This window comes from Tachyglossus aculeatus, chromosome 22, assembly GCF_015852505.1.
Source record: "Tachyglossus aculeatus isolate mTacAcu1 chromosome 22, mTacAcu1.pri, whole genome shotgun sequence".
NCBI lineage: Eukaryota > Metazoa > Chordata > Mammalia > Monotremata > Tachyglossidae > Tachyglossus > Tachyglossus aculeatus.
Window position 1 is genome coordinate 36,948,683 of NC_052087.1, and position 72,089 is coordinate 37,020,771.

Below are 72,089 nucleotides of genomic sequence, written 5' to 3' on the forward strand. Positions count from 1 at the left end.
AAAAGAGCTGGAAAAATGCCAAAAGGATGTTGAAACCTATAAATGATCCCTTGTCCGAAAGCCCTGATGGAAACCGTGTGACCGCTGTCTGACTGATCACACAGGCCCTGGCCGGGCTCACTGAACGCTTCACCCATCAGCAGGTCCAGAGCTTTCTCGTGCCGTTCAGCAAGGAACCCTCGGGCTATGTAGAATCCTCCTTTCTTCGAGGAATAATTTCAGTAAACTCTACAGCAACCAAATCTGCATCTGCCTCTTTCCTGTTGGGCCTAAAAGGGCAGGCTCTGGGCTGGGACGGGCATGGCTCAGTATCAAGAGCTTGGGCTTGGGTGTCAGAAGTCAGGGGTTTGAATCCTGGCTCCGCCACTTGTCAGCTGTGTGACTTTGGGCAAGTCACTTCCCTTCTCTGGGCCTCGGTTCCCTCACCTGAAAAATGGGGATTAAGACTGTGAGCCCCATGTGGGACAACCTTGTATCCCCCCCCAGTGCTTAGAACAGTGCTTGGCACATCGTAAGCGCTTAACAAATACCAACTTTATTATTATTATCTCTTTTTTTATGGTATTTGTTAAGCGTTTACTATGTGTCAGGCACTGTATTAGGTGCTGGGGAAGATAATAATAATAATCATGGCATTTGTGAAGCGCTATGTGCCAGGCACTGTACTAAGTGCTGGGGAAGATAATAATAATAATCATGGCGTTTGTTAAGTGCTATGTGCCAGGCACTGTACTAAGTGCTGGGGAAGATAATAATAATAATCATGGCATTTGTTAAGTGCTATGTGCCAGGCACTGTACTAAGTGCTGGGGAAGATAATAATAATAATTATGGTGTTTGTTAAGCACTATGCGCCAGGCACTGTACTAAGTGCTGGGGAAGATAATAATAATAATCATGGCATTTGTTAAGCGCTATGCGCCAGGCACTGTACTAGGTGCTGGGGAAGATAATAATAATAATCATGGCATTTATTAAGCGCTATGTGCCAGGCACTGTACTAAGTGCTGGGGTGGATAAAAGCAAATCTGGTTGGACACAGTCCCCTGTCCCACATGGGGCTTTTAGTCTCAATCCCCATTTTACAGATGAGGGAACTGAGGCCCAGAGAAGTGAAGTGACACATGGCAGACAAGCGGAGGAGCTTGTCCTTCTGTCTCCCAGGCCTGGGTTCTAACCATTAGGCCATGCTGACAGTGAGTGTCCTCATGAAGTGGCAGCAGGAGTGGGACAGGTGGCTTTGCCTGCTCAGGCCTGGGCCCTGAGGAGAGAGACTGGGGAATGGCTGGAGATGGCTGAAGGTCATCGGGTCATCTTTTAGACTGTGAGCCCACTGTTGGGTAGGGACTGTCTCTATATGTTGCCAACTTGTACTTCCCAAGCACTTAGTACAGTGCTCTGCACACAGTAAGCGCTCAATAAATACGATTGATGATGATGATGATGATCGGGGCCGCTCCACCCGGCCTGGCCCCAAGGCCCTCTCCACTGCAGAAGCGGAAGGCTGACCAGTCATCATCATCAATCGTATTTATTGAGCGCTTACTGTGTGCAGAGCACTGTGCTAAGCGCTTGGGAAGTACAAATTGGCAACATATAGAGACAGTCCCTACCCAACAGTGGGCTCACCGTCTAAAAGGGGGAGACAAAACCAAACATACTAACAAAATAAAACAAATGGAATAGATATGTACAAGTAAAATAAATAAATAAATAAATAAATAAATAAATAAATAAATAAATAAATAAATAAATAGAGTAATAAATATGTATCACCTTCCTCTCGCCCACCCCCGGCGTCACTGGTGACAGAAGAGAATCTATAGCGTGAGGCCAGGCGTTGCTCACACCACCCATCTAATCAATCACCAACAGCAGCTTGGAGCCTCCACTGTTTGTAGCACTGTCTCCTCAGTTATAAAGGAAGTTGTACCCAGGTTCCCTGATTGTGAATAGTAATATAATAACCTGAGGTTGGAGAGAGGATCAATAAACCCTCTCTAAATAATCTCAATAAGTACTACACACCAGCCGGAATCACATAACATAGAGTCAACTCACTGTTGATTCCTTTTCTTCCTCCTCTGCCTCCAATTCCTTAACTGTGGTAATCCCTCAAACTCGTTTCTGGATCCCCCTTTTTTTTAAAAAATGGCATTTATTAAGCGCTTAGTTCTAAGCGCTGGGGAGTTTACAAGGTGATCAGGTTGTCCCATGGGGGCGCTCGCAGTTTTAATCCCCATTTTACAGATGAGGGAACTGAGGCCCAGAGAAGTGAAGTGACTTGCCCAAAGTCACACAGCTGACAAGTGGCGGAGCCGGGATTTGAACCGATGACCTCTGACTCCAAAGCCCGGGCTCTTTCCACTGAGCCACGCTGCTTCCCCTTCTGTTCTCCATCTGCACCCACTCCCTTGACAAAGGAGTTCTCCACTCTTTTCATTCATTCATTCATTCAATCGTATTTATTGAGCGCTTACTGTGTGCAGAGCACTGGACTAAGCGCTTGGGAAGGACAAGTTGGCAACATATAGAGACGGTCCCGACCCAACAGCTGGTTCACAGTCTAGAAGACTCTTCGACTGGCATGGCTTCAACAATCACGTCTATGTGGATGATTTCAAAATCTACACCTTCAGCCCTGACCTCCTGTAGAGGTCTACACTGAAAGCCCGTTGTGGATATGGAACGTGTCTGTTAGATATTGTTCTATTGTACTCTCCTAGGTGCTTCGTACACAGTAAGTGCTCAATAAGCAGAGAAGCAGCGTGGTTTAGGGGCAAGAACCCAGGCTTGGGAATCAGAGGTCATGGGTTCTAATCCCGGCTCCACCACTTGTCTGCTGTGTGACCTAGGGCAAGCCACTTAACTTCTCTGGGCCTCAATTACCTCATCTGAAAAATGGGGATTAGGACTGTGAGCCCCATGTAGGATAACCTGATTACCTTGTATCTACCCCAGCGCTTAGAACAGTGCTTGGCACATAGTAAGCGCTTAACAAATATCCTTATTATTATTATTATTATTAATAAATTCAATTGGCTGACTGACTGACTGACCTCTTTCCTTCTCTGCAGTCTCGCATTTTCTTCCCATATTCAGGAAATCTCGGTGTGGCTCAGTGGAAAGAGCACGATCTTTGGAGTCAAAGGTCATTGGTTCAAATCCTGGCTCCGCCACTTGTCAGCTGTGTGACTTTGGGCAAGTCACTTAACTTCTCTGAGCCTCAGTCCCCTCATCTGTAAAATGGGGATTAAGACTGTGAGCCCCACATGGGACAACCTGATCACCTTGTAACCTCCCCAGTGCTTAGAACAGTGCTTTGCACATAGTAAGCGCTTAATAAATGCCATTATGATTATTATTATTATTATATTACTGGGATGTCCCGCCAGCACCTCAAACCTAACACGTCCAAAACCAAACTCCTCATCTTCCCACCCAAAACCCTGTTCTCTCCCAGACTTTACCATTACTGTAGACAAAGCCACTATCCTCCCTGCCTCACAAGTCCATAACCCTGGCATGATGCTCAACTCATCTCTTTCATTCAACCTGCATATTCGGTCTGTCATCTACTGCACACTGCACAGAGAAGCAGTGTGGCTCAGCGGGAAGAGCCCGGGCTTTGGAGTCAGAGCTCAGGGGTTCAAATCCCGGCTCCGCCACTTGTCAGCTGTGTGACTTTGGGCAAGTCACCTAACTTCTCTGGGCCTCAGTTACCTCATCTGTAAAATGGGGATTAAGACTGAGCCCCTAATGGGACAACCTGATCACCTTGTAACCTCCCCAGTGCTTAGAACAGTGCTTTGCACATAGTAAGCGCTTAATAAATGCCATTATTATTATTCCTGTTGGTTCTACCCTCACAAAACTCCATAATCAACCCCTTCTTCTCCACTGAAACTGCTCCTTCCCTGATCCGAGCACATATCACATCCCATCTTGAGTGATGCCTCAGCCTCCTCACCTGCCTTCTCTCCATCCTCTTTCCAGTCCTTATTTCACTCGGCTGCCTAGATCATTTCTCGATAAAAATGTTCCGCCCGTGTTTCCCCACTCCTCAAAAACTTCCAATGGCTGCCCCCCCATCTCCACATCCAACAGAAACTCCTTGCCCTTGACTTCATGGCACTCAAACATATCTCCACTTCCTAACTCACTTTGCTCATCTACTACAACCCAACCCACACATTTCATTCCTCTAACACCACCCTACTTACTGAACCTCTACCTCATCTTTCTTTTTTGGGGACTGTCTCTATGTGTTGCCATCCTGTACTTCCCAAGCGCTTAGTACAGTACTCTGCACACAGTAAGCGCTCAATAAATACGATTGATTGATTGTTAAGTGCTTACCATGTGCCAGGTACTGTACTACTGTACTGTGGTGGGGTAGATAATAATAATGATAATGATGGAATTTATTAAGTGCTTACTAAGCACTGGAGCGGTACAAGGTGATCAGGTTGTCCCACGGGGGGCTCACAGTCTTCATCCCCATTTTCCAGATGAGGTCACTGAGGTCCAGAGAAGTGAAGTGACTTGCCCAAAGTCACACAGCTAAGTGGCGGAGTCGGAATTTGAACCCATGACCTCTGACTCCGAAGCCCGGGCTCTTTCCACTGAGCCACGCTCAGTGGATGCAAATAGTCAGATGGTCAGATTGGACACAGTCTGTGTCCCAGATGGGACTCACAGTCCCCATTTTACTGATTAAGTAACTGAGGCCTTCTCACCTGTCCCGCCGTCGACCCCCGGCCCACGTCCTCCCCCTGGCCTGGAATTCCCTCCCTCCTCACGTCCGCCAAACTAGCTCTCTTCCCCCCTTCAAAGCCCTACTGAGAGCTCACCTCCTCCAGGAGGCCTTCCCACACTGAGCCCCCCTTTTCTTTGCTCCACCTCCCCTCCCCATCACCCCCACTCCCTCCTTCTGCTCTACCCCCTTCCCCGCCCCACAGCACTTGTGCATATTTGTACATATTTATTATTCTATATACTTTATTAATAATGTGTACATATCGCCTCCTTATCAGGTGTTTGCTGAGTTTCCTCATTCCTCGCCTGGGATGGAGACCCCCTTCCTTGGCCCCCCAATCAATCAATCAATCAATCGTATTTATTGAGCGCTTATTGTGTGCAGAGCACTGTGCTAAGCGCTTGGGAAGTTCAAGTTGGCAACATATACAGTCCCTGCCCATACGGGCTGACAGCCCCTTGACGCTCCCCTTTTTTTGGTGAGGGAGCAGCTTTGTTTCTGTGGTTGGCGTGAATACAGAGAAGCAGCATGGCTCAGTGGCAAGCGCCCGGGCTTTGGAGTCAGAGGTCATGGGTTCAAATCTCCGCTCTGCCCATTGTCAGCTGTGTGACTTCGGGCAAGTCACTTCACTTCTCTGGATCTCAGTGACCTCATCTGGAAAATGGGGATTAAGACTGTGAGCCCCCCCGTGGGACAACCTGATCACCTTGTAACCTCCCAGCGCTTAGAACAGTGCTTTGCACATAGTAAGCACTTAATAAATGCCATCATCATCTATAAGTCTATTTATCTATCTATTTTGATGCTATTGATGCCTGTCTACTTGTTCCCGTTGTTGGGTAGGGATTTGCTGTTGCTGAATTGTACTTTCAAGCGCTTAGTACAGAGCTCTGTACATAGTAAGCTCTCAATAAATATGATCGAATGAATGAATTAATAATAATAATAATTATTATTATGGTATTTGTTAAATGCTTATTATGAGCCAGGCATTGGGGTGGATACAAGCAGATCGGATTGGACACCCTGTCCCTGTCCCACCTGGGGCTCACAGATCAATCATCATTGGAGAAGCAGCGTGTCTCAGTGGAAAGAGCCCGGGCTTTGGAGTCAGAGGTCAGGGGTTCAAATCCCGGCTCCACCAGTTGTCAGCTGTGTGACTTTGGGCAAGTCACTTAACTTCTCTGTGCCCCAGTTACCTCATCTGTAAAATGGGGATTAAGACTGTGAGCCCCCCGTGGGACAACCTGATCACCCTGTAACCTCAGCGCTTAGGACAGTGCTTTGCACATAGTAAGCACTTAACAAATGCCATTATTATTATTATTATTTTCATTTTACAGATGAAGTAACTGAAGCCCAGAAAAGCAAAGCGATTTGCCCAAGGTCACACAGCAGACATGTGGTTGAGCCAGGATTAGAAACCAAGACCTTCTGAGTCCCAGGCCTGTGCTCTATCCACTACGCCATGCTGTCAGGAGTTTCTCCTTGAAGCAGAGAGGAATGAAAACATTGGAGGATTTTGAGCATTAGGGTTGGAATTGTGTAGAAGGACATTTTGGAAAACTGATTCAGGCAGCAGAGTAAAGTATGGATTGGAGAGTCCCTCTAGACAGTAAATTCCTTGTGGGCAGGGAAAGTGTCTACCACTCTGTATTTTCCCAGGCAGCGTGGCTCAGTGGAAAGAGCACGGGCTTTGGAATCAAAGCTCATGGATTCAAATCCCGGCTCCGCCAATTGTCGGCTGTGTGACTTTGGGCAAGTCATTTAACTTCTCTGGGCCTCAGTTACCTCATCTGTAAAATGGGGATTAAGACTGTGAGCCCCACGTGGGACAACCTGATCACCTTGTAACCTCCCCTGCTCTTAGAACAGTGCTTTGCACATAGTAAGCACTTAATAAATGCCATTAGTAGTAGTAGTAGTAGTAGTAGTAGTAGTAGTAGTAGAAGTACAGTGCTCTGAGCACAATAAATGCTTGATAAATACCACTGATCGATTGATTGGGAGAGAATGGAGGCAGGAAGGTTCAGTAAGAAGGCTGGTGGAATAGGCGAGCTGCAATACAATACCAGTCTGGTGAAAATTGTGAATTATTTTAGGGCAGAGACTGTGCCTAGTAACTCTATTGTACTCTCCCAAGTGCTTAGTTTCATACTCTGCACACGGTGAGAGCTCAGTAAAAACTAGTGATAGGAGGTAAGTTCCTTGTGGGCAGGGAATGTGTCCATTTATTGTTCTATTGTACTCTCCCAAGTGCTTAGTACGGTGCTCTGCGCACAGTAAGCGCTCAATAAATACGATTGAATTCATTCACTGACACTTTCCCTGCCCACCAGGAATTTACTGTCTGGAGGGACTCTCCAATCCATACTTTGCTGCTCGAATCAGTTTTCCAAAATGTCCTTCTATACAGCCCCAACCCTAATGCTCAAAATCCTCCAATGGTTTCATTCCTCTCTGCTTCAAGTAGAAACTCCTGAGAAGCAGCGTGGCTCAGTGGAAAGAGCACGGGCTTTGGACTCAGAGGTCACGGGTTCAAATCCCCGCTCCGCCAATTGTCAGCTGTGTGACTTTGGGCAAGTCACTTAACTTCTCTGGGCCTCAGTTACCTCATCTGTAAAATGGGGATGAAGACTGTGAGCCCACGGTGGGACAACCTGATCCCCTTGTAACCTTCCCAGTGCTTTGCACATAATAAGCGCTTAATAAATGCCATATTATTATTATTATTCATTCAATCGTATTTACTGAGTGCTTACTGTGTGCAGAGCACTGTACTAAGCGCATGGAAAGTACAGAAAGGGATAAGTACTATTGCTAGTGGGAGCAATATCCACCTCAGGAATAACACCTGCATTCTCCCTTGATAATGTGGCCTTTCCCTGAGACACGTAAATCCCAGGTATCTTCTCAGTCAAAGGGAAATGCAATGATCTATGGTGTTCCCAGCTTCCCCTTCCCACCCTCCACACCGAGAAGGGGATCTGCCTGGGATAACCCCATTCCGGAAGGCCAGGGTGGGGACTACCGAAGGGGGAATTGCCGAGACCCCAATGTTCCCAGAGGCACACGGTGTTTGTGCGTGTATGTTCACGGCTGAGAATTCAGGGAAGGTGGTTCATTCATTCATTCATTCAATCATATTTATTGAGCACTTACTGTGTGCAGAGCACTGTACTAAGCGCTTGGGAAGTACAAGTCCCTACTGAGAGCTCACCTCCTTCTTCCTCTCCCCCTTCTCCCCCTCCCCATCCCCCCTGCCTTACCTCCTTCCCTTCCCCACAGCACCTGTATATATGTTTGTACGTATTTATTACTCTATTTATTTATTCATTTAACTTGTACACATTTATTCTACTTATTTTATTCTGTTAATATGTTTCATTTTGTTCTCTGTCTCCCCCTTCTAGACTGTGAGCCCACTGTTGGGTAGGGACTGTCTCTATATGGTGCCAACTTGTACTTACCAAGCGCTCAGTCCAGTGCTCTGCACACAGTAAGCGCTCAATAAATACGATTGAATGAATGAATGAGAGTTGGCAACATATGGTAGTGCCTGGGAGAGCAGAACTATGGCGATTTGGCCCTCTCATTCCAATCCTTCAATCATGATGATTGAGCGCTTACTGTGCGCAGAGAACTGTACTGTTAGAACAATTAGCAGACACAATCCTAGCCTACTGTGGCACACTACCGGTACAAAGCCCGCACTTCCGCACACTTCTGTGTCAGCACAGAAATGTGGCCTTCCACCAGGTCTGCAAGTCAGTGCCGCCTTAATAATAGCATTTATTAAGCACTTACTATGTGCAAAGCACTGTTCTAAGCGCTGGGGATGTTACTAGGTGATATGATATCTATTGTTCATATCTATTCTATTTATTTTATTTTGTTAGTGTGCTTGGTTCTGTTCTCCGTCTCCCCCTTTTAGACTGTGAGCCCACTGTTGGGTAGGGACTGTCTCTAGATGTTGCCAGTTTGTACTTCCCAAGCGCTTAGTACAGAGCTCCGCACACAGTAAGCGCTCAATAAATACGATTGATGATGATGATGATGATGATGATCAGGTTGTCCCATGTGGGGCTCACAGTCTCAATCCCCATTTTCCAGATGAGGTAACTGAGGCACAGAGAAGCGAAGTGACTTGCCCAAAGTCGCACAGCCGACAAGTGGCGGAGCCGGGATTTGAACTCACGACCTCCGACTCCAAAGCCCAGGCTCTTTCCACTGAGCCACGCTGCTTCTCTAATAATAGTGATGGCATTTGTTAAGCACTTACTATGTGCAGAGCACTGTTCTAAGCGCGGGGGCGGGGGGATACAAGGTGATCAAGTTGTCCCACGTGGGGCTCACAGTCTTAATCCCCATTTTACAGATGAGATAACTGAGGCTCAGAGAAGCGAAGTGACTTGCCTAAGGTGACACAGCAGACATGTGGCGGAGCCGGGATTCGAACCCATGACCTCTGACTCCAAAGCCCGGGCTCCTTCCACTGAGCCACGCTGCTTCTCCGCCTTGACGTGCGGAGAGAGTCTCGGGGGGCAGCCAGGCTGAGCAGGCCTGAAGACGGGCCTTGACAGGATTGGGGGGTCTTCCATCCTCTGTCCAAGGGAGGAGGGGTGACCAATGTCCTCTCAAGCACTAGGAGCCAGGGCAGGAGAAAGGAGCCCATAATGTTCTTTCTCAGAGGCCAATCAAACCCTGCAGGTGTGGGCCAGGATGAAATGTTTATTCAGATTTTACTGACACTTGCCCTCAAGTACTCCAGCATTTGAAGGAGATCTTATCTGTCTGCACAAACCGCCTTCTCTGGTGTAACAGAACTGCTAAACAAAGAAAATTCGCTCAAAACCTCCTAGACCAACCTGTATTTTCCTTTTCTCCCAAAATGGTTGTCTTGCGCTTGGCTAGTTTTTGCTCCACATTCATTCATTCATTCAATTGTATTTATTGAGCGCTTACTGTGTGCAGAGCACTGGACTAAGCGCTTGGGAAGTACAAGTTGGCAACATCAATCAATCAATCAATCAATCAATCGTATTTATTGAGCTCTTACTGTGTGCAGAGCACTGGACTAAGCGCTTGGGAAGTACAAGTTGGCAACATCAATCAATCAATCAATCAATCAATCAATCATATTTATTGAGCACTTACTGTGTGCAGAGCACTGGACTAAGCGCTTGGGAAGTACAAGCTGGCAACATCTAGAGACGGTCCCTACCCAACAGTGGGCTCACAGTCTAGAAGATATTCTCCCTGTTCTCTAGGAGCTTCTCAGCCAGCAGAGATAAACTACTCAGTTTCTTAGCTCAGAAGACCCAGAGACTGTCAGAATATTGAAAAAGAATATAAAATCAATCAATGAATCAATCCCTACAGAATATAATATTAACGATAATTGTTATTATTATGGTATTTGTTAAGTGCTTACTCTGTGCCAGACACTGTATTAAGCGCTGGGGTGGAAACAAGCAAATTGGGTTGGACACAGTCCCTATCTGCTGTGTGACCTTGGGCAAGTCACTTCACTTCTCTGAGCCTCAGTTCCCTCATCTGTAAAAATGGGGATTAAGACTGTGAGCCCCACGTGGGACAACTTGACCACATTGTATCCCCACCAGCGCTTAGAACAGTGCTTTGCACATAGTAAGTGCTTAACAAATGCCATCGTTATTTTACAGATGAGGGAACTGAGGCCCAGGGAAGTGAAGTGACTTTCCTATGGTCACACAGCAGACAAGTGGCAGAGCTGGAATTAGAACCCATGACCTTCCGACTCTCAGCCCATGCTCTATCCACTAAGCCATGCCGCTTCTCATATATTAACTTGCCGCTGGCTTCCCCTCTCCTCTCCTAGTGTCTTAGTGATATAGTCCAGCCTCTCTCTCCTTACCTTGGGCACCTCAATTCATGGGAAGCAGTCATTGTATAATAATAATAATAATGATGGCATTTAATAAGTGCTTACTATGTGCAATGCACTGTTCTAAGCACTGGGGAGGTTACAAGGTGATCAGGTTGTCCCACGGGGGACTCACTGTCTTAATCCCCATTTTCCAGATGAGGTAACTGAGGCCCAGAGAAGTGAAGTGACTTGCCCAAAGTCACCCAGCTGACAATTGGCAGAGCCTGGATTTGAACCCATGACCTCTGACTCCAAAGCCCGGGCTCTTTTCCACTGAGTGAATGAAGGGAGAGAGATGGAGGTTCCATGGCTGGCCCAGCTGGGCCAGAGGGAATTGTCTCCCTCTCTGCTATCAGGGAAAGTTACCAGACTCTGACGGAGAAAACAAAAAATAATGGTATTTGTTAAGCTCTTACTGTGTTCCAAGCACTGTACTAAGCGTGGGGGTGGATACAAGCACACAGTCTCAGTCCCCACTTTACAGATGAGCTAACTGAGGCATAGAGGAGTCTACATGTTTTGTTTTGTTGTCTGTCTCCTCCTTCTAGACCGTGAGCCCGTTGTTGGGTAGGGACCGTCTCTAGATGTTGCCGACTTGTCCTTCCCAAGCGCTTAGTACGGTGCTCTGCACACGGTAAGCGCTCAATAAATACTACTGAATGAATGAATGAAAATGGAAAATCCTCACAGTAAGCCAGTATAATCATCGTCATCATCATCAGTCGTATTTATTGAGTGCTTACTATGTGCAGAGCACTGTACTAAGCGCTTGGGAAGTACAAATTGGCAACATATAGAGACAGGAGGGGAAGGATGGTGTAGAGAAAGCCAGTCCAGCTGATAGAGTTATCAGGATGCACCACAACACTTATGGCGTCCTGCCCCCCGGGGGGTTAGGCCTGGCAGGGATTTACCAGATGATCTAGAATTTGTTGACATCATTGATCATCATTATCGATGGGATTTATTGAGAGTTTACTGTGTGCAGATCACCACACTAAGCTCTTGGGAGAGTAAAATGCGACAGAGAAACAGTGTGGCTTAGTGGAAAGAGCATGGGTTTGGGAGTCAGAGGTCAATCAATCAATCAATCAATCGTATTTATTGAGCGCTTACTGTGCGCAGAGCACTGTACTAAGCGCTTGGGAAGTACAAGTACTTGGGAAGCTTGGGAAGTACGAGGTCGTGAGTTCTAATCCCGGTTCTGCCACTTGTCAGCTGTGTGACTTTGGGCAAGTGACTTAACTTCTCTGTGCCTCAGTTGCCTCATCTGTAAAATGGGAATTAAGACTGTGAGCCCAATGTGGGACCACCCGGTAGCTTTGTATCAATCCCAGTGCTTAGAGCAGTGCTTGGCACATAGTAAGCTCTTAACAAATGCCATCATCCTTATTATTCATTCAATCATATTTATTGAGCGCTTACTGTGTGCAGAGCACACAGTATTATTATTAGACATGATCCCTGCCCACAGTGAGCTTCCGGTCCAGAGAGATGACATGATGCTGACATGATGGCCATTTACCTAGTAATTCAAAATCCTACATTATTATTGTACCTATTGGATTTAGTCTATTATGCTAGATAACTGGGCCCAGATTGACTCAAATGGGCCTCAGTCACCTCATCTGTAAAATGGGGATTAAGAGTGTGAGCCCCATGTGGGACAGGGTCTGTGTCCAACCTGATTAATTTGTATCTACCCAGTGTTTAGAACAGTGCTTGGCACATAGTAAGCTCTTAACAATTGCCATCATTATTACTATTATTAGACATGATCCCCGCCCACAGTGAGTTTACGGTCCAGAAAGATGACATGATGACAGGATGGCCATCTTCCTAGTAATTCAAAATCCTACATTATTATTGGACCTATTGGATTTAGTCTATAATGCTAGATAACTGGGCCCAGAGTGACCCAATTGGGCCTCGGTCACCTCATCTGTAAAATGGGGATTAAGAGTGTGAGCCCCATATGGGACAGGGTCCATGTCCAACCTGATTAATTTGTATCTACCCAGTGTTTAGAACAGTGCTTGGCACATAGTAAGTTCTTAACAAATGCCATCATTATTATTATTATTAGACACAATCCCTGCCCACAGTGAGCTTACGGTACAGACTTGATGACATGATGATGACATGATGATGACATGATGGCCAACTTCCTAGTAATTCAAAATCCTACATTATTATTGGACCTATTGGATTTAGTCTATTCTGCTAGATAACTGGGCCCAGAGTGATCCAATTGGGCCTCGGTCACCTCATCTGTAAAATGGGAATTAAGAGTGTGAGCCCCATGTGGGACAGAGACTGTGTCCAACCTGATTCATTTGTATCTACCCAGTGTTTAGAACAGTGCTTGGCACATAGTAAGCTCTTAACAAATGCCATCATTATTATTATTATTATTAGACACGATCCCTGCCCACAGTGAGCTTACGGTACAGACTTGATGACATGATGATGACATGATGGCCAACTTCCTAGTAATTCAAAATCCTACATTATTATTGGACCTATTGGATTTAGTCTATTATGCTAGATAACTGGGCTCAGAGTGATCCAATTGAGCCTCGGTCACCTCATCTGTAAAATGGGAATTAAGAGTGTGAGCCCCATGTGGGACAGGGTCTGTGTCCAACCTGATTCATTTGTATCTACCCAGTGTTTAGAACAGTGCTTGGCACATAGTAAGCTCTTAACAAATGCCATCATTATTATTATTATTATTAGACACGATCCCTGCCCAGAGTGAGCTTATGGTCCAGACTGATGACATGATGATGACATGATGGTCATCTTCCTAGTAATTCAAAATCCTACATTATTATTGGACCTACTGGATTTAGTCTATAATGCTAGATAACTGGGCCCAGAGTGATCCAACTGGGTCTCGGTCACCTCATCTGTAAAATGGGGATTAAGAGTGTGAGCCCCATGTGGGACAGGGTCTGTGTCCAACCTGATTCATTTGTATCTACCCAGTGTTTAGAACAGTTCTTGGAACATACTAAATACCATTATTATTATTATTATTATCTGCTTTCTACCATGAGGGCCAACATTTCTAAACCTCTTACAGGGTTCAGGTCTCCCTCCCCGACACTGTCAGCCCACGGAGATGGACTGGGTCTTAAGAGGGACCTGACCCGCTCTGGGACCCTTGGCTCGAACCTGCAGAGCTCAGACCCGGCCGGGGACTCCCTTGGCTTTGGAGCAGGCAGGGACGACGTGTCCTGTTGTATTGGGAACAATCTCTGCCATCTCTCAGGGGCCTTCTGAGACCATGTGACTTATTAGACGATTTTCTGGGAGGAGCCTCAGGTCACCTTGGGGATATAAGGGAGACGAGGATGCATGCAGATACACAGAGAGATCGCTCTGACGAACAAACGCTCAACCAGTTCAACGATGAAGGTGGCAGTGACTTTCGTGCTCCTCTCCCTGGGACTTTTCTGCTCTGTTGGTGAGTAAATCTGCTCTTGACCCCTCTCTGGGCCCCACCTAATACTAAGCTAAAGCCTGAAAATTCTCCCATGTCACTTTCCTCTTCAACAGACGCCTCAGGTCACTGGAGAAGGCTTGTGGTCTGGTGGATAGAGTCAGAAGGATCTGGGTTCTAATCCTGACTCTGCCACATGTCTGTTGTGTGACTTTGGGCAAGTCACTTCACTTCTCTGGGCCTCAGTTACCTCATCTGTAAAAGCGGGATTAGGAGCGTGAGCCCCATGGGGGACAGGGACTGTGCCCAACCTGATTGTCTTATATCTACTCCACTTTTTGAACAGTGCTTGGCACATAGTGGGCACTTAACAGGTACTATTATTATCAATATTATTATTATTATGCCATCCTCCCCAGGGTGGGAAACTGGAGACAAGCTCACATTTCTGTGGCCGCTTTCCTTTCCGTGACTTGTAAGGAATTGAGCACCGTGGCGATGTCCAAGTAGGGCTACATCCAATAAAGGGGAATCTCATCCCTGGCAGCACAGAGTGGCCACGTGGAGGAAGAGTCCTTGGATCTCTTTTCTACTCCATGTCTGGCTCCCTGGGGGACCCTGGTTCCTGTGGTTAATCAGTCAGTGCCTGCCCTGTTCAACCCTAAGCAATCAATCATATTTATTGAGTGCTTACCATGTGCAGAGCACCATACTAAGCGCTTGGAAAGAGTACAATATAACAATATAGCAGAGTTGGTAGACACAATCCCTGCCCGCAATGAGCTTACAGTCTAGATCATCATCATCATCAATCGTATCTATTGAGCGCTTACTATGTGCAGAGCACTGTACTAAGCGCTTGGGAACTACAAATTGGCAACATATAGAGACAGTCCCTACCCAGCAGTGGGCTCACAGTCTAAAAGGGGGAGACAGAGAACAAAACCAAACATACTAACAAAATAAAATAAATAGAATAGATATGTACAAGCAAAATAAATAAATAAATAAATAAATAGAGTAATAAATATGTACAAACATATATACATATATACAGGTGCTGTGGGGAAGGGAAGGAGGTAAGATGGGGGGGATGGAGAGGGGGACGAGGGGGAGAGGAAGGAAGGGGCTCAGTCTGGGAAGGGAAGGTGCTCAGTCTGGGAAGCCCGTCTCTAGACTGTAAACCCATTGTGGGCAGGGATTCTCTCTCTTTACAGCTGTATTGTACTTTCCAAATGCTTAGTACAGTGCTCTGCACACGGTAAGTGCTCAATGAATATGACAACGAATGAATAAATGAACGAAGGGCCGTCCAGAGACTTCACATGATCACCCTGCCCCACTTCACAAAATCCCAACTGCTTGAAGCAGCATGGCCTATACACCAGTCAGGAAACAGAAAATTGGAGGAGAGAGCCCTTGGTTCGGCTATTGGACCCAGGACTGTGCTCTTCAGTGGCCGCCAACCTCCGTTATCCCTTGGAGCCTTGTCTGGGTGGGGCCCTGAGGGGGTGGGGGTGGGCAACCATCCCTGGCACCTGAAAAACAGCAGGAAAAGAGGGAAGAGCTGGGCAGAGCAGAGCAGCCACCTAGCCAGAGCTGCTCTGAGTCAAAGGTAGCGGAACCCTCGAGAGGGTGCCCAGGCCTCGTTGTGAACACATTGCCAATGGGTGGGCTGGGGTAGACAGGTAGAGGCCTTGATGGGTGATGGTAAAGATCGGATCACTTCCAGGTTAATTCATTCATGTGCAAAGCACTGTACTAAGCACTTGGGAGAGTATAACAGTAAAAGAGACACATTCCCTGCCCACTATGAGCTTACAGTCCAGAGGGCCCTCTGGAGCCCGTCTGGCGGTTCCATCTCGTGGGGCGGAAGGTGAGTTGTTGGGGGACTCCAGAGAGAGTGTCCCTCTTTCCTACAGACAAAGCGTCAGCCTGGTGGAAGTTGCCAGGTCTGAGGTCTGTCTCAGTCCAGCGATGGGACCAGAGGATTTGGTCCCTGCTATCCAGAGAAGAAATGCCTCAGTGCGATAGCTTTGTTCCATGTTCTGTCCTAGGGGACGCTTGTCCTGATTTCCAGAAAATAATAAATGATTACTTGGAATCCTCCACCGACGTTTTACTGGCAAGCATTGCCCCTTACGAGCCCTCAGACAACGCTCTGGAAGCTGTGGGGGCCTTGAAACAGATCAGTGATGCTTTCACAGGTGCCGAAAGGAAATCCGTTGGGGAAACTCTGGTAAGTCGCCGCTTTTGATTTCCCTCACACCCTCCTGGGAGAATCTGGGAAAAGATCTCGGGCATGGGAGGCAGAGGACCTGGGTTCTAATCCCAACTCCACCATGTATCTGCTGCGTGACTTTGGCAGCAGAGAGTAGGGGTGGCAGGGGTTGACATCTCTCTCTTCTCTTCGATATGGTGAATGTTTTGAATTGAGCAAGGGCAATCACATATTTTGTAGGTAAGTGGGTCAATTTGAGTCAGTGGGCAGACAGCTTAGTAAGTCCCAGAGATGAGGGACAAGTTGCTAGACTGTCAATTCCCAAAATGCTGACGTTAGGCTCAAACCATGCTCCTCAGCTGAAATAGTTGAAAGAGTGGTGGGCTTACTGTTGGGTCCAAGCCCCAGAGAGTTGGAGGGTCTTGGAGTACAATATCTAGGGGCCATGATAAATAAGTACAAAGATCATTCTTTTTAAAAATTTATATGGCATTTTTTAAGCATTTACTACGTGCCAGGCACTGTACTAAGCGCTGAGGTAGATACAAGCTAATCAGGTTGGACACAGACCCTGTCCCACATAGGGCTCACAGTATTAATCCCCATTTTACAGATGAAGTAACTGAGGCACAGAAGTTAGGGGACTTGTCTTCTGACTCTCAGGCCCTTGCTCTATCCAGTAGGTCATACTGCTTCTCTTTCTTATAACCCCTCTGTTTCTAGACTGTTCGTGGAAAAAAAAGGGTAGACAGTAAGAATAAGAGTGATGTTTTTTCATCATTTCCCCTAAATGAAGTTTCACAGGAGATGGTTGGCCAGCTGAACTTACTGTTTCTAATATCTGTTGCAGCGAAAAATGACTGAAAAATGTTAAAACCCCACCAACAATGAAACTCTGTGGCTCCATGGAACCCAAAAAGCTGTCGAGACCCTAAGTTGATCCTCGAAGTATATGGATTCCAGGCCCCTCAACTCCATTTCTCTTTCAACTTTGCATCCTGCAACCTTTTCTAAACCTTAAAACGAATCACTGCATTAAGAAGAATGAAGAAACCTTGGCTCATATTTCACACTCTCTTCTCGGGATCACTTTAATAAAGAAAAGTAGCTCAGTTCCTTGTGTGTCTTCTCTTCATTCATTCACTCAGTTGTATTTATGAAGTGTTTACTGTGTGCAGAGCACTGTACTACGTGCTTGGGAAAGTACAATACAACAATAACCAGTGACATTCCCTGCCTATAATGAGCTTACATAAGTGGTAACTGATCCAATCGCCGACCTCACCGTGACCCTACAATCCCCCACCTCCTGTCTGCCCATCCCAGTCTTCACCTCCCTCTCTCCACAACGCACCCCCCTACTCCTTCCCTAGAATCCCTTTGTCCCATCACCACCCAGGCAACTGGCTTCCATCTAATCCCTCCCCGGCACTCCTCCCTGCCCTCTTCCCGATCCCTGTCCTTCTGTTCCAGCGCCACCCTTAATTCACTAACTCACTCCCATCCAAACCCTCCCCACTTCCAGGGCCGTCCCCGCTCGCTCTCCTCCCCTCCACAGCTGCTGCCAAGTGTGGCCTATGGACCCCCGGCTCCATCATGGAGAAACTCCCCTTCATCCTTGACCTGTTCCTGTCTCTCCCTCTCCTCCTCCTCACCATCACTGAAACCTGGCTCGCCTCAGGTGACACAGTCCCCCCTGCAGCTCTCTCCAGTGGGGGCCTCTTTTCCCAATCCCCCAGTCTCACTGGGAAAGGAAAAGGTGCCATCTTCCTTCTTGCTCCCCAATGCCACTTTCACACCATCCCTCCTTCCCCTTCCTTTTCTTTCTCTTCCTTTGAATCCCATGGCTCAGTGGAAAGAGCACGGGCTTTGGAGTTAGTTTTTATGGGTTCAAATCCCGGCCCTGCCAACCGTCAGCTGTGTGACTTAGGGCAAGTCACTTAACTTCTCTGTGCCTCAGTTACCTCATCTGTAAAGTGGGGATTAACTGTAAGCCCGCTATGGGACAACCTGATCACCTTGTAACTTCCCCCAGTGCTTAGAACAGTGCTTTGCACATAGTAAGTGCTTAATAAATTACATCATTATATCATCCTCCTCTATTACCCCCTCCAGATTCTCGTAGCTGTCATCTACTGCCCCCCAATTCCCACCTCAGACTTCTTGAACCATTGTGACCCCTTTCTCACATTCCTTCTCTCTTTTTCCATGCCCGCTTTGATCCTCGGAGACTTCAATATTCATTCATTCATTCATTCATATTTATTGAGCACTTACTGTGTGCAGAGCACTGTACTAAGTGCTTGGGAAGTACAAGTTGGCAACATATAGACGGTCCCTACCCAACAGTGGGCTCACAGTCTAGAAGGGGGAGACAGACAACAAAACAAAATGTATTAACAAAATAAAATAAATAGAATAAATATGTACAAATAAAATAAATAAATAGAGTAATAAATACATACAAACATATATACATATATACAGGTGCTGTGGGGAGGGGAAGGAGGTAAGGCGGGGGGGATGGGGAGGGTCAACATCCACACAGATGTACCCGGTGACCCTTCTGCCGCCCACCGTCTATCACTCCTCAACTCCGCCGACCTCCTGCTCCATTCCACCTACCCCTTTTACCACTTGGACACACATTTGATCTCATCATCTCTAACCACTGCACAATCTCTGCCCTCACCAACTCTGAAATCCCTCTCTCTGACCACAGCCTTCTCACTTGCCTCCTCTCCCACACTTCTCCCCATAAATCTGTACTATTCCCCCACAGAGATCTCCAGTCTCTCGACCCCATCTATCTCTTTCAGTGCATTACACCCCCCGGGCCTCCATACTCTACCCACTCTGCCCACTCTTGATGACCAAATAGATGCCCTCAACACCACCCTCTCTACTCAACTCAACTAACTGGCTCCCCTATCCCTTCGTCCCTCTCGCACCACTAATCCACAGCCCTGGAATCCCTTCACTGTCCGCCTCCTTCGCTCTTATGCTCGAGCTGCAGAATGCTGCTGGTGGAAATCTAAACATCAGGCCGACCTTGTCCACTTCAAGTTTGTCCTTTCTTGTCTTAACTCTGCCCTCTCCTCTTCCGGGCAAAACTATTTCCCTTCCCTCATGCGCGTCACTCATGTGTGTCACCCTTGCTAGTTGTTCGAGACATTTAACTCCCTCCTCAGAGCCCTGTCACCTCTCCTCCCCTGTGCCGGCTCCGCCAATTGTCAGCTGTGTGACTTTGGGCAAGTCACTTAACTTCTCTGGGCCTCAGTGCCCTCATCTGTAAAATGTGGATTAAGACTGTGAGCCCCCCGTGGGACAACCTGATCACCTTGTAACCTCCCCAGCGCTTAGAAAAGTGCTTTGCACATAGTAAGCACTTAATAAATGCCATTATTATTATTATTATTATCCCTCATCCCCAACAATCTGGCCATCTACTCTATTAAGAAAATTAACACCATCAGAAATGAGCTCCCCCAAATTACCTCTTCCCCTTCTTAATTCCCCCCTCCTCCCAGCTCCCTCTTCAACTTTCCCATCCTTCCCTGCAATATCTCCAGAGGAGATAGCCTGCCTCCTCTCAAATACCACCCTTTCCACATTCATTCATTCAATTGTATCGAACGCTTACTGTGTGCAGAGCACTGTACTAAGCGCTTGGGAAGTACAAGTCGGCAACATATAGAGATGGTCCCTAGCCAACGATGTGCTCACAGTCTGGAAGGGGGAGACAGACAACAAAACAAAACTTGGAGACAGGTGCTAGAATTGTCAAAACAAATAGAATTATAGCTATAGGCACATCATTAACAAAATAAATATAATAGTAAATATGTACAAGTAAAATAAATAGAGTAATAAATCTGTACAAATATATACAAGTGCTGTGGGGAGGGGAAGGAGGTAAGGCGCAGGGGGATGGGGAGGAGGAGAGGAAAAAGGGGGCTCAGTGTGGGAAGGCCTCTTGGAGGAGGTGAGATCTCAGGAGGGCTTTGAAGGGAGGCCGAAAGCTAGCTTGGTGGATGTGTGGAGGGAGGGCATTCTGGGCCAGGGGGAAGATGTGGGCTGGGGGTTGATGGCGGGACAGACGAGAATGAGGTACAGTGAGGAGGTTTGCAGCAGAGGAGTGGAGGGTGCGGTCTGGGCTGGAGAAGGAGAGAAGGGAGGTGAGGTAGGAGGGGGTGAGGTGATGGACAGCCTTGAAGCTGAGAGTGAGGAGTTTTTGCTTGATTTGTAGGTTGCCTGGTAGCCACTGGAGATTTTTGAGGAGGGGGGTAACATGCCCAGAGCGTTTCTGCACAAAGATAATCCAGGCAGCAGAGTGAAGTATAGACTGAAGTGGGCAGAGACAGGAGGATGGGAGATCATAGAGGAGGCCGATGCAGTAATCCAGTGGGGATAGGATGAGAGATTGAACCAGCAAGGTAGCAGTTTGGATGGAGAAGAAAGGGTGGGTCTTGGCAATGTTTGGACCCCATTCCTTCGCACTTTATAAAAACTCTCACCCCTTCTCTCCTTCCCTCCTTAATTACCAACTTCAACTGCTCACTCTCCAGTGACTTCTTCCCCACTGCCTTCAGACATTCCCGTGTCTCCCCATCCTAAAAAAAAAAACCCTTGACCCCACAGCCCCCTCCAGTTATCACCCCATCTCCCTCCTACCTTCTTCTCCCATCTCCTTTAGTGAGTCATCTTCCCTCACTGCCTCAAATTCCCCTCTTCCCCCTCTTTCCTGGACCCCCTCCATTCTGGTTTCTGTCCCCCTTCACTCCACTGAAACCACCCTCTCAAAGGTCACCAATGATCTCCTTCTTGCCAAATCCAACATCTCCTTCTCCATCCTAATCCTCCACACCTCTCAGCTGCCTTTGGCTCTGTGGACCAATCCCTTCTCCTGGATACATTATCCAACCATGGCTTCACTGACTCTGTCCTCTCCTGGTTCTCCTTTTATCTCTCTGGCCATTCATTCTCAGTCTCTTTCGTGCGCTCCTCCTTCCTATCCCCTAACTGTGGGGGTCCTTCAAGGTTCAGTTCTTGGTCTCCTTCTATTCTCCATCTACACTCACTCCCTTGGTGAACTCATTCGCTCTCATGGCTCTCTCTCCCTCTCTCAAGGTTCACATCTCTTCCTGCCTTCAGGACATCTGTACTTGGATGCCATCTAAAATTCAACTTGTCCAAAAGAGTGTTCCTTATCTTCCCTCCCAAACTGTTCTTTCCCGAACTTTCCCGTGATCGTAGATGGCAAAACCATGCTTCCCATCTCAGAAGCCTGAAACCTGGGTGTCATCCCTGACTCCATTCTGTCATTCAACCCACATATCCAATCCGCCACTAAATTCTGTCAGTCTCACCTTCACAACATTGCCAAGATCCGCCCTTTCCTCTCCATTCCAACTGCCACCACTTTAGTATAATCTCTCATCCGATCCCACCTAGTTTACTGAATCAGCCTCCTTTCTGATCTCCCAACCTCCTTCCTCTCCCCACTCCAGTCCATACTTTACTCCGCTGCCTGGATTATCTTTCTACAGAAACTTTCAGGGCATGTCACCCGCCTCCTCAAAAATCTCCAGTGCTCGTCTATCCACCGCCGTGTTAAACAAAAACTCATCACAGTTGGTTTTAAAGCTCTCCATCACCTTGCCCTCTCTTACCTCACCTCCCTTCTCTCCTTCTACATCCCAGCCCTCACACTCTGCTCTTCTGGTGCTAACCTTCTCACTGTACCTCGATCTCGCCTGCCTCGCCGCTGACCTTTGGTCCATGTCCTCCCTCTGGCCTGGAAAGCCCTCCCTCCTCAAATCCACCAGACAATCACCCTCACCCCCTTCAAAGCCCTACTGAAGGTGTACCTCCTCCAAGAGGACTTCCCAGATTAAGCCCCACTTTTCCTCATCTCCCACTCCCCTCCACCTCACCCAGCTTCCTTTACTGTTCCCCCCTCTCTCCAACCCACAGCACTTATATATGTATGTATATATCCATAATTTTATAATTTTATTTGCTTATACTGATGCCTATTTATTTGTCTTGATGTCTGTTTCCCCCACTTTAGACTTTGAGCTCATTGTGGGCAGGGATTGTCTCTCTTTACTGCTGTATTGTATTTCCCAAGCACTTAGTAAGTGCTCAATAAATATAACTGAATGAATGAATGGAAGACCCTCAGTTTAGCACTCAGTAAATACAATTGAATGAATGAAGCCGAAGTGGCTCACGAGAAACAGAGTGGCTCATGAGAAGCAGAGTGGTTTAGTGGAAAGAGCAAGGGCTTGGGAGTCAGAGGTCATGGGTTCTAATCCCAGCTCTGCCAGTTGTCAGCTGTGTGACCTTGGGCAAGTCACTTCACTTCTCTGGGCCTCAGTTACCTCATCTGTAAAATGGGGATTAAGACTGTGAGCCCCCTGTGGGACAACCTGATCACCTTGTAACTCCCCAGTGCTTAGAATAATGTTTTGCACATAGTAAGTGCTTAATAAATACCATCATCATTATTATCATCATTATTATTATTATTATTATTATTATTATTATTTCTCCAGGCCTCAGTTCCCTTATCTGCAAAATGAGGATTTTGCATGTTCTCCCTCTAACTTGTGAGTCCTGTTTGTGACCTGATTACCTTTTATCTGCCCCAGTACTATCCCACTGCTTAGGATAACTTTTGGCACATAGTAAGTGCTGAAAAAATGCCACAGTTATTACAGGCCACACAGTCAGTCCCCACAGCCGTGAGCTCGTCATTGGGTAGGTATTGTCTCTATCTATTGCCGAATTGTACTTTCCAAGCGCTTAGTAGAGTGCTGTACACACCGTAAGCGCTCAATAAATATGATTGAATGAATGAATGAATACAAAAATTTCAGTTGTTAGCATTTATTTATTGGGAGAGTACAGCGTAATTAGTATACCTGATCTCTGCCCTCAGAGGACCAGAGGAGACACTTAAATTATAGATAGGAGGAAGTAGTAGAGAATATAAGATAAATGCTAAGAGTGTACAATGGAGGTAATAGAGTCGTTGTTGTTGTCTTATGCTGTCGAGTTGTGTCCGACCTATAGCGATGCCATGGACACATCTCTCCCAGAACGCCCCACCTCCATCTGCAATCGTTCTGGTAGTGGATCCATTGAGTTATCTTGGTAAAAATACAGAAGTGGTTTGCCATTGTCTCCTTCCACGCAGTAAACCTGAGTCTCTGCCCTCAACTCTTCCATACCGCTGCTGCCCAGCTCAGGTGAGTTTTGAGTTGTGGCAGACTGTCTTCCACTTGCTAGCCACTGCCCAGCCTAGGAATGGAATGGATATACCTCGGCCTGACTCTCTCTCCCATAGTTGAGACCGGTAGAGTACTGGAAACTCTCCAGGTGCGACCTTGAGAGGTGGGTAATAGAGTATATAAGATAAATTCCATGAGTATATAATAGAGGTAAATGTTATGTGGGGATGAAGGGTTATGAAGGCAATTGGGGGATGCAAGATGGTGAGATTAGAAATTAGTCGGGGAAGACCTCCTGGAGACTATGTGATCTCAGAAGGGCTTTGAAAATGGGGAGAGTTGTGTAGCTAGAGAGGAACAAAGAACGTGAGCTGGAGTGCAGTAGTAGAAGACAGTTGATTGAGTCCTGGCTCCCGCCCCAATCCACAGCACAGTCCGGGATAATCTCATGTGCTGGAGGGATGGAGCCCCAGCCCCCGGGGTCAGGTTCCGCTGGGGAACAGATTCAGCAACACAAGTGTACCAGAACATCAAATTTCCTAATCACAGGGTTCATCAAGTATATAACCTTCCTGTTCAAACCAAGTGTTAAACTGAGGATCAAAAGGAGACCAACATTGTGCAGGCATCAGTAAACAGCTCTAGAACAGGAAGTGAAGGATAATCCCAAATCATCAGGAAGGTCATTAATGCTCAGGGGTAGGGAGAGGGATGGGTGAGTTCCAACTGGCAGCAGCCTGGGGGCAGGGATTGCTCCTTCCCCCATCCTTAGGGCAGTCCCCTGTTTGTGTCAGTTTAACGCCAGTCCTGGAGTCGGGTTGGGTGGGCGGTCCCATCTCAGAGATTCCTGATTAGGCCTGCAGGTTCTCGAACCCCTGAGCAGGTCCCAGAAGTCAGTCCCTCCCTGATGGGGAAGACAGAACATACCTGGCCACATGGACCATGGGATTGCCCAGTTCTGCTGCGGGCTCCTGTTCCCCTTTCCTTATGTCAGATCTCTGGGCTGTAATCTCGTTGTGGGCAGGGAATGTGTCTGTTTATTGTTATACTATACTCTCCCAAGCACTTAGTACAGTGCTCTACACTAAGAACTCAATAAATGCGATTGAATGAATGAATAAAAGGACAGGGGCAGATGTTTCCCCCTTCAGAAAAGGACCAGTGTAATATTCCCTCTTTCTTGGAAGAACTCAGAACTCACCGATCAGAGCGAGGTCCAGTGCTGGCCCATTGTTGGGTAGGGACCACCTCTATATGTTGCCGACTTGTACTTCCCAAGTGCTTAGTACAGTGCTCTGCACACAGTAAGCACTCAATAAATACGATTGAATGAATGAATGGCTAGGCTCAGAACTGCACTGTGGGAAGGGGAACTGATCCCAGGTCCTCAAATCTTTTCCAGAAAGGCTCCGTTGGTGGTTTAACTGAGGGAAGTTTATCTATGGGTCATCTTCACCATAACCCTTCTGACACGGGAGTGTTTGTTGCTGCCCAGGAGCCAGTGGAACCAATTTAGGAGGCAGTAGGAAGGCCCTGCTTTGAATGACCCCTTGGGTCCCCAGGGATCTTGATAGGGAATGTCCAGGATGTCTAGGACTCTCTGGGGAGGGCAAACAATGTTGAGGGGCATCATTAGCCCAGGGGCTTGGCCCAGTAAGGAGTGGTTCCAGCCAGATATTTGTAGCAGATAATGAAGAAAGGGCACCCCCAGTTAATGACGGAGCCCCCTCCACCTCACCCCAGGGCTGGGGTTGACTGACAAACTGATGAGACCGAAATGTCTAGGCCCTTGCCTTCAGGCAAATAATGGGGAGGAGGCAACTGCTAAGAAAGCAGTTGTAGAACAGGAACCAAAGAATACTCTCAAACCACCAGGGATGATGTTAGTGCTGGAAGGAGATTAGAGGGGGAGGAGGAGAACTAGCCCCTGGCAGTTGCTTCATCTTGCCCCCCCACTTCCCTCCTACACCCCTCTACAGGCTCGCTGCCATTGTCTCGGGGAAATTTCAGCACTGACATTCTGTGTGGGACAGCTGGTCCCGACAGATAATAATAATAATAACAATAATGATGGCATTTATTAAGCACTTACTATGTGCAAAGCACTGTTCTAAGCTCTGGGGAGGTTACAAGGTGATCAGGTTGTCCCATGTGGGGCTCACAGTCTTAATCCCCATTTTACAGATGAGGTAACTGAGGCACAGAGAAGTTAAGTGACTTGCCCAAGTCACACAGCTGACAATTGGCAGAGCCAGGATTTGAACCCATGACCTCTGACTCCAAAGCCCGGACTCTTTCCACTGAGCCACGCTGCTTCTCTGATTCTCTGATTCTGCTTCTCACGCAGCCTTCTCAGATGATTCGTGAAACTCTTCAACTCCAATGATCCCTGCGAGAGCCAGAAAGGGCATAGGCAGGAGATGAGAGACTCGGTTTTCTCCAGAGCCTTGTGTATTCCCTGGGTTTGATTCTCTCATGATGGAGCTGGGAAGTCACCAGCCTGTGTGAAGAGGGAAGAAAGTCTTCCCTCTACCTCGGTCTGCATCCTCCACTCCATCCTGACGTGATCGACATTCCTAGGAGCCTGTGGTCCACGTGGCCATGGCCAGTGTGCTTCCTCTGTGTGGCTGGCAGACCAGCAGCAAGCTCCCTTTAATCAATCAATCGTATTTATTGAGCGCTTACTATGTGCAGAGAGAGAAGCAGCGTGGCTCAGTGGAAAGAGCACGGGCTTGGAAGTCAGAGGTCATGGGTTCAAATCCCGGCTCTGCCAATTCTCAGCTGTGTGACTTTGGGCAAGTCACTTAACTTCTCTGTGCCTCAGTTACCTCATCTGTAAAATGGGGATTAAGACTGTGAGCCCCACGTGGGACAACCTGATCCTTCTAGACTGTGAGCTCACCCTTCTAGACTGTGAGCCCACTGTTGGGTAGGAAGTGTCTCTATATGTTGCCAACTTGTACTTCCCAAGTGCTTAGTACAGTGCTCTGCACACAGTAAGCGCTCAATAAATACGACTGATGATGACGATTGATGATGATTGATTGAGAGAACTATTCTGCTCCTATTTCTGGTAGAATTCTGGGAGCACAGATTGCTGACCCTGCCCACTCCCGCCCAGCCCACCCCAACCCCAGCCTTAAAAAATAAAGGTATTATGAGATCTCCCCCTCCAAACTGAAGCTTGTAGTGGGCAGAGATGTGTCTACCAACTCTGTTGTATTGTATTTTCCCAGGCTCTTTGTGGGCAGGGAAGGTGCCTGTTTATTGTAATATTGTACTCTCCCAAGCGTTTAGTATGGTGCTTTGTATTCATTCATTCATTCAATCATATTTATTGAGTGCTTACTGTGTGCAGAGCACTGTACTAAGCACTTGGGAAGTACAAGTCGACAACTACTGAATGGATGAATGATGCACTTAGTACATTACACTGCGCCCAATAAGCACTCAATAAATACGATTGATTGACTTTGCCCCAGAGTTTTCCCCTCAGTCTAAAGCTGCTTCACAGCAGATTTTCCCTTTAGCAGAAGAGGGTTAGGTTACCAGGGATACAGGATCTCCCTCTAGACTGTAAGCTCACTAAGGGTAGGGAACCTGTCTATCAACTCTGTTAAATCATACTCACCCAAGTGCTTAGTATAGTGCTCTGCACACAGTAAGCACTCAACAAATACCGTTGATGATCATGATGATAATGATAATCCTCTCTCCATTTCCAGACATAATCCCTAGGCTATCCGAGACAGGCGATGCTCTTGGGCCCAGATGGGTTGTGGATGACCTCTGCCCCTCTGCTCCCAGGGTAGAAGTAGGAATCCACTAAAGTGGAAAGTCTTGGAAAAGCTTCAAGGAGTGTCCCTGGCTTTCCAGAAGCCCTCTCTTCCCTCAGGTGCATGAATACAGTCTTCCCTTAGAACAAAAAAAAACACCAAAAAAAAAAAAATAGTCCCTATATCACTAATATCACTTCCAATCAATTTTTTAACCCTACAAATCACCCAAAACCAAAATAACAGTCCCTGTATCGCCAATATCACTTCCAATCAATTTTTTTAACCCTACAAATCACCCAAAACCAAAATAACAGTCCCTATATCACCAATATCACTTCAAAACAATTAACGTTTTACCACTACAAATCACCAGCACTGAGGAGGACTTGTGCATCAGTGGTTTGGAAGAAAAAAATAATGAAAAAAATAAAAAGATAAAAAAAATCCAAAAAGATTGAGGGACTGTGGCCTTGTGTACAATGAAATCCATTTGAATAGTGAAGGGCGATGGTAAGTGAAGCCTGACCTCACTATTAAATGTAGGGGTTAAATGATAATAATAATAATAATAATAATAATAATAATCAATCAATCAATCAATCGTATTCATTGAGTGCTTACTGTGTGCAGAGCACTGTTCTAAGCGCTTGGGAAGTACAAGTTGCATTATTGTACAAGTACAATAATAATAATTGTATTAAATGTTTGTGGCTGTGTTTCCTAGCCTACTGTTTTTATTGGTCTGCTTCGGGTGCTTCGGCAGCATTTTAGGCATAAAAAAACAGCCAAAAAAATGCCAAAAGAGATTTTAGTACTAGATAGAAAAATGGAAATATTGCAAAGGCCGTAATTGGTGAAACCACTGAAGATCTTGTCTGCCTAATAGTACGAAACTTAATGTAAAACCTTCTCACTGAAAGGCCGATCAGGTGAAAAATCAATTACCTATAATTAAAAGCCTACAGAATATACCTGGAAAAAACCTACCCTGGGGATGGAGGACGAAATTTACCATTGTTGCAGGAGTTTTGACTTTGACGTCTCAGTGCATCCCGCTTCGGGCTGAATCCCCAGAAGTCTCCACTGGCGGTGGGGAGCCCCGGCCCGCGGTGTCTGGTTCTCGTGGAGAATGGATTCAGCAAAGCCGTGGCTAGAAAGCAGTTTCCATAGCTGGAAAGCAGATCATGGGAGGCAACAGCAGCCTGGGAAGCAAAGAGGACCCGGACTCTGGGTTAATGGATCAGTCCCCTGATTCTTCAGTCCATGTCCTTTCCATTAGTCTATGTTGCTTCCCATAATTCCTATAACATTCATTCCTGTCCTTGTCTTTGTTGTCTCGTTGTCTACAGCTATCTCACCTTTCTTTGTGATCCCGTATCCAACACTGCCTTCATTATTCTAACACTGAATCTATTGAGAAGCTTCATCGCCTAGTGGACATAGCAAGGCCTGAGAGTCGTGGGACCTGGGTTCTAATCCTGGCTCTGCCTCTTGCCTGGGAAAGTCACTTCAGTTCTTTGCCTCAATTTTCTCAATTGCAAAATAGGGGTTAAATATCTCCCCCCCAACCCAATAATAATAACTGTGCTATTGATGCTATTTGTTAAGCACTTACTATGTGCCAAGCACTGTACTAAACACTAGGATAGGCACAAGATAATCAAGGCCCACATGGAGCTCTCATTCTAAGTAGGGGGGAGCACATCATCATCATCATCAATCGTATTTATTGAGCGCTTACTGTGTGCAGAGCACTGTACTAAGCACTTGGGAAGTACAAGTTGACAACATATAGAGACAGTCCTTACCCAACAGTGGGCTCCCAGTCTAAAAGCACAGGTATTGAATCCCCAGGAGGGGATTGTACATGAAGAAACTGAGGCATAGAGAATATAAGTGACTTTCTCAGGGTCACACAGCAGGTAAACGGCAGAGCCAGGATTACAATCTAGCTCTTTTGAGTCCCAGGCCTGGGTTTTTTTCCATTAGAATATGAGCCCCACGTGGAACGGGAATGGTGTATGGTGTTCTTATCTTCTAACTACCCCAGCGCTTAGCACAGTGCTTGACAAACAGTAAGCACTTAATAAATGCCACAGTTATTATTACTATCTTAAGGCCCAGAGAACATCTAATTATCATTCCTTCAATTTTCCTGCTGTCTTGAGTCTACTGTAGCTTTTAGCATAATGCTTGCTGCATAATAAGTGCTTAGTAAACACCCCAATTATTATTGGTATGATTATACTGAGGGCCGGGGATCACATCTAATTCTCACCTATACAATTTTTTCTACCCTTCATACAGTGCTTTGCACAGATTAGGTGCTTACTAAATACTACTATTTTAAGGCACGTATTAAATATCATCAAGAGGATGATCTTGGGCCTCTTTTTGGTTATCCAATATGGGCTCCTCTTACTGGCTCCCATCGTTTTCACCTGGAGAGAGTGTTTTCTTGGGTTCTTTATTAATAATAATAATAATAATGGCATTTATTAAGTGCTTACTATGTGCAAAGCACTGTTCTAAGCACTGGGGAGGTTACAAAGTGATCAGGTTGTCCCACATCTTAATCCCCATTTTACAGATGAGGTAACTGAGGCCCAGCGAAGTTAAGTGACTTGCCCAAAGTCACACAGCTGACAGTTGGCGGAGCTGGGATTCAAACCCATGACCTCTGACTCCAAAGCCGGTGCTCTTTCCACTGAGTCACACTGCTTCTCCGAACTGCTTCCTTGGAGATACAGAGCTCAACTGATTTCACTGCTCAACACCACTTTCCAGGAGATATTTACTCCTACTGAATGCTAAACCCATTGTCTAGAATTTTCCCCTATCTGGTCTACAAGATGCTTAATAATAATAATAATGATGGCATTTGTTAAGCACTTACTATGTGCAAAGCACTGTTCTACGCGCTGGAAGCACTGTTCTAAGCGCTGGAAATATACTTTTCTCCCCATCGGTGAATCGAACCCCGGTCTCTCAGGTGACAGGCGGGGATACTCACCACTATACCAACGAGGAACACTGAATCGTTCCATGTGGTTAGACCAGTTCCAGGACAACCCTTTCTAAGTGTCATCTGTTTCCAGTTTGGTTCCCCCCGCCCCATCCGGGTGTTTGGTGACAAGCAGAATTCAGGCTTCTGCCCTGAGTCTTCCAATGGCATCATCCTGGCTCCAGCGGCAGCGGAGGGGGATGGAGGTGGGGGGCCTCTCACCTCCCCCCAACCCAAACTCCCTCACCCCAGGTGATCTAGGGAGGGGTGTCTGTCATGTGATCCTCCCCAAGGAGGAGCCTGTGGAACTGCTGGAGATTTATAAGTCTGAGCTCTGCAGGCTGAGTTCCAGAGCCATCCCAACGTGGACACGCCAACCAGTAACCTCGCCACCTCCGCCATGAAGCTGTTTGTCGCTTTGGTCCTGTTCTCCCTGGCTGCCTCCAGCTACTCTGGTAAGTGACCTTCCTGTTCTTGCCCTCATTCGAGGATGTGACTTGGTGTGGAAACACTTAGCTGTCCAGCTCCCCATTCCGCAAAGGCGGAACCCCCAAATCCAGCACACGGCCCTCTCAGCAACATAACCTGCCCACCCGTTCCCTCTGTTTTAACCTTCAGATGCTTTCCCCACCCCTCTCTTCAGCTGCTTCCCCTTCCAGCTCTTCCTGCTGCCCACAACTTTTTTTCTAATCCCAGCTCTGCCACTTGTCTGCTGTGTGGCCTTGGGCAAGTCACTTCACTTCTCTGTACCTCAGTTACCTCTTCTGTAAATTGGAATTGAGATTGTGAGCCCCATGCGGGACAGGGACTGTGTCCAACCTGCTTCAAGCGTGGCTCAGTGGAAAGAGCACAGGCTCTGGAGTCAGAGGTCACGGGTTCGAATCCCAACTCTGCCAATTGTCAGCTGTGTGATTTTGGGCATGTCACTTAACTTCTCTGTGCCTCAGTTACCTCATCTGTAAAATGGAGATTAAGACTGTGAGCCCCTCGTGGGACAAGCTGATCACCTTGTTACCACCTCAGTGCTTAGAACAGTGTTTTGCACCTAGTAAGCACTTAACAAATGTCATTATTATTATTATTATTCTTACCTTGTATCTACCCCAGTGCAACAGTGTTTTTGAAACATAGTGGCACCTACCAAATACCATAATTCAGGGAGTATTTATTGAGAGCTTACTATGTGCAGAGCACTGCACTATTATGACACTCACAAATTTCACTTCCAACCTTTTAGGTAACTATTTTTTCTTCTATTTCACCCTCTGACAAAATCCCTTTTTCAAACCCTCTCATGAAAGTCATCCATCCCTCTTAGCCTTTGTCCATCCTGTTTCTCCAAGCCTCTTCTTCCCTGACTGACCCCGATTTCAATGGAGACCAGGGGGGAAATTCCAAGATCAGGGCCATTTGCTTGTTTAGGTTTCGTCCATCAGCACCGAGGAGTCTTGGGCTTCAGAGCATCACGGCTCTGAGCTGAACAGATTAAGTAAGTGAAGAGGAAGTGGTGGCACTGGGATCATAGAGAAGCCAGAGCGGAGCTCAGCTAATTCTCCAGGACTCAGTCTGGATTCTCTGTTCAGACTGGATATGAATGTGTGAAATAGAGATACTGAGGGCAGACCTGGGCTTTGCAGGAATTGGCGTTCACAGGGCTAGGAAGAGGGACCTCAAAAAGGTAGGAGGGCATTTCAGGGAAGGGTTGAGAAGCAGTCTGAGGGACAGGGAATAACTAGAAGCAAAAATTCAATTCCCTAAATCTGTCTCTGCCCTGGATTCCTTTGATTCTGTAAGCTGTCCCATCCTCCCTACTTGTCACGGACCAGCTCTGTAAACTCTATATCATCTTTTGATTCCCAGTGAGCCCCGGGAGCCCCCAAACTTCCTTACCCAGTGACACTGCGGTGATAGACAGGACCCTCCCTATAACCATGGCATAATGATACAAATGAGATCAGAATCACTGAAGCATAACATGAATGTGTCTTTCTTATGGAAGGAATTGATCTAAATATCACTTTTTCTGGAATGCCAACAACCTGAATTCACCGAGCACATTTTGGCATAGTTCAGTCTAGTGAAGACTGATTCCAAGCATAGAGGCAGCCCCAATTCCTAGTTCATTTGCCTGTTCATGATTCTACAGACAGAAATGCAAAGCAAGGGACTTTGGGGGCCCAGAAATGTCACCGATCTGCTGTGGACCTCTCTGTCCACCAATAAAACATGAAGGCACGGAAAAATTTCCTCCACACTCTTCCCTTTAGAGCTGGGAATGGATCCTCCTGGCAGTAACGGGAGTCAGAGGAAGATGAGTCCTTGTGGGCAGGGAACATGGCTTCCAACTCGGTTATACTGTACTTTCACAAACAGTACAGTGCTTTGCATGCAGATAGCGATCAATAAATACGATTGAGTGATTATGATTGATTGAATGACCCATTATAGAAAGCACCACAGTATAGAGAAGCAGCGTGGCTCAGTGGAAAGAGCAGGGGCTCGGGAGTCAGAGGTCATGAGTTCTCATCCTGGGTCCGCCACTTGTCAGCTGTGTGACCTTAGGCAAGTCACTTAACTTCTCTGGGCCTCTGTTGCCTCATCTGTAAAATGGGGATTAAGACTTTGAGCCCCTTGTGGGACAACCTGTTTCCTTTGCATCCCCCCAGCACTTAGAACAGTGCTTGGCACATGGGAAGCGCTTAACAAATACCACAATTATCATTATTATTATTATTATAACCAGCCTTCAGCCTCCGGCCACCCAGGAGTCAGGGACTTGGGGGCTTGTGACCTCTCACCCCAGGCAGGATAGAAGGGTCTTCAGGGCTGGAGGACTCTGGGTCTTTGGGAAACTCAGTGGGTTCTTCAGACGTCCCACCAGGGAAGGTGGGAACTTGGTTTGCTTTGGGGAAAGCGGGTTTGATTTTTGCTTTTCTCTCTCAGCAGTCTCAATTCCAAAATCTGATTCCATCGAAAAGGCCAGAAAGTGTTTGGAACTTGTGGGAGAAGTCTATCTGTTTTTCAACGGCACCCCTGAATCACTGTTGGCGGCAATGGAGAAATACCAACCAGATGGATACTCTAAATCTGCTCTGCTTAAGATCAAGGACACGATGGATAATTTCACCGATGCTCAGAGACAGAATTTTAAGGCTCTGATGGTAACTGGCTCTCTGTCAGGGGATTTCTTGTCTTTGGCCCACAAACCTCCAAATTCTGGATGATGACGACCCAGAGCTCATCTTCCATACTCTTACAAGCCCACCCATCTTAGGGTCAGATCCTGGGCACTGTGTCACCCCCATCTATGTTGCCAATTTGTACTTCCCAAGCGCTTAGTACAGTGCTCTGCACATAGTAAGCGCTCAATAAATACGATTGATGATGATCTTCCCCCGATAATAACAATAATAATAGCAATAATTATAGTATTTGTTAAGCAGCATGGCTCAGTGGAAAGAGCCCGGGCTTGGGAGCCAGAGGTCATGGATTCTAATCCTGGCTCCACCACTAGTCAGCTGCGTGACTTTGGGAAAGTCACTTAACTTCTCTGGACCTCAGTTACCTCAACTTGTATCCCCCCCAGAGCTTGGAACAGTGCTTCGCACATAGTAAGTGCTTAACAAATGCCATTATTATTATTATTATTATTAAGCATTTACTATGTATCAGACACTGTACTAAGCACTGCGATGGGTACCCACAAATTGGGTTGGACATAGTCCCTGTCCCATGTGAGGCTCACAGTCTCAATCCCCATTTTACATACGAGGTAACTGAGGCATAGAGAAGTGATGTGACTTGCCCAAGGTCACACAGCAGACAAGCGGTGGATCTAGGATTAGAACTTATGCTCTATCCACTAGGCCATGCTGCTTCCATTCCATGGGAGCAGGGGGCAGGCCTAATTGAGTGTTTTGGGATTACACAGAACTTTCCTGAGAGATATCCAGAGACAGGAAGTGGCAGAGGGACCCAGAGGCAGGCAAAGTCTAGGTTAATTCAGTGTTTTCTAATTTCCAACCACCAAAAACATCTGGACTGTGAGCCCACTGTTGGGTAGGGACCGTCTCCATATGTTGCCAACTTGTACTTCCCAAGCGCTTAGTACAGTGCTCTGCACACAGTAAGCGCTCAATAAATACGATTGAATGAATGAATGAATGAATGCTGGGTTTGGGCTTGGCTACTGCCTGAATCTCGGTAGGCTCTCCTGTGACTGTCCCATCTTTTCTCTCAATTTAGGTAAAAGTGATGGAAAATTGCCAAAAAGATGTCGAAACCTATAACTGAGCCCTTGTCCGAAGGCCCTGACGGAAACTCCGCCTGAAGACTGTGGCTGACCTTTGCCTGACTGATCGCTGATGGTCCCGGCCCCAGCCCTGGTCACTGGAGCTCCAGAGCTTTCTCTTGTCTGATCCATTCAGAGACGAACGCTCGTGCTCTGTAGAATCCGCCCTGCTGCTAGGACCAATTTCAATAAACTCAAAAGCAACCCACTCCGTATCTGCTTCCTTCCTGTTGGGCCAAGTGGGGAGGGGCTGGGCTGGGATGGACTCCAGTGGGGGCCCCACTTTCACATCTCTTTTTTTTTTAATGTTACTTGTTAAGCACTCACTATGTTCCAGGCACTGTACTAAACGCTGGGGCAGACAGAAGCTAATCAAGTTGGACACATGGGGTTCACAGTCTAAATCATTCATTCATTTTATTCATTCAATTTTATTTATTGAGCGCTTACTGTGTGCAGAGCACTGGACTAAGCGCTTGGGAAGTACAAGTTGGCAACATATAGAGACGGTCCCTACCCAACAACGGGCTCACAATCTAGAAGGGGGAGACAGATGACAAAACAAAACATGTAGACAGGTGTCAAGTCATCAGAACAAACAGCACTTGTGTATATTTGCACATTCATTTCTTCATTCAATCATATTTATTGAGCACTTACTGTGTGCAAAGCACTGGACTAAGTGCTTGGGAAGTCCAAGTTGGCAACACATAGAGACGGTCCCTACCCAACAATGGACTCACAGTCTAGAAGGGGGAGACAGACAACAAAACAAAACATATTAACAAAAGAAAATAAATAGAATAGTAAATGCACACAAGTAAAATAGAGTGACAAATCTGTAAAAATATATATATACAAGTGCTGCGGGGAGGGGAAGGAGATCGGGCAGGGGGGATGGGGAGGAGGAGAGGGAAAAGGGGGCTCAGTCTGGGAAGGCCTCTTGGAGGAGGTGAGATCTCAGTAGGGCTTTGAAGGGAAGAAGAGAGCTAGTTTGGCGGATGTGTGGAGGGATGGCATTCCAGGCCAGGAGAAGGACGTGGGCCGGGGGTCGACGGCGGGACAGGTGAGAACGAGGCACAGTGAGGAGGTGAGCAGCAGAGGAGTGGTGGGTGATTAAAAGCCAGGTCCTCTGACTCAAAGGCCCCTGCTCTTTCCACTAGGCCACCCCACTTCGGAGATCAGAGATCATAGCTCTCCCCATCTTTAAAGCCATCCTGAAATCATGTCTCCTCCAAGAGGCTTTCTCCAGTCAATTTCTAATCTCCTCAGATTGCTGCTGCTTCAGGACTTTTGCATTCTCTGAGCACTTGTATACTCACAACCTTCCAAATACTTACATTTCTTACGTACCCTATTATTTAAGTATTAGCTCTACTTAGGTATTCCATCTTTCTTCTTCTTCTTCAAAATTATTTTAGTGTATCTCCTCAACTATATTATGAATTCCTTGAGGATAGTGGTCGTATCTACTAAATCTACTATAATCTCCCCATGGCTAGTATAGTGCTCTGCACCCTAGAAGTGCTCAATAGTAATTGTGGTATTCGTTAAGCACATACTACGCGCCAAGCACACAGCCTAAGGGGCTCACAGCCTAAGAAGGAGGAAGAACAGGTATTGAATCCCCACTTGGAAGATGAGGGAACTGAGGCACAGTGAAGTTAAGTGACTTGCCTAAGCTCACACGACAGTTAAGTGGTAACTAGTCGCGACCCCTCAAGCAACCCCGGCCAATGTCCTTCCCCTGGCCTGGAATGCCCTCCCTCCACACGTCTGCCAAGCTTCAAAGCCCTGCTGAGAGCTCACCTCCTCCAAGAGGCCTTCCCAGACTGAACCCCCTTTTTCCTCTCCTCCTCCCCATCCCCCAACCCTACCTCCTTCCCCTCCCCACAGCACTTGTATATATATTTGTACAAATTTATTACTCTATTTATTTTACTTGTACATATTTCCTATGCTATTTGTTTTGTTAATGATGTGCATCTAGCTTTAATTCTATTTGTTCTGATGACTTTGACACCTGTCTCCATGTTTTGTTTTGTTGTCTGTCTCCCCCTTCTAGACTGTGAGCCCGTCATTGGGTAGGGACCATCTCTATATGTTGCTGACTTTTACTTCCCAAGCGCTTAGTCCAGTGCATTGCACACAGTAAGCGCTCAATAAATACGATTGAATGAATGAATGAAAGTGATGAGATTAGAATCTAGGTCCTCTAACTCTCAGGCCCCTGCTCTTTCCAATAGGCCGTGCTACTTCTCTACTTTATCGACTGATTGATTAGGAAGGAACTGGGGGAAAAGCAGACTCTAGGTGGGTGATCATTTAACTCTCTCCCACGGATAATCCACAAGGTAGGTGATGCATTTGAGGATAACTGAGTGTTTGTTGGACATGGTACTATAAATTGGGAAGCAGAGTGGCCTTGTGAGAAGCAAAAATGGCCTATTAGGAAGAGCCCGTGCCAAGGGACCTGGTTTCTAATCCCAGCTCTGCCACTTACCTGCTGTGTGACCTTGGGCAAGTCACTTAACTTCTCTCGGCCTCCATTTCCTCTCCTATGAAATGAAGATTCAATACCTCGTCTCCCTCCCACTTAGCCTGGAAGCCCTATGTGGGACAGGGTTTGTGTCTGACTTGATTGATTCATTCATTCAATCGTATTTATTGAGCGCTTACTGTGTGCAGACCACTATACTAAGCTCTTGGGAAGTACAAGTCGGGAACATACAGAGATGGTCCCTACCCAACCCAACCTAGATGGTCCCTAGGCTTACAGTCTAGAAGGGGGAGACAGATAACAAAATAAAACATGAAGACAGGTGTGTACATGTACACATGTAGACTTGATTATTCATGTATTTACCCCAGAGCTTCGTTCAGTGCTTGGCACACAGTAAGTGCTTCACAAATGCATTGTTTATACATAAATGGAAAGCAAATGGCTGGATCATAGTAAGAAGTAGAGAAATTCCTTCAGACCCTACAATCATAAAGTACACAACACAACACAGGACAACATTTTTATGTAGCCAAGACTGTGGATTGCTCATTTTTTTCAAATACATATGTACTCATATTGAACTTCACAATCAATGGTGGCTTCTTCTATTGTGAAGGACCACTACCAAATAGAGGTACATAGTAAGTGCTTAACAAATGCCATCATTATTATTTATTGAGCACCCAGCAGGTGCAATGCGCTATATTAAGGGTTTGGGACGTGGGCTTTAAGGAGAGCACTGAGTTGGGGAGCACTGTGGTAGTTGGATTTGCAAGGGAAGGAATGAATAAAAAATAATAACAACTGAGGTATTTATTAAGCACTTGCTCTGTGTCAAGCACTGTTCTAAGCACTGGGAAAGAACAAGATAATCAGGTCAGACACAGTCCCTGCCCCACACAGAACTCACAGTCTAAGTAGGAAGGAAAACAGCCACTGAATCCCCATTTTACAGACGAGGTAACTGAGGAACGGAGAAGTTGAAAGGCTCGCCCAAGGTCACATAGCAGGCACATGGAAGATCCAGGATTAGAACCCAGGTCCTTTGACTCCCAGGACTGGGCTCTTTCTACTAAGCCACGCTTCTCCTCAGTTAAGGATGGAGGAAATGGCTGGAGCAATTGGCATGAAGGGACCCGGGGGGGGCTTGCTTAAAGGTGGTGATTTAGGAGCAGAACGTCCTGTGGTGCTAACCTCCTCACTGGGCCTCGTTCTCGCCTGTCCCGCCATCGACCCCTGGCCCACGTCCTACCTCTGGCCTGCATCATCATCATCATCATCAATCGTATTTATTGAGCGCTTACTATGTGCAGAGCGCTGTACTAAGCGGTTGGGAAGTACAAATTGGCAACATACAGAGACAGTCCCTACCCAACAGTGGGCTCACAGTCTAAAAGGGGGAGACAGAGAACAAAACCAAACATACTAACAAAATAAAATAAATAGGATAGATATGTACAAGTAAAATAAATAAATAAATAAATAAATAGAGTAATAAATATGTACAAACATATATACATATATACAATGCCCTCCCTCCTCAAATCTGCCAAACAATCACGCTTCCCCTCTTCAAAGCCCTACTGAAGGCTCACCTCCTCCAGGAGGCCTTCCCAGACTAAGCCCCCGTTTTTTCTTCAGCTCCCCCTCCCCACCCCATCGCTTCAATTCGCTCCCTTTGCTCTCTGCCCCCCCCCCCCCACCACAGCACTTCTGTTTATATGGACATATCTATAATTCTCTTTATTTATATTAATTTTTGATGACATTTCGATGGCATTTATTAAGTGCTTACTATGTGCAAAGCACTGTTCTAAGCGCTGGGGAGGTTACAAGGCAATCAGGTTGTCCCACAGGGGGCTCACAGTCTTAATCCCCATTTTACAGATGAGGTAACTGGGGCGCAGAGAATTGAAGTGACCTGCCCAAAGTCACACAGCTGACAATTGGCAGAGCCGGGGTTTGAACCCATGACATCTGACTTCCCTTCCCCACAGCACCTGTATATATGTATATATGTTTGTACATATTTATTACTCTATTTATTTATTTATTTATTTTACTTGTACATATCTATTCTATTTATTTTATTTTGTTAGTATGTTTGGTTTTGTTCTCTGTCTCCCCCTTTTAGACTGTGAGCCCACTGTTGGGTAGGGACTGTCTCCATATGTTGCCAATTTGTACTTCCCAAGCGCTTAGTACAGTGCTCTGCACACAGTAAGTGCTCAATAAATACGATTGATGATGATGATGATCTGACTCCAAAGCCTGGGCTCTTTCCACTGAGCCACGCTGCCTCTCGTGTTAATACCTGTTCACTTGTTTTGATGTGTATATATCTCTAATTTTATGTATTTAGATTGATGCTATTGATGCTTGTTTACTTGTTTGTTTGTCTGTCTCTCCCCTTCTAGACTGTAAGCCCGTTGTGGGCAGGGATTGCCTCTCTTTATTGCTGAACTGTACTTTCCAAGCACTTAATACAGTGCACTGCAGACAGTAAGCACTCAATAAATACGATTGAATGAATGAATGAATGTAGAGGTGAGCAAGGTTTGGAGGGGAGCACAAGAAATGCAGTTTTAGGCCAGAAGCCCTCCACCTTCTCTTTGTCCCCCCACAACCACCTCGCCATGTGGCCCCTCACGCTCCAGGCTTGAGGAGGACAATGAGGCGGGGAAAATGGGATAATCAACTGGGAGCAATTCACCATCCAAACTGGGACTCTAAGGGGGTTTTGTCCTCTGGTTCCCTGGATCCAGAACTAGAGGACCCATAGAAAACAGGCTTGGAAGTCAGAAGGACTGGGGTTCTAGTCCCGCTTCCCAGACTTGTCTACTGTGTACCCCCGGGCAAGCCACTTTACTTCTCTTTGCCTCAGTTTCCTTATCGGGGGATTAAGACTGTAAACCCTATGTGGGACAGGGACTGTGTCCAACTTCATTAATTTGTCTCTACCCCAGCGCTTAGTACAGTGTCCGCCACATATTTAGCGCTTAATGAATACCTTAACAAAAGGGGGGATAATGGGCCGGGGGATGTTGGGTGGTGGCAGAAAGAGAAATTCCAAATTTCAGAGCCAGGATGGAATCATACAACGGAGGGACGGTATCTGCCAACTGTTTGGCAATAAACTCTTTCCAGTATTTAGTGAACTGTTCTGCACACCTCAATGGGTACCGTTGAATGACTGAAAAGCAATCAGAGGGGATGGGGTACAGAAGGTGATTAGGACATACTGTGTGTGTGTGTGTGTGTGCGTGTGTGTGTGTGTGTGTGTGTGTGTGTGTGTGTGTTTTGGGGGGATGGGGACGGTCGAAGACCTCAAATCTGGGGAGCTCCAGGAGAATTGAGAGCAGTCCTGAATATTAGTCACTGATACTATAATCCTTCTTTTATGTGTGATGATGGTTATAGTATCTACATATCAATAAACCTATGGCATTTACCGAAAACTTTCTGGGTGCAGAGCACTGTCCTAAACGCTTGGGAAAGCACAATAGAGTTGGGAGACGCCCTCCCTGCCTACAAGGCATTTAGGACTACAGGATGATAATGATGTCGTAAACTACTGAAGAGGCTCAGGCAAATCACAATGACTTTCGAGACCAAGAACCCACGCAACAGAATCAATGATAATCACAGGGACACTCGGCCTGCTCACACTCACTCTCTCTATTATCTAATGATAATAATAACGATGGCATTTATTAAGCGCTGGGGTGGTTACGAGCAAATGGCATTGGACACAGTCCCCGTCCCACATGGGGTCCACGGTCTTAATCCCCATTTTGCAAGTAAGGTAACTGAGGCCCAGGGAAGTGAAGCGACTTGCCCAAGGTCACACAGCAGACGAGTGGCGGAGCCGGAATTTGAACCCATGACCGCTGACTCCCAAGCCTGGGCTCTAGCCACTAGGCCACACCCAAATTCAGGCCCTGGCTCCTTTGCTATTGAGAGCCCGGGTTTTGGAGTCAGAGGTCATGGGTTCAAATCCTGGCCCCGCCAATTGTCAGCTGTGTGACTGTAACTTCTCTGTGCCTCAGTGACCTCATCTGAAAAATGGGGATTAAAACTGTGAGCCCCCCGTGGGACAACCTGATCACCTTGTAACCTCCCCAGCGCTTAGAACAGTGCTTGGCACATAGTAAGCACTTAATAAATGCCATCATTATTATTATTATTATTCCTGATTTGTCATATTCCCCCTGGGGAATGGAGTGCAATGAGAGAGTAGGTGCAATGCGTGGCAAAGACCCTACAGTGTTTTTTTTAAATGATATTTGTTAAGCACTTACTACGTGCCAGGCACCTTACTAAGTGCTGGGGTAGATGCAAGACAATCAGGTCAGACACAGTCCCTGTCCTACATGGGGCTCATAGTCTTAATTCCCATTTTACAGCCGAGGCCACTGAGGCCCATAAAAGTAAAGTGATTTTTTATGGCATTTATTAAGCTCTTAATATGTGCAAAGCAGTGTTCTAAGCACTGGGGAGGTTACAAGTTGATCAGGTTGTCCCACAGGGGGCTCACACTCTTCATCCCCATTTTACAGATGAGGGAACTGAGGCGCAGAGAATAATAAATAATGATGGCATTTATTAATCACTTACTATGTGCAAAGCACTGTTCTAAGCACTGGGGAGGTTACAAGGTGATCAGGTTGTCCCACGGGGGGCTCACAGTCTTCATCCCCATTTTACAGAAGAGGTAACTGAGGTACAGAGAAGTTAAGTGACTTGCCCAAAGTCACACAGCTGACAACTGGCGGAGCCGGGATTTGAACCCATGACCTCGGACTCCGAAGCGCGTCATCTTTCCACTGAGCCACGCTGATTTGCCCAAGGTCACACAGCAAACAAGTGGCACAGTGGGGATTGTGCCTTTATTCATTCAATCGTATTTTTTGAGTGTTTATTGTGTGCAGAGCACTGTACTAAGCACTTGGGAGAGTGCATTATAACAATAAACAGACCCACAAGGATTTATAGTCTAGAGGATTAGAACTCAGGTTCTTCTGATTCTCAGCCATGCGCTCTTTCATCTAGTTCATGCTGCCTCCCCCATAGTGATGAGCCAGTGATCTGCTGTGGTTCTTTAGGCAGGCTAGGAGAGGCCAGAGTAGTGGCTTCGGTCTTGGGAGATGAGGTCGCTGGCTATTTTCAGAATTTCTACTGAGCCATTTGTCGTTCAAGACATCCTAGGCTGTTCTTCTGTCAAATATTCACCCCAGATGGCAGGGCACCTGTAAGCCCTCCCACATTTCTGGCAGTTTGGCCCTGCAGCTCGGTGTGGCGTAGGTCGGAGTTTGGGGCGAGGGATTGGTACTTTCTAATGGGTTCAGATCCAATCTCACTCAGTGCCACTGGCATTTGGGAATAAGAGGGCCATTCATCCATTCAATCGAATGTATTGAGCGCTTACTGTGTGCACAGCACTGTACTAAGCGCTTGGGAAGTACAAATCGGCAACATGTAGAGACAGCCCCTACCCAACAGCGGGCTCAGAGTCTAGAAGGGGGAGACAGCCAGCCAGAATTCATTCATTCATTCATTCATTCAATCGTATTTATTGAGCGCTTACTGTGTGCAGAGCACTGTACTAAGCGCTTGGGAAGTTGGCAACATCTAGAGGCGGTCCCTACCCAACAGTGGGCTCACAGTCTAGAAGGGGGAGACAGGGAACAAAACAAAACATATTAACAGAATAAAACAAATAGGATAAACATGTACAAGTAAAATAAATAAATAAATAGAGTAATAAATACGTACAAATATATATACATATATACAGGTGCTGCGGGGAAGGGAAGGAGGTAAGGCGGGGGGGATGGAGAGGGGGAGGAGGGGAATGAATGAAGGGGATTCTCCAACTCCCTTCACTTAAACTCCTTAACACCGCCTTGCACCTAGAGAAGAAGTGTGGCTCAGTGGAAAGAGCCCGGGCTTTGGAGTCAGAGGTCATGGGTTCAAATCCCAGCTTCGCCAATTGTCAGCCGTGTGACATTGGGCAAGTCACTTAACTTCTCTGGGCCTCAGTTAGCTCATCTGGAAAACGGGGATTAAGACTGTGAGCCCCCTGTGGGACAACCTGATCATCTTGTAACCTCCCTAGCACTTACAACAGTGCTTTGCACATAGTAAGCGCTTAATAAATGCCATTATTATTATTGAAACAAGGTAAATATAAGTTGCTATGCATAGGAAATTAGCCATTTTTATTTTCCATCTCATAGATAACATTTTTTCCCCCCGTATTTACCTATCAAAATTAACTCCAGATGGTTATCTAGACAGGTAAATGACTATCAGGTATTTCAGTTTAAGGATCTCACGCTAGATTTTATCCCATTACAAACAGAGCCGAGAGTGGTTTCAACACTGGCTCTGGCCTCCAGGATAACGTCCTCCCTGGAGGTTTGGGGTTGGCTTTGCCTCCTGTTCTACAGTTATTTTCTTACAATGCAGGCAACTCCCCCTTTTCTGAGTGAAGATGAACATCTTAGACATTTCATTCTTACACGTTTGTCGGTAAACAGATGACTAATTGGCCCTTACAGTGATTCCTGACATGATTTCAGAGGCTCTTGGCGTATTTCTCTCTCTCATTCTTGTCTGCCCCACTTTCTCTGGCAGGAAGGGCCAGGCCCAGTTAGCCATAGAGGCCTGTGTCCAACTCAATTTGCTTGTATCCACCCCAGAGCTTAGTACAGTGACTGGCCCATAGTAAGCACTTAACAAATAGCAGAATTATTATTATTAGTGGCTCCTCACAGTGCGGGGATCAAGTCCCTGGGACACAGATTCCTCTAGACTGTAATCTCGTTGTGGGCACCGAACATTTCTACCAACTCTGTTGCATTGTACTCTCCCAAGCACTTAGTGCAGCTCCCTGCACACAGTAAGCGCTCATTACATACCGTTGATTGACTGATTGGATTAACCATACTCTCCCAAGCGCTTTAGTACAGTATTCCACACAGAGTCATCCTTCAATAAATAGTAATAATAATAATAATGATGGCATTTATTAGGTGCTTACTATGCGCAAAGCAAATAGTATTGATTGTTTGATTGATGGATTGATTGCTCAGAGTTCCCAGTAGACAAGCTCACTCACAGGCCTGGGAGTACAGAGTTTGTCATGTCCTAGTCATGGGCAAGTCACTTGATGTCTCTGGGCCTCAGTTTCCTTATCTGTAAAAAGGGGATTCAATACCTTTTCTCCCTCCAACTTAGACTGTAAATGTCATGTGATACAGGATTGGATCTGACCTTATTAGCTTTAGCTAACCCAGTGTTTAGTAGAGAAGCAGCGTGGCTAAGTGGAAAGAGCCCAGGCTTGGGAGTCAGAGGTCACGGGTTCTAATCCCAGCTCCGTCACTTGTCTGCTGTGTGATTTTGGGCAAGTCACTTAATTTCTCTGGGCCTCAGTTACCCATCTGTAAAATGGGCATTAAGACCGTGAGCCCCACGTGGGACAACCTGATCACTTTGTATCTACCCCAGTGCTTAGAACAGTGCTTTGCACATAGTAAGCGCTTAACAAATACCATTATTATTATCATTATTATTTCAGTGTTTGGCATATACTCAGAGGTTAAATACCACAATTATTGGTATTAATAATGACTGTGATATTTGTTAAGCACTTACTATGTGCGTGGCCCTGTACTGGGTTTGATACAAGCAAATCAGGTAGGACACAGTCCCTGGCCCCACATGGGGCTCACAGTCTTAACCCCCATTTTACAGATGAGGGAATTGAGGCTCAGAGAAGTGAAGTGACTTAGTGACATACTGGAAGTAGTATGGCATAGTGGATAGAGCCCAGGCCTGTGAGTCATGGATTCTAATCCTGGCTCCCCAACTTGTCAGCTGTGTGACCTTGGGCAAGACACTTCACTCCTCTGGGCCTCAGTTACCTCATCTGTAGAATAGGGATTGTGACTGTGAGCCCCACATGGGACAGGGACTGTATCCAGCCTGATTTGCTTGTATCCACCTCAGGGTTTAGTACAGTGCCTGGCACATAGTAAGCACTTAACAAATACCGCAATTATTATTATTATTACTCGTCCAAGGTCACACAGCAAACAAGTGGCAGAGCCGGTCCTTCTGACTCCCAAGCCCTTGCTGTATTCACTAAGCCATGCTGCTTCTCATATTATATTAATGACATTATTATTATTATTAGCAACAAGGTCACTAGAGTAGAACCGATACCATTCAGTCATTCACTCAATCATATTTACTGAGTGCTTACTGTGTGCAGAACACTGGACTAAGCGCTTGGAAAATACAATTCGGCAACAGAGACAATCCCTACCCAACAACGGCCTCACAGACTAGAAGGGGAGATGGACAACAAAGCAAAGCAAGTAGACAGGCCTCAATAGCATCAAAATAGACGAATAGAATTATAGATATACCACACACCTATCCTTTCACCAAACAAGTGGTAAGATCGCTGCCGATAGCACTGGCATGCTCAGTTGCTAACCACTGCAGTAGATGCAGCTGACCAGCTAGAGAGGCCAGCTCTGGGACCACGGTCTATCACTGCTGTAGCTGCAGGGCTCCTGCTGGTGTTGCTGGTTTTTGCTGGTTTCTGGGGTCGTTGTCCACCACTGCAGTGGGCGGCAGGTGGTTCCCCCTCATCCCCCACTTCACCTCAGAGTAAACTGAACCGAGAACGTAGCTAGAGGCAACAAGCCCCGGCACACATCATCCCCCTGGCCTGGAATGCCCTCCCTCTGCCCATCCGCCAAGCTAGCTCTCTTCCTCCCTTCAAGGCCCTACTGAGAGCTCACCTCCTCCAGGAGGCCTTCCCACACTGAGCCCCCCCCCCCCCTTTCCATCCCCCCACCTTACCCCCTTCCCCTCCCCTCAGCATCTGCATATATGTATATGCAGGCCCTGCTGAGAGCTCACCTCCTCCAGGAGGCCTTCTCAGACTGAGCCCCTTCCTTCCTCTCCCCCTCGTCCCCCTCTCCATCCCCCCGTCTTACCTCCTTCCCTTCCCCACAGCACCTGTATATATGTATATATGGTTGTACATATTTATTACTCTATTTATTTATTTATTTATTTATTTTACTTGTACATTTCTATCCTATTTATTTTATTTTGTTGGTATGTTTGGTTCTGTTCTCTGTCTCCCCCTTTTAGACTGTGAGCCCACTGTTGGGTAGGGACTGTCTCTATGTGTTGCCAATTTGGACTTCCCAAGCGCTTAGTACAGTGCTCTGCACATAGTAAGCACTCAATAAATACGATTGATTGATTGATTGATTGATTGTATGTATGTTTGTTTGTATTTATTACTTTATTTTATTTGCATGTGTTTATACTATTTATTTTATTTTGTTAATATGTTTTGTTTTGTTCTCTGTCTCCCCCTTCTAGACTGTGAGCCCACTGTTGGGGAGGGACCGTCTCTATATGTTGCCAACTTGTACTTCCCAAGCGCTTAGTACAGGGCTCTGCACACAGTAAGCGCTCAATAAATACGATTGAATGAATGAATGAAAGGTACCAGGAACCTTCCCCTAAAGCTCAATAGTAAGCGCTCAATAAATACGATTGAATGAATGAATGAAAGGTACCAGGTACCTTCCCCTAAAGCTGAAGCTCTCCTGGGGCCAGAAGCTCAGTTCTGCCCCGGAGCAGTCAGAGTGTTAGAGCCAGGTAGGGACACTTTATTCATTCCCCTTCACAGCCCCACAACACTTATGTCAGAGAAGCAGCGTGGCTCAGTGGAAAGAGCCCGGGCTTTGGAGTCAGAGGTCATGGGTTCAAATCCCGGCTCCGCCAATTGTCCGCTGTGTGACTTTGGGCGAGTCACTTCACTTCTCTGGGCCTCAGGTCCCTCATCTGTAAAATGGGGATGAAGACTGTGAGCCCCCCATGGGACAACCTGATCACCTTGTAACCGCCCCAACGCTTAGAACAGTGCTTTGCACATAGTAAGTGCTTAATAAATACCATTATTATTATTATTAATATTATTATGTCAGAGAAGCAGTGTGGCTCTGTGGAAAGAGCCCGGGCTTTGGAGTCAGAGGTCATGGGTTCAAATCCCGGCTCCGCCAATTGTCCGCTGTGTGACTTTGGGCGAGTCACTTCACTTCTCTTGGCCTCAGTTCCCTCATCTGCAAAATGGGGATGAAGACTGTGAGCCCCCCGTGGGACAACCTGATCACCTTGTAACCTCCCCAGCGCTTAGAACAGTGCTTTGCACGTAGTAAGTGCTTAATAAATACTATTATTATTATTATTATTATTATTATTATTATGTCAGAGAAGCAGTGTGGCTCAGTGGAAAGAGCCCGGGCTTTGGAGTCAGAGGTGATGGGTTCAAATTCCGGCTCCGCCAATTGTCCGCTGTGTGACTTTGGGCTGGTCACTTCACTTTGCTGGGCCTCAGTTCTCTCATCTGTAAAATAGGGATTAAGACTGTGAGCCCCCCGTGGGACAACCTGATCACCTTGTAACCTCCCCAGCACTTAGAACAGTGCTTTGCACATAGTAAGCGCTTAATAAATGTCATTGTTATTATTATATCTGTCATTTATTTATTTCTATTCATGTCTGCCTCCCCCCTAGACCATTAGGTCATTGTGGGCAGGGAATGTGTCCGTTGATTGTTAGAGTGTATTCAACCAAGTGCTTAGTATCCAGCGCTGAGAATAGTGCTTTGCACATAGTAAGCGTTTAACAAATACCATCATTATTATTATGGTGTTCTGCATACAGTAAGCACTCACTAAATACAGTTGAATGAATGAACCAGACTAAGGGCAGGTCTCCACTGGTTTGTCCTGTTGATGTCCTGAGCCAGGACAGCCCCCTGACCGGGCCAAGTGATGATCACCGCAACTTCATTCCCAACCCTGCCTGGCTTCCCCAGCCCACAGGGACTCAGGAATACCCCGTCCACTGCCTCATCGGGAACTCAGGGTGACCTTTCTTCATCATCTTCCATGAATATTCTGGCTGGAACGGTTCCTTACTAATCCAAGCCCCTGGACTAATGACTCTCCTCAGCCTCATTTGTTTTATGGTATTTGTTAAGCACTTACTATGTATCAAGCATTGTTCTAAGCCCTGGGGTAGATACAAGCTAATCAGATCGGACACAGTCCCTGTCCCCCAAGGGGCTCACCATCTTAATCCCCGTTTTACAGATGAGGTAAATGAGGCACAGAGAAGTTAAGTGACTTGCCCGAGGTTACACAGCAGGAAAGCAGGTGAGAAGCAGTGTGGCTCAGTGGAAAGAGCCCGGGCTTTGGAGTCAGAGGTCATGGGTTCAAATCCTGGCTCCACCAATTTTCAGCTGTGTGACTTTGGGCAAGTCACTTCACTTCTCCGGGCCTCAGTTGCCTCATCTGTAAAATGGGGATGAAGCCTGTGAGCCCCCCCATGGGACAACCTGATTACCTGGTCCCCCCACACACCCCCAGCACTTAGAACAGTTCTCTGTACATAGTAAGCGCTTAATAAATGCCATCGTTATTATTACTAATATTATTACTATAAGTGGCAGAATGGGGATTGGAACCTAGGTCCTTCTGACTCCCATGCCTGTGCTCCATCCACTAGGCCACACTGCTTCTCTGAGTGAAGATGACCCCACCATGAGCTTCCCCAGTTAATAATTATGATACTTGTTAACTACTTTGTGCCAAGCACTTTTCTAAGCCCTAAGATTGACACAAATTAATCAGGTTGGACAGAGATCCCATCCCACATGGGGCTCCCGGTCTAAAGCTTTCCGGAAAAGCTTTGAGGATCTGGAGCAGTTCACCTTTCCAGAAGGGAGCTCTGAGCTCACTGACAGTAGATGCTGGGGTCTCCCAGGAAAGAAAGAGGCAACACATTACACAGGTCCTTCTCTAAAGGGGAAAATATCTACAGTTACAGACCATGCTCTGTCCCCTCAGTTGAAATAACGGAAACGGGAGCCCACATCACAGCTGGACAATCCCAGGGTTTCAGTCCCAATCATTCAGTCCTATTTATCGAGTGCTTACTGTGTGCAGAGCACTGTATTAAGCTCTTGAGAGAGCACAATAAAATGGAGTTTGTAGACACGTTCCCTGCCTGAAATGAGCTGTCTTTCCCCACTGGGAACTTATCACCAAGTCATTTATTCATTCAATCACATTTATTGAAGGCTTACTGTGTTCAGAGCATTGTACTAAGCTCTGGGGAAAGTACAACACAACAATAAACAGTGACATTCCCTGCCCACAACGAGTTTATTCATTCATTCATTCATTCAATTGTAATTATTGAGTGCTTACTGTGTGCAAAGCACTGTACTAAGAGCTTGGAAATTACAATTCAGCAATAGACACAGTCCCTGCCCACACTGCACTTACAGCCTAGAACTGGGGAGACAGACATCAAAACAAGTAAACAGGCATCAATCTAAATAAATAGAATTATAGATCTATAAACATAAAAACAAATAAACAGACAACAATATAAATAAATAGAATTATACATATATACATATATATGTAAGTGCTGTGGGATGGGGGTAGAGCAAAAGGAGAAAGTAGAGGCGACAGGGAGTGGAGGGGGAACTGAGGATAAGGGGTGCTTAGTCTGGGAAGGCCTCCTGGAGGAGGTGAGGCTTCAGTAGGCTTTGAAGGGGGAGAAGTGTGATTGTTTGGTGAATTTGAGGAGGAGAGGCGTTCCAGGCCCTGGATGTGGGCCAAGTATCAGCAGCGGGACAGGTGAGATGGAGGCCCAGTGAGAAGATTAGCACAAGAGGACCGGAGTGTGCGTGCTGGACTATAGAAGGAGAGAAGGGAGGTGAGGTAAGAAGTGGCGAGGTGATGGAAAGCTTTGAAGCCAATAGCGAGGAGTTTACTGCCTTACAGTCTAGAGTGGCTTGAAGACCTCCAGGTCAAATCAGGAATCTGACATGGGACCACTCAAGCAACCCCACTCCAGGGCTGACGTTAAACTGGGGCAAACAGGGAATCGTTATAAGGGGGCGGGGGAGGAGCAACCCCTACGGGGAGGCTGCTGCCAGTTAGGACTCGCCCATCCCTTTCCCTGCCCCTGAGCGCTAACAACCTTCCTGGCAGTTATCCTTCACTTTCTGTTCTGGAGGTGTTTGCACAACGTTGGTCTCCTCTTGATCTTCAGTTTGATTAATGCTTGGTCCTCGTCTCTCTCACGGACTTGTCCAAAGCAAATTCAGAGCGATGCTGCTTACCTATTAAAGGCATTTATTGAGCACTTACTGTGTGTGGAGCACTGTACTAAGCGTTTGGGAGAGAACAATACCACAGAGTTGGAATACACACTCCGTGCCCTCCGACATATTTATTACTCTATTTATTTATTTATTTTACTTGTACATATCTATTCTATTTATTGTATTTTGTTAGTATGTTTAGTTTTGTTCTCTGTCTCCCCCTTTTAGACTGTGAGCCCACTGTTGGGTAGGGACTGTCTCTATATGTTGCCAATTTGCACTTCCCAAGCGCTTAGTACAGCGCTGTGCACATAGTAAGCGCTCAATAAATACGATTGATGATGATGATGATGATGATGAGAACCATGAGAATCTGTAAATGCTCAGAGGGGTTGGTCTGGCAGGGGTTTCTGGAAATGTCTTTGGGTTTCTGGGCCTCAGCCTGTTCTGTGTGTGTCCCACTTGAGTCTTTCATCATAGATCGGTCGTAGGATGATCTGCAGCGGAGATCTTGACGTCTGCATTAAGAACACGTCCCAAAACCAAGATCAGGGGAAGCCAGAGAGAAAGGCACAAGGAAGATTTGGAAATGTCCTCCTAAGTACCCAGGCCACCTAACGACCATATTCCCTCAGTGGAGCCCAGGAGTTCAGGACTTCATCCAGGGTTGGGGTGTGGAGCCAATGGGAGTGGGATCCGCCTCAGGACAACAACACCTGCATTCTCCTTTGGAAATGTGACCCTTCACAGAGACACATGTAATAATAGGCACCTGCCAGTCAAAGGGAAGTGCAATGATCACTGATGTCCAGTCTCCCCTTCCAATACTCCACGCCGAGCATCCAGGATGGGGTTTCCTGGTCGGGGAATTGTAGAACCCCCATATTCCTGGGGCTGTTCGGTGTTTGTAGGTTTGGCTGAGGGCAAAAAAGGACAGTAAGGATGGAGCCAGGAAGAATGTCACCATAGTGATTCAGCCCTGGTGCTCTTCATTGCCCCCCACCCAAGTAAAACACACCGTCCAGATGCTGAATTTCAGGGCAGACAAGTGTCTTCTATTAGCTTGCTACTGATGGTCTTCCCATATAAAGGACAAGGAGACTGACGTGACATCACATGTTACACTGGGCCCTCGACATAATAATGTGATGATGCCACATGTGCCATTTCGTGGAAGAATGCAGATTTCATACAATCCTAGACATTTCTCCAGGAAATCCCTGAACAACCACCCCCCTGCCCAGCCCCACTTACTCCCAAGTCTTTGTATCCCCCTCCCCAATCCCTACTTATTTTTCTGTCAGGGATCCAATTGAATTTCGGCACTTAGTACAGTGCTCTGCATACAGTAAGTGCTCAATAAATACTATTGAATAAATCCATCCCAGCATTTAATAAAGGGCTTGGCCCCTAAAGGGTCCTAAGCAAATGCCACAATTATCATTATCGTTATTATCAGTGTGAAGTCTGGCATCACTTACAAGCTGTGGCAGTTGGTGGCTGGATCTGGGACAGCGGGAGACTCGGTGCCAAATAATGAAAAAGGAAATAAAATCACCCAGTATCGTATTGGAATGGGACAGGAGACAGGTCAGCTGAAAACCAGATTGGTGAACAAAATGCACAACTGGCCCTCATAGCTTTTCTTATCAGTGGTATTTACTGAGTGCTTATTATGTGCAGAGCACTGTTCTAAGCACTTGGGAGAGGACACTACAAGAGAATTAGGAAACACAATCCCTGCTCATAATAAGTTTACAGTCTAGAAGTGGAGACAGACATGAATATGAATAAATAATTTATAGTACATAATTTAAATAAGTAATTATCATAATCAATGACCACTGAGACGAGCTGAATAAGCCTCTGGGGGCAGCTAGACTGAGCAGGCCGAGGCAACTGGATGGATGGATGGATGTGTGGGAAAGCAGGAGGAGTTGCCCAGAGGAGTTGTGGCCTTTTATTTCCCAGACTTCGGCGGGGGTGGCATTTGTTAAGCGCTTACTATGTGCCAGGCACTGTACTAAGAGCAGGGGTAGACACAAGTTTGTCAGGTTGGACACAGTCGCTGTTCCCACATGGGGCTCACAGTCTCAATCCCCATTTTACAGATAAGGTAACTGAGGCACAGAGAAGTGAAATGACTTGCCCGAGGTCATACAGCAGACAAGGGTTGGAGCCGAGATTAGAACCCATTACCTTCTGACTCCCATGCCCGTGTTCTATCCACTATGCCCTGCTGCTTCTCTGGAATACTGTCTCCATCCCCGGCACCGTCAGGATTCCAGAGTTCCCCAGAAGTGGTGTGCATCTATAGCCTCTCAGTTTTACAAGTGTGGGGGGTGTCCTTCTCGCTTGCCAGTTCCCGCCAATGCTGATGAATGCTCGCTGGAATGGGGATAGCGGTTAGAACAGTGCTTGGCACATAGTAAGCGCTTAACAAATACCGATATTATTAAATATCCCAAGTGGGATTGCAAGGTCCTTCCTTGGCTCTGCACTGACACCTGATGGGTAGCAGGAGCTACTGTCATTGCTCTGCCCCTCTTTTTCTTTTTCTTTTTCTTTCTTTCTTTCTTTTTCTTTCTTTCTTTCTTTCCTTCTTTCTTTCTTTCTTTCTTCCTTTCTTTCTTTCTTTCTTTCTTTCCTTCTTTCCTTCCTTCCTTCCTTCCTTCCTTCCTTCCTTCCTTCCTTCCTTCCTTTCTTTCTTTCTTTCTTTCTCTCTTTCTTTCTTTCTTTCTTTCTTTTCTAATCAGGTTGGACACACTCCTTGTCCCTCTGAGGCTTTCTTTCCTTCCTTCTTTTTCTTTCTTTCTTTCTTTCTTTCTTTCTTTTTTTCTTTCTCTCTCTCTTTCTTCCTTTCTTTCTTTCTCTCTCTCTCTCTCTCTTTCTTCCTTCCTTCCTTCCTTCCTTCCTTCCTTTCTTTCTTTCTTTCTTTCTTTCTTTCTTTCTTTCTTTCTTTCTTTCTTTCTTTCTTTCTTTCTTTCCTTTCTTTCTTTCTTTCCTTCCTTCCTTCCTTTCTTTCTTTCTTTCTTTCTTTCTTTCTTTCTTTCTTTCTTTCTTTCTCAGTTTGGACACAATCCTTGTCCCCCTGGGGCTTTCTTTCCTTCCTTCTTTCTTTCTTTCCTTCTTTCTTTCTTTCTTTCTTTCTTTCCTTCCTTCCTTCTTTCTTTCCTTCTTTCTTTCTTTCTTTCTTTCTTTCCTTCCTTCCTTCTTTCCTTCTTTCTTTCTTTCTTTCTTTCTTTCTTTCTTTCTTTCTTTTTCTTTCTTTCTTTCCTAATCAGGTTGGGCACAATCCTTGCCCCCCTGGGGGCTTTCTTTCTCTTTCCTTCTTTCTTTGCTTCTTTCTTTCCTTCCTTCCTTCCTTCCTTCCTTCCTTCTTTCCTTCCTCCTTTCCTTCCTTCCTTCTTTCTTTCCTCCTTTCCTTCCTTCCTTCCTTCCTTCCTTCCTTCCTTCCCTCCCTCCCTCCCTCCCTCCTTCCTTCCTTCCTTCCTTCCTTCCTTCTTTCCTTCCTCCTTTCCTTCCTTCCTTCTTTCTTTCTTTCTTTCTTTCTTTCTTTCTTTCTTTCTTTCTTTCTTTCTTTCTTTCCTTCTTTCTTTCTTTCTTTCCTTCTTTCTTTCTCTTTCTTTCTTTCTTTCTTTCTTTCTTTCTTTCTTTCTTTCTTTCTTTCTTCCCCATTTTCCAACTTCCCAGTTGGATCCAGTGAGATCACCATCTGCCGGGAACCATTTCTGGAACTTCTGGCCTCACAAGCCCAGAACGACTTCACGCCATTGGTCACCGGGGTAACTCCTTTGCACAGTCACTAAGTTAAACCTATGGGGGGTGGGGGGATCTTTGACCCTCCTCCCCCCATTTTACAGATGAGCAAACAAGCACAGGGAGGTTAGGTGACTTGTCCGAGCTCACCCAGTGGGCAAGTGGTGGAACTGAGACGGGCTCCCAGACCTGCGTTCTCTCCATTAGGCCTTCACTGCTTCTCTAGTCAACCTGAGCAGAGTACTTAGCACACAGTAGTGCTCAATAAATATTATAACTAACTGAAAACCTTGTTTAGCTTTGTGCATGGAAAATTCCTCAAAGGAGAAGGAAGACCCAAATTATGGGAAGTAACACTGGAACCAGGAAGGACTGCCGATTTAAGGGTTTCCCGCTAGACTGTAAGCTCTTTGTAGGGAGGGAACATGTCTACCCATTTTGTTATATCGTACTCTCCCAAGCATTCAGTATAATGCTCTGCACACAGTAAATGCTCAATAAATACCACTGATGGATTGATTGATTGACTTATGGTTGACCCAAAAGAATCTTTCAAAAACTGATTGTATTAATCTAGAAAGCAGCAGGGTCAGCTACCAGGACCTATTTATTCTAGGTCCTTACATATAAAGTACCTGATGAACTGAGAATTTTCCAGGTAGCCAGTTATAATACAAAAGCTCGTTCTTTCTTTCTTTCTTTCTTTCTTTCTTTCTTTCTTTCTTTCTTTATTTCTTTCTTTTTCTTTCTTTCTTTCTTTCTTTCTTTCATTCTTCCCTCCCTCCACTCTTTATTTCTTTCTCTCTTGCTCTCTTTCCTTCTTTCTCTCTTTCTCTCTCTCTCTGTCTCTTTCTCTCTTTCTCTCTTTCTTTCTTTCTTTCTTTCTTTCTTTCCTTCCTTCCTTCTTTCTTTCTTTCTTTCTTTCTTTCCTTCTTTCTTTCTTTCTATAAAAGCTAATCAGGTTGAACACAATCCGTGTCCCCCTGGGGCTCACAGTCCTAATCCCCATTTTCCAAATAAGGTAACTGAGGCCTAGTGAAGTTAAATGACTTGCCCAAGGTAACACAGCAGACACGTGGCAGAGCTGGGATGAGAACCTAGGTCCTCTGATTCCTGGGCTCATGCTCTATCCATTAAGCCACACCGCTACTCACCTTCCTATCATGTGGCAGGAGGACCAGTACTTTCCATCATAAACATATCCGTTGAGTGAGAGGACATTGTGCTAGACAACTGGGCCCAGACTGAACCAATTGAGACCCAGGGATCTGCTTTCCAGGTTCCTGAACTGGAACCAGATCTCCCTCCCCAAACTGTCAGTCAGTCATATTTATTAAACACTTACTATGTGCAGACCACCGAACTAAGCACTTGGGAGAGTACAGTATAGCAATATAACAGACACATTCGCTACCCACAGTGAGCTTACAGTCTAGAGGGAGGGACAGACATTAATAGGAATAAAAAAATGACAGATATGTTCATTAAGTGCTGTGGGGCTGGGCTGGGCATGGATGAACAAAGGGAAGGCCCTGTCAGACCCTGGGACTGGGTTATGTTCTCAGCTGAGACCAGACCCTTTCTGAGCTTCTTGACTCAAACCCTGAAGAGTTCAGTGTTCAGCACTGGGGCAGGTAGAAACCTGCCTTTGCCAATCCTAAGGGGGCTCCTAGGATCTCGTGACCTGTCACATGCTATTCAGGAAGGAGCCCCGGGCTGCCTTGGGGATATAAGGATGCCCTTGGCCTGTGCAGTTTCAGAGACAGCTCGCTGAGACGAACAAACACTCAACCGGCTGAACCATGAAGGTGGCAGTGATCTTTGTGCTCCTCTCCCTGGGACTTTTCTGCTCAGTTGGTGAGTAAATCTCTCCTCAACTCCTTCTCTTCCAACCCTCGCAGTTCAGGCTGTCACCAAATTCTATCGGTCATGTCTCCATTTCTAGGCTCTCTCAGTAAATACCATGATTGATCTTGACTCTTCTTTGGATCTCATCCAAAACTGAGCTAAAGGCTGAAATCTCTCATTTCTCAGTTTTCTCTTCAACAGACTCGGAGGCTACCATCGTGTGACCTCCCAGATGGCTGCCCCTCTCTCCCGTTAGCAGGCCAATGATAGTTCTGTCATTGGTGACTGAATGAGAGAAATAATGGCGTTCCTATGTTCAGTCAAGAGACAGTGTAGCCAAGCAGAAAGAGCCTGGGCCTGGGAGTTGGAAGGCCCGGGTTCTAACCCCAGTTCTTCCACTTATGGAAGTTTGACCTGGAGCAAGCCCCCTGACTTCTCTGTGCATCATCAATCATATTTATTGAGCGCTTACTGTGTGTAGAGCACTGTGCATCCATTTCCTCAACTGTAAAATGGGGATTCGAGACCTGCTCTGCCTTCTACTTAGGTCACGAGTTCTAATCCCGGCTCCACCACTTGTCAGCTGTGTGACTTTGGGCAAGTCACTTAACTTCTCTGTGCCTCAGTTACCTCATCTGGAAAATGGGGATGAAGACTGTGAGCCCCACCTGGGACAACCCAATTACCGTGTATCTACCCCAGTGCTTAGAACAGTGCTTGGCACATAGTAAGCACTTAACAAGTACCATTATTATTATTATTATTATTATTATTATTAATATTATACTTAGATTGTGAGTCCCATGCGGGCAAAGGACTGTGTCTGATCTGCTTGTAATAATAATAATTATTATTATAAAAATTATGGTCTTTGTTAAGTACCGACTGTGTGTCAGGCACTGAACTAAGCGCTGGGGTGGATATAAGCAAATCAGGTTGGTCACTCTCCCTGTCCCATGTGGGGCTCACAGTCTCAATCCCCATTTTACAGAGGAGGGAACTGAGGCCCAGAGAAGTGAAGTGACTTCCCCAACATTACACAGCAGACAAGTGGCGGAGCCGGGATTAGAACCCATAGCCTTTTGACTCCCGGGCCCGTGTTCTATTCACTGTGCCATGCTGCTTCTCTATTGTAGTGTACCTACTCCGGTGCTTAGTATGGGGCTGGGCACATAGTAAGTGCTTAAATATCACAATCATTATTGCTATTCTGAGCCCACTCTGGTGACAGAGGTTGTGAAAGCATTTTCCACAACATCCCCAATTCCCTAGGGCACCCAAAGTGTACCAGGACAAGGATCTGATTAACAGCACGTTTAAAATATCTGATGCAGTCGTTAGGAAATCTAGCTTGGTCTCAGTCCTCCCAGGGGATGGGAAACTGGAGAGAGACTTAAATGCCTGTGGCCATTCTTCCTCTCCAACAAACACCGTCCAGGCTCTGTGAATGTAAGGCCCGGGTCACTGTTGTGAGGGTCAAGTGGGGTAAAACTATTCAAGGAGAATGTCAAAGGGGAGGGGAGAGGACTCAGCTCCAGCTCTGGGTTTGTCTGGCTGGAAACCTCTGTCTCCATGATTTGTCCAGACAGAGGTTGGTTGAGTGGAGCCCTGAGGGGAGACTAATACATTTGTGACCATCAGTGACAGGGCTAATGGCAAGGATCTTTGGGTCTCATGGGGTCACTGCTTGGAGAAGTAGCATGGCCTAGTGGTTAGAGCATGGGCTTGGGCGTCAGAAGGACCAGAGTTGTAATCTCCGCTCCTCCACCTGTCTGCTGTGTGAACCTGGGCAAGTCACTTACTTCACTTTTCTGTGCCTCAGTTACCTCATCTGTAAAATGGGGATTAAGACTATGAGCCCCATGTGGGACAGGGACTGTGTCCAACCCGATTTGCTTGTACCCACGCCCGAGCTTAGTTCTGTTCCTGGTACAGAGTAAGTGCTTAACAAATGCCACAATTATTATTATTATTATTATTTGCTGTTCAGGAAAAAAAATGTCCCTCACTTCTGGTGAAAACACAGTCCAGTTTGATGACTTTGTTCCTTGTTCTGTCCTAGGGGACGCTTGCCCTGATTTCCAGAAAATGGTAAATGATTACTTGGAATCCTCCACCGAGGCTTTACTGGCAGATATCGCTCCTTACGAGCCCTCAGACAACGCTCTGGAAGCTATGAGGGCCTTGAAACAGAGCAGTGATGCCTTCACAGCTGCCGAAAGGAAATCTGTTGGGGAAACTCTGGTAAGTTTGCCTCATTTGGTTTCCTCATGCCTTCCTGGGAGAGTCTGACAGAAAGCCATTCACTTCCCCTCTGGGGCTCCTTCACCTCAGGGCTCAACATTCTCAGCGCTTGTAGGCAAGTGTGGCATTCAGCCTTTTTATTATGGTATTTATTCAGCAAGCACTTTGTGCCCAGCCCTGCACTAAACACTATGGCAAATACAAGTCACACTCTGCCCCTTTACCCAGCGCCGCTAACAGGTGGCAGAAATGTGGGGCAGAGTAAGGAGCAGAGGCCTAAGTCCCCTCCGGTGGCTCTCCAGATGCCACAGAGGAATATAAGATCCTGGATCTGCTGGTTTAGGATTCCGGGCATGCAGAGATGTCAAGGCTGAATGGAAACATCCTCCCCTTTCTGCCACGGACATGACCCAGCCTCCAACATTTCCCAAAGTTTCTCCATTTTCACTGAGAATTTCCAGTTCAGCTCCTTGAAGGGTAGGACTAACAGAGTCATAGCCCAAGGGGTAGATTAGAGGCAGACACTTCAGTGAAATATAAGATGCCATCACCGTACTCTGACAGGAGAGATATTAATTATTCTCAGCCCTAGATGGCAAGCTCCCACCAATGCAGTTCCCTTCCCTTTCAGCGGGAGAGGAACTTCCAGCCCTTTCTCCGTCGATTTCCCTTCCCACCTCTCACAGTGGCAATAAGAAATCAGCAGAGGGTGGTGGGTCGGATACAGGACTAACTACTCTGTTATATTGTACTCTCCCAGGCGCTTAGTACAGAGCTTTCCACACAGCAAGTGCTCAATAAATATGACTGATTGATTGATTGACTGACAAGAGGACAACGGAAGTCCCTTCCTGTCCTCTCTTGGGTACCGTGACTGTGAAGCAGCATGGCTCAGTGGAGAGAAGCAGCGTGGCTCAGTGGAAAGAGCATGGGCTTTGGAGTCAGAGGTCATGGGTTCAAATCCCGGCTCTGCCACTTGTCAGCTGTGTGACTTAAGGCAAGTCACTTTACTTCTCTGGGCCTCAGTTACTTCATCTGTAAAATGGGGACTAAGACTGTGAGCCAAACGTGGGACAACCTGATCACCTTGTAACCTCCCCAGCGCTTAGAACAGTGCTTTGCACATAGTAAGCGCTTAATAAATGCCATTATTATTATTATTATTATCTCTGATCCAGCCGGGACAGTCCCAGAGTTCACAAGTCTTCCCGATATTACGAATGGGAGAAGTTCCAGCTCAGCCTACTCAGAGTCTTCAGGCTGCAGTTTCAGACTGCATGCTCAAGGCTTGGAGCATGCCCAGAAGAGCACAACTGAGGGTGCTTAATTGTGGGTGCCAATCCCAGAATACACTGAGAACAATAATTATCAGCGCTTACTATGTACTAAGCACTGGAGTAGCTACAGGGTAATCAGGTTGTCCCTCGTGGGGCTCACACTTTTTATCCCCATTTTACAGACAAGGTGACTGAGGCACAGAGAAGTTCAGTGGCTTGCCCAAGGTCACAAAGCAGACAAGTGGCAGAGGCAGGATTGGAACCCACGACCTCTGACTCCCAAGCCCGGTCTCTTTTCACTGGGCCATGCTGCTTCTCTGAAAACACACAGACACACACATACACAATTGACTCAAGGTTCCATTGAACTTGACTCAGCAAATGGACTGTGTCCAACCTCATTAACTTTTATCTACTCCAGTGCTTAGAACAGTGTTTGACACATAATAATAATAACAATAATAATAATAATAATAATAATGGCATTTATTAAGCGCTTACTATGTACAAAGCACTGTTCTCAGTGCTGGGGAGGTCACAAAGTGATCAGGTTGTCCCACGGGGGCCTCACAGTCTTAATCCCCATTTTACAGATGAGGTAATTGAGGCACAGAGAAGTTAAGTGACTTGCCCAAAGTCACACAGCTGACACTTGGCAGAGCCGGAATTTGAACCCCTGACCTCTGACTCCAAAGCCCGTGCTCTTTCCACTGAGCCACGCTGCTTCCCCATAGTAAGAACTTAACAAATATCAATCAATCGGTCAATCATATTCATTGAGTACTTACTCTGTGCAGAACTCTGTGCTAAGCCCTGGGGAGCGTACAATAAAACAGAGTTGTTAGACACATTCCCTGCTCAGAGAGAGCTTACAGTCTAGAGGGGGAGATAGACGCTACTATAAATAAATACATTACAGGTAAGTACATAAATGCTGTGGAGCTGAGGGAGGGGTGAATAAAGGGTGTAAATCCAAGTTTAAAGGTGACTCAGAAGGGGGTGGGAGAAGAGGAAATGGGGGCCTAGTCAGGGAAGGCCTCATGGAGGAGATGGGCCTTTGATCGTCTGTCGGATATTCTAGACTGTGAGCCCACTCTTCTAGACTGTGAGCCCACTGTTGGGTAGGGACCGTCTCTATATGTTGCCAATTTGTACTTCCCAAGCGCTTGGTACAGTGCTCTGCACACAGTAAGCGCTCAATAAATACGATTGAATGAATGAATGGATATGAAGAGGGAGAGCGAAATGCCAGAGACAGTGAAAGGAAGAGAGATCTTCCCTTCTTCAGGCCTCTTAGATAAAGTTCAAAGCAGATTGTGGACAGGCTGACGTCATTGTTCCTAACCTCTGTTACAGTATAAAATGGCCAAAAAGTGTTAAAATCCAAATGATGAAAACTGAGCCCTTCGCTACTTGGAATGCTGCTGTGACCCCGAGTGGATCTTTGATGGAGCGGTACCCAGGCACTGGACATCGTTTCCCTTCCAAATTGGCAACCCGTGATCTTTTCCAAAGATTTGAAGCGAATTACTGTGCTCCGGAGAATGGAGCAATTTATCTAATGCTGTAGACTCACTTCTCACACTCCTCTAATAAAGAAAAGCAACTCAGCTCTTTGCGTCTCCTTTTTATCGGGCAGTAGACCCGGCTAGTGGTTGGGGATTTGATGCAACCTCTGGATTCTGGGCCTCCAAATCAATCAATCAGTGGTATCTGTTGAGGGCTTACAGTGTGCAGAGCACTGTACTAAGCACTTGGGGAGTACAATTCAATAGAATTGACAGACAGGATCCCTGCCCATGAGGAATTTAAATAATAGAGAGGGAGGCCGATATTAAAATGAATTAGCAGGACACTCCTGGCCCCTTCTACTGCTTCGGGTGACTGGGCATCCCCTCTTGGGACTCAGGTAATGAGCCCTCATTTCCTTAACACCGAACCATCCTCTACTCTCTTTCACGTAGGAGTAGCCTGCACCTATGGCTGCTGGGAACTGGATAGTAATGTAAAACGTGGCGTAGTGAATACAGCATAGGCCTGGGACAGAAGGTCATGGGTTCGAATCCCGGCTCCGCCACGTCATTCATTCATTCAACCGTATTTATTGAGCGCTTACTGTGTGCAGAACAAGCACTTGGGAAGTACAAGTCGGCAACATCTAGAGATGGTCCCTACCCAACAACGGGCTCACAGTCTAGAAGGGGGAGACAGACAACAAAACAACTCTTGGCTGTGTGGCCTTAGGCAAGTCACTTTACTTCTCTTTGCCTCAGTCATCTCATCTGTACAATGGGTATTGAGACTGTGAGCCCCATCATCAATCGTATTTATTGAGCGCTTACTGTGTGCAGAGCCCCATGTGGGACAAGGACTGTGTTCAGCCTGGTTTTCTTATATCCACCCCAGTGATTAGTACAGTGCCTCACATATAATAAGTGCTTAACAAATATCATTATTGTTATTATTATTATTATTATTATTATTATTATTATTATTAAGTAGTGGTAGTAGCAATAGTAATAAATGTGGCTTAGTGGGTAGAGCATGCTCCTGGGAGTCAGAAGGCCATGGGTTCTAATCCCAGCTCCACCACATGTCTGCTGTGTGACCTTGGACAGGTCAGTTACCTCATCTGTAAATTGGGGATTAATAATAACAATAATAATAATAACGGCATTTATTAAGCACTTATGGATTAATAATAATAATGACATTTATTAAGCACTTACTATGTGCAAAGCACTGTTCTAAGTGCTGGGGAGGTTACAAGGTGATCAGGTTGTCCCACGGGGGGCTCACAGTCTTAATCCCCATTTGACAGATGAGGGAACTGAGGCACAGAGAATAATAATAATAATGGCATTTATTAAGCGCTTACTATGTGCAAAGCACTGTTCTAAGCGCTGGGGTAGATACAAGGTAATCAAGTTGTCCCACGGGGGGCTCACAGACTTAATCCCCATTTTCCAGATGAGGTAACTGAGGCACAGAGAAGTTAAGTGACTTGCCCAAAGTCACACAGCTGACAAGTGGCAGAGCCAGGATTTGAACCCATGACCTCTGACTCCAAAGCCCGGGCTCTTTCCACTGAACCACGCTGTTTCTCTGATTAAGAGGGTGAGCCCTATGTGGGACAGGGACTGTGTCTAACCTGACTAACTTGTGTCTTCCCTACCATTTAGAATAATGCTTGTCACATAGTAAGTGCTTAATAAGTACCATAATTATTAGTAGAAGTAGTAGTAATAGTAGTAGTAGTAACAGTAGTAGCAGTGGCTGTAAGTCGAGTGGCCTAGTAGAAAGAGAACAAGCCTGAGAGTCAAAGGTCCTGGGTTCTTATCCCAGCTCTGCCAGTTGCCTGCTGTGTGACCTTGGACAAGTCACCTCACTTCTCCGTGCCTCAGTTCCCAACATCTGTAAAGTGGGGATTCAATGCCCGTTCTCCCTCCTACTTAAACTGTGAGCCCCATGTTGCACCTGATTATCTTGTATCCGCCCCCCACCCCCACCCCCAAAGTGGTTAGTACAGTGCTTGGCACATTGTAACCACTTAACAAATGCCACAATTATTTTTTGAAGTAGTAATAGCAATAGCATTATTTGAGCATCTTGTGGGTGCAATGTACTGTACTAAGTACTTTGTGGGTATAAAGCAAGCAAGTGTGGCTCAGTTGAAAGAGCCCGGGCTTTGGAATCAGAGGTCATGGGTTCAAATCCCAGCTCTGCCAATTGTCAGCTGTGTGACTTTAGGCAAGTCACTTAACTTCTCTGTGCCTCAGGTACCTCATCTGCAAAATGAGGATGAAGACTGTGAGCCCCCTTTGGGACAACCTGATCACCTTGTAACCTCCCCAGCTCTTAGAACAGTGCTGTGCACATAGTAAGTGCTTAATAAATGCCATCATTATTATTAAATAGCACATTCTTTGCTAACAAGGAGCTTACACTCTAATGGATGAAACAGACATAGAATAATTGGCAAAGTAATCAAAATACATAATTGGATGTACAAGTGAATAAAATTATAGGCCGAAGTGTTGAAGATAGGTATAAGTTAAGACCTCATGGTATGTCTATATGCTTTGCTTTGTTGTCCATCTCCCCCTTCTAGACTGTGAGCCCGTTGTTGGGTAGGGACCATCTCTATATGTTGCCGACTTGTACTTCCCAAGCACTTAGTACAGTGCTCTGCACACAGTAAGCGCTCAATAAATACGATTGAATGAATGAATAGGAACCATCTCTATATGTTGCCGACTTGTACTTCCCAAGTGCTTAGTACAGTGCTCTGCACACAGTAAGCACTCAATAAATACAATTGAATGAATGAATGAAATTCACCCCTGACTGCTTGATTCTTGCTGTTGGCTTCTGACCTCCTGCTCTTGGTCAGTATTTAGGTCTTTTAGACCCATCTCTGATCTCTGTGGCCCACAGAGGAATCTCTGATGGTCACAGAAGCTTCCTCCCCGTGTCAGGCACGCGAGGAGAGGAACGCCATTGCTGCAGGAGCAGAAAGTGGATTCGAGCCACGTATTTAACATTTGGAAGGTAGGGAGGATTGTGGAAATTTACAGCTTTGCTATAATATTGTAGAGCTGCATTTCATCTCCAGGGAACCTAGCGAGCTCCCTCTCTCAGTAGCTGCTTGGGGTTCCTCAGACCGAAAGGAAGAATTGCGTTTCATATCATCTCCTTTCAGTCATGGACAAGGGTGCTGGGCTCTTCTCCTCCCTTTAGAAAACTTTTACTGGAGGTTTTCCTGGGAAATGGGACAGGACTGCTCCTCCGTTACTCCTAAGGACCCACGCTGATGGCAATTTACGGAACAACTGACTGAGTGAGAGCATGTAGGGAGACTAGTGTTCAGTCAGTCAAGAGTATTTGTTGAGTGTTTACTGTGTGCAGAGCACTTTATTCATTCATTCATTCATTCAATTGTATTTATTGAGCGCTTACTGTGTGCAGAGCACTCTACTAAGCGTTTGGGAAGTACAAACTGCCAACATATAGAGATGGTCCCTGACCAACAACGGGCTCACAGTCTAGAAGGGGGAAACAGGCGACAAAACAAAACATGTGGACAGGTGTCTAGTCATCAGAATAAATAGAAGTAAAGCTAGATGCACATCATTAACAAAATAAATAGAATAGTAAATATGTCCAAGTATAATAAATAAAGTAATAAATCTGTACAAACATATATACAGGTGCTGTGGGGAGGGGAAGAAGGTAGGGCAGGGGGATGGGGAGGAGGAGAGGAAAAAGGGGCTCAATCTGGGAAGGCCTCCTGGAGGAGGTGAGCTCTCAGTAGGGCTTTGAAGGGAGCAAGAGAGCTAAATTGGTGGATGTGCGGAGGGAGGGCATTCCAGGCCAGGGGGAGGACGTGGGCCAGGGGTCGACGGCGGGACAGGCGAGAATGAGGCCCAATGAGGAGGTTAATGGTGGCAGAGGAGCGTAGGGTGTGGGCTGGGCTGGAGAAGGACAGAAGGGAGAGGAGGTAGGAGGGGGCGAGGGGATGGACAGCCTTGAAGCCGTGAGTAAGGAGTTTTTGCCTGATGCGTAGGTTGATTGGTAGCCACTGGAGATTTTTGAGGAGGGGAGTAACATGCCCAGAGCATTTCTGCACAGAGACAATCCGGGCAGCAGCGTGAAGTATAGACTGAGGTGGGGAGAGACAGGAGGATGGGAGAGATCAGAGAGGAGGCTTATGCAGTAATCCAGTCGGGATAGGATGAGAGATTGAACCAGCGAGGTGGCGGTTTGGATGGAGAGGAAAGAGTGGATCTTGGCAATGTTGCGGAGGTGAGACCGTCAGGTTTTGGTGACAGATTGGATGTGAGGGGTGAAAGAGAGAGCAGAGTCGAGGATGACACCAAGGTTGTGGGCTTGTGAGACAGGAAGGAGGGTAGTGCCATCTACAGTGATGAGAAAGTCAGGGAGAGGGCAGGGTCTGGGAAGGAAGATAAGGAGTTCAGTCTTGGACATGTTGAGTTTTAGATGGCGGGCAGACATCCAGATGGAGATGTCCTGAAGGCAGGAGGAGATGCGAGCCTGGAGGGAGGGGGAGAGAGCAGGGGCAGAGATGTAGATTTGGGTGTCATCAGTGTAGAGATGATAGTTGAAGCCGTGGGAGCAAATGAGTTCACCAAGGGAGTGAGTGTAGAGAACAGAAGGGGACCAAGAACTGACCCTTGAGGAACCCCTACAGTAAGGGGATGGGAGGGGGAGGAGGAGCCCACAAAAGAGACTGAGAATGAATGGCCAGAGAGGTAAGAGGAGAACCAGGAGAGGACGGAGTCTGTGAAGCCAAGGTTGGATAGCCTGTTGAGGAGAAGGGGGTGGTCCACAGTATTGAAGGCAGCTGAGAGGTCGAGGAGGATTAGGATAGAGTAGGAGTCGTTGGATTTGGCAAGAAGAAGGACATTGGTGACCTTTGAGAGGGCAGTTTTGGTGGAGTGTAGGGGACAGAAGCCAGATTGGAGCGGGTCAAGGAGAGAGTTGGCATTGAGGAATTTGAGGCAGTGGGTGTAGATGACTCGTTCAAGGAGTTTGGGAAGGAATGGTAGGAGGGAGATAGGGTGATAACTAGAAGGGGAGGTGGGGCCAAGAGAGGGTTTCTTTAGGATGGGGGAGACATGGGCATGTTTGAAGGCAGAGGGGAAGGAACCAGTGGAGAGTGAGCGGTTGAAGATAGAAGTTAAGGAGGGGAGGAGGGAAGGGGAGAGAGATTTCATAAGATGAGAGGGAAAGGGGTCAGAAGCACAGGTCGCTGAAGTAGCACTTGAGAGGAGGGAGGAGATCTCATCTGAAGATACTGCTGGGAAGGATGGGAGAGTAGCAGAGAGGGTTGAGAGTAGCGGGGAGGAGTGACTTTGGGGAGCTCAGACCTGATGGAGTAAAACTAATTTTACTAACTTTACTAAGCGCTTAGAAGAGTACAGAGAAGCAACGTGGCTCAGTGGAAAGAGCACAGGCTTGGGAGTCAGAGGTCATGGGTTCAAATCCCAGCTCCGCCACTTGTCAGCTGTGTGTCTTGGGGCAGGTCATTTAACTTCCCTGGGCATGAGTTCCCTCATCTGTAAAATGGGGATTAAGACTGTGAGCCCCACGTGGGACAACCTGATTACCTTGCATCCTCCCCAGCGCTGAGAACAGTGCTTTGCACATAGTAAGCACTTAACAAATGCCATTATTATTATTATTATTACAGTACAATAGGCACATTCCCTGCCTGCCATGAACTTAAGGTTTAGAGACAAGCTTACAGTCTAGAGCTTCTACAGTTCAGATCCAGAGCTGCACTCATCCCATTCCATCAGCAGGGCCCACTCCGTACTGAGCCCCCCAGGCCAGAAAGCAGCCAGAGAGCCCCCCATGTGCTGGCGGTAGGAAGATGCTCAAATAGTGCTATTGCTACTACTACTTCAAAAACAATTGTGGTATTTGTTAAGTAGTGACTATGCGCCAAGCACTGTACAACACACTGGGTTAGATACAAGATAATTAGGTGCCACATGGGCTCACAGTTTAAATAGGAGGGAGAACAGGCATTGAACAGGCAGGTGGGGGAACGGATTCAGCAAAGCCATGGCTGGACAGTAGTTTCCATCGCCTGAAAGCTGAGCACAGGAATGCCTGGGAATCAGGAGAGCCTCTTCTCCAGCTCTGGATCCCAGAGGTCAGTGGACAAAGAGTTCCCAGGCAGGGTCCACTCTCTCGGATCAGAATCGCCGGCTCAGAAACCCAGCTCTGGTCTGTCCTGTGCAATTGACCGTTTGTGCTTGTTGGGAGTGGGGGGATCTCGCCACTCAGGTACAGAGTTCATTGGAGCCAATCAATATATCAATCAGTGGAATTTATTGAGTACTTACTATGTGCAGAGCACTATACCAAGAGCTTGGGGGAGTATAATAAAAGAGAATTAGCAGTCACGTTCCCTGCCCAAAGGGAACTTACAGCATCCCTGGCTGGAAAGAATGGAGGCCTTTGAAGCATGATCCTGGTGGAGCCAGCCTGAGCCTCTGGGTCCTCAGCCCATCAGAGTTGGGAGGAGGGGTAGGCTGGGTCTCCCATCAGGGAATTGCACCATCACGCCATGACACTGGTCAATCTGGGGAGAGGAAGGGGGATTAAAGGGGCACCTGAAGGCGGGAAGGGAGCTGAAGGCCCAAAGGTAGATCCCATGACCATCCTTCAGCTCACCTTCACCCCTGCCCCGACAACTGGTCATTATTCAGCTCCAAGTTAGGGGCCCATGGCACATGTCCTTGGCCCCCCAGAATTGCCCCAGGTCAACACTGGGCACAACTCCCTAACTCCTCTTTTCCGCTTCCCCTACTCCCTTCTGCATCATCCTGACTTAGTAAGCGCTTAGTACAGGGCTCTGCACAAAGTAAGTGCTCAATAAATACGATTGAATGAATGACTTGCTCCCTTTATTCATCCCCACTCCCAGCCCCACAACACTTATGTACATGTCACTTACTGATTTTGATTAATGTCTGTCTCCTCTAGACTGTACGCTTGTGTGGGTAGGGATTGTGTCTGTTTATTGTTATATTGTAATGATAATAATTAATAATTGTGGTATTTGTTAAGTGCTTCCTCTGTGTCAGGCACTGTACTAAGCCCTGGGATGGATACAAACAAATAGGGACTGTGTTCAACCTGATTACCTTGTATCTACCCCAGCACTTGGGACAGTGCCTGGCACATAGTAAACGCTTAACAAATAGCATTTATAAAATGGACATCTCTGGACGGGTTGTTTCCAGTTCCCTGTTGGGCAAAGATGTTGTTGCAATTACTATCTTCAAATTCCTAAGACACTCAACATTCCCCCTCTCCCAGCCACACAGCACTTATTCATTCATTCAATCGTATTTATTAAGCACTTACTGTGTGCAGAGCACTTTACTAAGCGCTTGGGAAGTACAGATTGGCAACTTGTAGAGACGGTCCCTACCCAACAATGGGCACTTATATACATATCTCTAATTTATTTAGTTCTATTAATGTCTGTCTCTCCTTAATAATAATCATAATGATGGTATTTGCTAAGCGCTTACTATGTGCGAAGCACTGTTCTAAGTGCTGGGGGGGGGGATACAAGGTGATCAGATTGTCCCACCTGGGGCTCACAGTCTTCATCCCCATTTGACAGATGAGGTAAAATTCTCTGCTCCTTCTAGACCTTGTGGGCAAACAATGTGCCTGGTTGTTATATTGGACTCTTCCAAGCGCTTAGTGCAGTATTCTGCACACAGTAAGTGCTCAATAAATGAATAATGAATGAATGAACGAATGAACGAACGAAAGAACGAACGAATAAACGAACGAATGAACGAACGAACGAATGAATGAACGAATAAACGAACGAATAAACGAACGAACGAATGAATGAACGAACGAATAAACGAACGAATAAACGAACGAACGAACGAACGAATGAATAAATGAATGAATGAACGAAAGAACGAACGAATAAACGAACGAACGAAAGAATGAATTAATGAATGAACGAACGAACGAACGAATAAACGAATGAATAAACGAAAGAATAAACGAACGAACGAACGAAAGAACGAAGAATGAATGAACGAACGAACGAACGAATAAACGAACGAATAATCGAACGAACGAGCGAAAGAACGAATGAATGAATGAATGAACGAACGAACGAACGAATAAACGAACGAATAAACTAACGAATAAACGAAGGAACGAATGAATGAATGAACGAACGAACGAATAAACGAAGGAATAAACGAACGAACGAACGAATGAACGAACGAACGAATAAACGAACGAACGAATAAACGAACGAACGAGCGAACGAACGAACGAATGAATGAATGAACGAACGAACGAACGAATAAACGAAGGAAAGAATGAATGAATGAACGAACGAACGAACGAATAAACGAACGAACGAACGAACGAACGAACGAACGAATAAACGAACGAACGAACGAATGAATGAATGAACTGGTCCCCCAGCAGGGGGAGCTCTGAGCCTTCTGTAGTTGAAGGGATGGACGGAAGCGCTAGATATGAATTAGAACTTCAAAGACCGCTCAGATTAATTATACCATGAGCAGCAATTCCCATTAGGGGTTCAGAGTTTTCTCACTAATAATTTTATTATTATTATTATTAATAATAACAATAAAAACAATAATAATGGTATTTGTTAAGTGCTTACTATGTGCCAAACATTACTCTAAGCACTGGGGTAATAATAATAATAATGATAATAACAATGGCATTTTGTTAAGCGCTTACTATGTGCAAAGCACTGTTCTAAGCGCTGGGGGGGATACAAAGTGATCAGGTTGTCCCACATGAAGCTCACAGTCTTCATCCCCATTTTACAGATGAGGCAACTGAGGCCCAGAGAAGTTAAGTGACTTGCCCAGGGTCACACAGCAGACATGTGGCAGAGCCGGGATTAGAACCCATGACCTCTGACTCCCAAGCCCGGGCTCTTTCTACTGAGCCATGCTGCTTCTCTAGGAGATACAATAGTAGATACGAGGTCATCAGGTTGTCCCACATGGGGCTCACAGTCTTCATCCTCATTTTCCAGATGAGGTAACTGAGGCACAGAGAAGTGAAGTGACTTGCCCAAAGTCATAATGTTATACAAGTGGCGGAGGCAGGATTAGAACCCACGACCTCTGACTCCCAAGCCCGGGCTCTTTCCGCTGAGCCATGCTGCTATTTTATTAAGCGTTTATTATGTGCCCGACACTGTACACACTTACTCCCGACACTGGAGTAAGTACAAACTAATCAGGTTGGACACAGTTCACAGTCTTAATCCCCATTTCATGGAGGAGGTAATTGAGGCACAGAGAAGTTAAGTGGCTTGCTCAGAAGCAGCATGGCTCAGTGGAAAGAGCACGGGCTTTGGAGTCAGAGGTCATGGGTTCAAATCCCGACTCCACCAACTGTCAGTTATGTGACTTTGGGCAAATCACTTAACTTCTCTGTGCCTCAGTTCCCTCATCTGTAAAATGGGGATTAAGACTGTGAGCCCCCCGTGGGACAATCTGATCACCTTGTAACCTCCCCAGCGCTTAGAACAGTGCTTTGCACATAGTAAGTGCTTAATAAATGCCATCATTATTATTATTATAGCAGACAAGTATGGGAGCTGGGATTCGAACCCAGGTCCTAAGAGAAGCAGCGTGGCCTAGTGAGTGGATAAAGCACGGGACTGGAAGTCAGAAGGAACTGGTTCTGTTCCGGCTCCACCACTTGTCTGCTGTAAAATGGGGATTAAGACTGTGAGCCCCATGTGGATCATGGATTGTGTCCAAACTGATTAACTTCAATCAATCAATCAATCAATCAATCAATCAATCATATTTATTGAGCGCTTACTATGTGCAGAGCACTGTACTAAGCGCTTGGGAAGTACAAATTGGCAACACATAGAGACAGTCCCTACCCAACAGTGGGCTCACAGTCTAAAAGGGGGAGACAGAGAACAGAACCAAACATACTTAACTTGTATCGACTTCAGAGCTTAGCACAGTGTCTAGCACAAAGTAAGCACTTAACAATACCATTTTAAAAAAACAAAAAAACCTAAAAAAGGTCCTCTGGTTCCCAGGCCCATACTCTTTCCACCAGGCCATGCCGCTTCTTAGAGGTCGAATTGTCTCTGAAGTTTCTGGGCCTGTGAAAAGATAAAAAAGGCTCTGAGGAGGCACAGGGAAGACTGAGGAGAATCGCAGGAATCTCAACGTTATCGAAAAGCAGGTGCAAAATAGGTTAACCGGTGTAAATCGGCCGCAGGGTTCGAGAACCCAAGGTGGTGATGCATTTAGGAAAAATGACTCGGAGACATGAGTTCATCATCATCATCATCATCATCAATCGTATTTATTGAGCGCTTCCTGTGTGCAGAGCACTGTACTAAGCGCTTGGGAAGTACAAATTGGCAACATATAGAGACAGTCCCTACCCAACAGCGGGCTCACAGTCTAAAAGGGGGAGACAGAGAACAAAACCAAACATACTAACAAAATAAAATAAATAAAATAGATATGTACAAGTAAAATAAATAAATAGAGTAATAAATATGTACAAATATATACACATATATACAGGAGTTCAGAAAGAGCGGTAAAGAAGGAAAGTTGACTACTCGCCCGTTCACCTCCCGAGAGAGGTACGAGTGACAATCAGCCCTGATCCCATTCTCACTGTTTCTTTTATTGAGTTACCGCAACATGGGAGCGGAGCAATGGGAACTTCAAGGAACCAATTAGGACCAACAGGATGGTTGTAAATTCTCATTAGTCTCTGTTCTCACAGCCTTGTACAGGCGGGATTTACTTTTTATCCACTCTACGACCTTACATAGACAGGTGTTACTTGTTTTCTGGCCTGAAGACATTCTGTTGTTGAGCCTGGCATAAAATACAAAAAGGAGTTGTTCTCTCGGCCTGCACAAAACGGAGGGCTACTGTCAGTATGCACAAAATGGAGTCGGTCATGTCAAGTCCGCTAGTGGACAACACTCACAGTCTTGAATCTACCCCAGAGAACAGAATACTTGAAATAAGTGAAAGAAAA

At 46.3% G+C, this 72,089-nt stretch overlaps 2 protein-coding genes across 2 annotated transcripts; both read left to right on the plus strand.

Moving 5' to 3' along the window:
• Nucleotides 1-14,084: 14,084 nt before the first annotated feature.
• On the plus strand, nucleotides 14,085-34,816 carry LOC119944122. Its single transcript, XM_038765342.1, has 5 exons — nucleotides 14,085-14,139; nucleotides 16,173-16,354; nucleotides 30,698-30,812; nucleotides 33,301-33,518; nucleotides 34,603-34,816. The coding sequence occupies exons 1-5, from the start codon at nucleotides 14,085-14,087 to the stop codon at nucleotides 34,648-34,650; spliced, it is 618 nt and encodes a 205-aa protein (XP_038621270.1). The 3' UTR covers nucleotides 34,651-34,816.
• Nucleotides 34,817-55,909: 21,093 nt separating this feature from the next.
• Nucleotides 55,910-61,099, plus strand: LOC119943229 (uteroglobin-like). The gene is made up of 3 exons (XM_038763996.1): nucleotides 55,910-55,986; nucleotides 58,040-58,221; nucleotides 60,855-61,099. The coding sequence occupies exons 1-3, from the start codon at nucleotides 55,932-55,934 to the stop codon at nucleotides 60,876-60,878; spliced, it is 261 nt and encodes an 86-aa protein (XP_038619924.1). The 5' UTR covers nucleotides 55,910-55,931; the 3' UTR covers nucleotides 60,879-61,099.
• The last annotated feature ends 10,990 nt before the right edge of the window (nucleotides 61,100-72,089 follow it).

Bases quoted from the DNA above. Each gene is read 5' to 3' on its own strand.
- LOC119944122 (XM_038765342.1), top strand. From the start codon at position 14,085: ATGAAGGTGGCAGTGACTTTCGTGCTCCTCTCCCTGGGACTTTTCTGC. The intron at 16,355-30,697 runs GTAAGTCGCCGC...TGAGCTCTGCAG, and splicing joins AATCCGTTGGGGAAACTCTG to GCTGAGTTCCAGAGCCATCC. The intron at 33,519-34,602 runs GTAACTGGCTCT...CTCTCAATTTAG, and splicing joins AGAATTTTAAGGCTCTGATG to GTAAAAGTGATGGAAAATTG.
- LOC119943229 (XM_038763996.1), top strand. From the start codon at position 55,932: ATGAAGGTGGCAGTGATCTTTGTGCTCCTCTCCCTGGGACTTTTCTGC. The intron at 55,987-58,039 runs GTGAGTAAATCT...GTTCTGTCCTAG, and splicing joins GGGACTTTTCTGCTCAGTTG to GGGACGCTTGCCCTGATTTC. The intron at 58,222-60,854 runs GTAAGTTTGCCT...CCTCTGTTACAG, and splicing joins AATCTGTTGGGGAAACTCTG to TATAAAATGGCCAAAAAGTG.